General features: G+C 39.0%; 3 protein-coding genes and 3 long non-coding RNA genes across 10 annotated transcripts; 2 read left to right on the top strand and 4 right to left on the bottom strand.

The window, feature by feature from the left end:
* Positions 1-4,563: 4,563 nt before the first annotated feature.
* Positions 4,564-5,326, bottom strand: LOC125313902. 2 transcript variants are annotated; one of them, XR_007197615.1, is made up of 2 exons: positions 5,272-5,326; positions 4,564-4,967 (listed from the first exon to the last, which is right to left on the bottom strand). It is a non-coding gene; the product is annotated as an uncharacterized LOC125313902 (long non-coding RNA). The 2 variants fall into 2 exon arrangements; XR_007197614.1 differs by lacking the exon at positions 5,272-5,326 and adding an exon at positions 5,070-5,212.
* Positions 5,327-15,144: 9,818 nt separating this feature from the next.
* Positions 15,145-19,784, top strand: LOC115728435 (DUF21 domain-containing protein At1g47330-like). 2 transcript variants are annotated; one of them, XM_030658771.2, is made up of 12 exons: positions 15,147-15,461; positions 15,816-15,892; positions 16,017-16,100; positions 16,188-16,301; positions 16,444-16,530; positions 16,779-16,918; positions 16,999-17,086; positions 18,080-18,153; positions 18,329-18,519; positions 18,820-19,085; positions 19,235-19,281; positions 19,450-19,784. In XM_030658771.2, exons 1-12 carry the CDS (start codon positions 15,284-15,286, stop codon positions 19,637-19,639), a joined length of 1,536 nt encoding a protein of 511 aa, XP_030514631.2. In that variant the 5' UTR covers positions 15,147-15,283; the 3' UTR covers positions 19,640-19,784. The 2 variants fall into 2 exon arrangements, with proteins under 2 accessions (XP_048131001.1, XP_030514631.2); XM_048275044.1 differs by lacking the exons at positions 18,329-18,519; positions 19,235-19,281; positions 19,450-19,784 and having other exon boundaries at positions 15,145-15,461; positions 18,820-18,924.
* Positions 15,471-28,472, bottom strand: LOC115728470. Its single transcript, XR_004013845.2, has 3 exons — positions 28,252-28,472; positions 26,915-26,922; positions 15,471-15,491 (listed from the first exon to the last, which is right to left on the bottom strand). It is a non-coding gene; the product is annotated as an uncharacterized LOC115728470 (long non-coding RNA).
* Positions 23,509-28,233, top strand: LOC115728465 (S-adenosyl-L-methionine-dependent tRNA 4-demethylwyosine synthase). Its single transcript, XM_030658794.2, has 9 exons — positions 23,509-24,558; positions 24,865-24,980; positions 26,042-26,217; positions 26,358-26,548; positions 26,656-26,742; positions 27,219-27,376; positions 27,457-27,667; positions 27,753-27,901; positions 27,982-28,233. Exons 1-8 carry the CDS (start codon positions 23,689-23,691, stop codon positions 27,891-27,893), a joined length of 1,950 nt encoding a protein of 649 aa, XP_030514654.2. The 5' UTR covers positions 23,509-23,688; the 3' UTR covers positions 27,894-27,901; positions 27,982-28,233.
* Positions 28,473-34,365: 5,893 nt separating the features above from the next.
* LOC115728467 (protein FAM9A) lies at positions 34,366-35,338 on the bottom strand. The gene has a single exon (XM_030658796.2). The coding sequence runs from the start codon at positions 34,886-34,888 to the stop codon at positions 34,493-34,495; it is 396 nt and encodes a 131-aa protein (XP_030514656.2). The 5' UTR covers positions 34,889-35,338; the 3' UTR covers positions 34,366-34,492.
* Positions 35,339-39,594: 4,256 nt separating this feature from the next.
* On the bottom strand, positions 39,595-44,462 carry LOC115728436. Of its 3 annotated transcripts, XR_007197612.1 has the most exons (6): positions 44,301-44,462; positions 44,081-44,195; positions 42,616-43,979; positions 41,040-42,535; positions 40,816-40,958; positions 39,595-40,734 (listed from the first exon to the last, which is right to left on the bottom strand). It is a non-coding gene; the product is annotated as an uncharacterized LOC115728436 (long non-coding RNA). The 3 variants fall into 3 exon arrangements; XR_007197611.1 differs by having other exon boundaries at positions 42,616-44,195; XR_007197613.1 differs by lacking the exon at positions 40,816-40,958 and having other exon boundaries at positions 42,616-44,195.
* Between the last annotated feature and the right edge of the window lie 27,627 nt (positions 44,463-72,089).

Consider the following 72,089-nt stretch of genomic DNA (forward strand, 5'->3'; position numbering starts at 1 on the left):
CGCAATCTAGATGCGGCAGCCCTTTCTTTCATGTCTCTTTCGATCATCCGCCCTCGCTCATACATCTCATTATAGGTTCTCAAATTCAGAGCTATCATCCGCCCATTAAGTTCCCGATCTCTTCCAAGGCTCTAAGGACTCCATCAACTCTCGGGTCCTCTACGAATGGTGGTCTTGAGCTAGAAGCTCCTCTTGTTCCTCTATTTTGGTTGTTCATCCTCGCTAAGCCTCATAACACCTGAACCACCCTATAATTCCATCCAGGAATTAGATACCTAAGTCATGTACTCAGCCTAATAGGCCTATGCCACGCATCAAAGCTACGATCACAACAAGGTAAACAACTTATCAAGCAAGCAACCAAGCAATCCAGAGTACCACATTCAAAGGTTCATATTCATACCTCAAGTCCAGACGCATCCGCAACTTAGCATCACCACAATCAATCATCCACTAGCCCAATGAATACCATACTAAGCTACAACAATTAGTGCCAAGTACGAAGCTCTATAAGCTTATAATCACCTTAGGTGATGCCAATCAAATGTGTCAAATCACAATCGCCAAATCACATGACATGCATTTCGTGTCTAACTCTAGCAAATTCCTAAGGCCACGTTACCCAATCATCCCAAAGTCATCACTCCTTATTACTCCAAACCTCAATCAACTTGGATCGAGCCGACCTTGCTATAATACCACTTCAACGGGGATGTCACGCCCCGTGTCCATCGGGCACACCAACATCCCTATCTTTACCATTACTTATTAATATTCCCGGGATCAAACGGCACGCATCTTAACACAATATGGTATGCATAGGCGGAAGAATGAACAACTTACGAACAAATTGAAACAAGACGACTTAAGGGAAACTTCATAACATAACACATAGTGTTTTACAACACGAGGGATAAAGTATAAAGGGCCTAGAGGGTTCAACAAAGACGATACGTACTAAAAGGACACCGCTACCTAAACCCAAAGGGATACCAAAAGCTAGGTGTTACAGCTACACCTAGGGGTCGGGCTCACTCTCATCATAGGATTCTTCATCATCGAGGGGCAACCCACCGTGTAAACGTCCTAACTCCGGATCGTCATGCGGTCTCGCCGCTTCTCCCTCCGCATCGGGATCGGATTCGGCGTCTGATAGGATATCCCATTCATCTTCCATCTCGGGTTCCGACTTAGAAGATTCTCCAGATTCCGCCTCAGCATCAACATCAGAGGGTTCTACGATCTCAATTCCTTCCTTGGGGTTAGGTGAATTATGGGGCTGGACTTCGGGCTTGACATCCGGGTTGAGTACTTCACCATCCGGGGGAGTAGTACTAAACCATCCGGGGATGATACTAATGGGTATCTCAAAAGTCATAAGCGGTCCAAACTCTGCATTGTCGTCTTTATAGAACCAGCCTTCATAGGAATGAGGCTTCCAGTAGTTGTCCCCTTCGTCTACCCAAACCGTACTTCCCTTCCTAACATAGGCCTTACCCTCGCCCACCGGGTACTCGGTGACGGACATATCGATGTCCATCAGTACCCCAAAACGCTTTGGCAGCATGGTTAGGATTTAGGGTCCGAAAAGTTGAACCCACGACGGGGTAAGATTTTATCTCAACCAATCGGACCTAAACCTAAGCTAGGCCAATAATACCTCCAAGCAATGTATAACTCATAGAAATCAAAAAAAAGTAATCACCGGATGATCAACACCACAATCGTAACATAAGAATAAATTTGGCACTACACAAGCTTCCGATCAACATTCAATTAATCGGTTAGGATTATGCTTCGCACTTAGGCACTAGATATCACATCGACTACTGAGTAGTAATAGACTTAATATGGCTCAAATTCCCAGCAATCGGGCCCATGTATTAACGCCTCAAGCTTAATAAAATATGGCACCCGCGTTAGTACACCTCGGGTTACCATGCCCTTCTTAGACCCGCGTTAGTACGCATCAGGTCGATCCCGAGTATTAACGCCTCAGGATAAATTCCAAACCCCGCGTTTAACGCATCGGGGTATTACATACATATCAACTTACGACTCATCCATTTGAAAGCCAAAAAGCAGCAAATTGCACATTTCCACAATCGGGGCACACAAATGGGATTTCAAGCCTAAGACTCGATCGTCTCACATTTTAAAACTTCATGATCGAGTATAATGGAATTAAGCCCAACTTTCACTAATGGTTTCGCAAAAGAAAAAATCACCACAAGATCGAATACTCTAGGACACCGTATGGGTTCAATCATCAACTTTCCCAAACACCACATGATAGCCGAATAATCTTAAGGATCAAACCTTTACGCTAGAGCAAAATAGCATCATAACTAACCCAACCGAACATTATGGGTTCAATCAGCCACAATGGTATCTTTACAAGCACTATCATGGTATCAATTTTATTCGTGACTATCATTGCATAATAATAGGCATTAAAACATACTCATATGCCAAAATAATTACTCGACCCTCTATCAAATACACTAAACCAAATATATGATCCCAAATCAATCATGCTTACCCACTTTAGTCTCTAGCACACAAAATTTCCATTCGGTTCCCTCATGGCAGATTTCGGCTCCTCATTACACGCCCAAAAGAACAGCCTCTCAACCTAACAAAATCACCATCTAACATGATCCTTGGTAGCCTATAGTCCTAAGTTAGGTTTAAGAACAACTTACCCTTGATTTGGGTAAGAGAAGTCCGCGGAAATGGCAGCAACTCCCCATGACCAGAAATGAACAAGAGTGAGCCGGTTCGATTTCAAGGTAAAAACACCAAATTTTAGTCAACAAAACTCCTTCAAATCCAACTATGATGTCTACCTTTTTTTCCCTAACAAGCTAAGATGAGTTTAAGGGCAGCACACCTTCCGAAAAGGACTAAGCAAACAGAGCAACGATGGCCTCCAAAGCTAGCGGTTCGGCGGCGGTTCGAGAGGAGGCCGAGGTGGTGGCGCCGGCTTGAAGCTCCCTTGATCAAGCAAGCAAGGATGAGAGGAAGGGAGTGTCGGTTTTCTTGGGCTCAACCAAGAGGGAAAATCGCGGGGGAGATCTAGAGGGAGAGGGCGGAAATGAGGGAGAGAAAGAGTTAAAATGGAGAAGATGAAGAGGAGGGAAAAGATGAGAGGGAGTGGTTTATGAGGTTTCATGACAAGAAGGTAGTGAAGTGACAATAGGAATAGTGATAGTGGTTAAGAGTGGTTGGTGGGATTTGGGCATCAAAAACACATGTTAAAATTGCTTCAATAATGGAAGACCACTCTTGGACCAAATGCCCTTGGATATTTCGACCAAAGAAGGGAAAAGTCAAAAGACTAAAATGCCCCCCACCATTTCTAAAGGATTGAATATTAACTCTGGAGCAAAAAGGTAGATTCCATTACATAGTTCAAGATTTCACTTTCCAAATTCGTGTGGGCATAGTACGATCTTAACCGTGCATGATGAGGCGACATCCAATTTAATACCATTGGGATCCTTAAATATCCAACCTCAAATTCCGAAGTCCAATTCATGCTCAAAATCAATCGATTAAGAATCCAGTGCATCTCAAACCGACAGGCGGCTCTTAGGAGTTACGCATATCGACCCGTGAGTAGCATCACATTCAAGAGTTATTCGAACCATGGCAACCTTGATTGTCATGTAATTGTGAGGGCAAATTGTTAGTTCCAAAGAACGCGATCGTCAGAAATCAGTTTAGGTTAATTCGCAAATTATACTATGGTTAGGCGGAATCACCCGCGAACCAATCGCATAATACTAGCAAATCGTTCTAAACAAATCTTAGATCGGCCGTGATGGCCCAAAATATTCCTTCGACAATCTTTATGGTCAAGGTACTAATCCACGGTCGAGTTCTTTAATCCACGTACTTAGATCCTAGTTAGCCATTCCCTTTTGGTCAGTTGACTCTAGAGAGATCAATTCCAAGCGAAATCACCGAGATACATCGATAAGCATTTTTATTCATTCATAAACTTCGAAATGGGGTCGAAATTCAAAATGTCACAGAAAAAGTTTAGGTTTAGAGAAAGATGAGTATTATTCATTAATAAAGGATTACACTTATATATAAAGGACTCTCAACTCAAATGACAATTTTACCGTTATTCTAACACTCCCCCTCAAGTTGAGATGTAAATATCAAATAATCCCAACTTGTTACATAAAAAACTCACTCTACTCCCTCTAAGAGATTTAGTAAAGACATTTGCAAGCTGATTTTCCGTTCTTATATATTGAAGAATAATCTCCCCTTTCCGAACTTTCTCCCGTATAAAGTGATAGTCAACTTCAATATTTTTAGCTCGCTCATGGAAGACAGGATTATTTGCAATGTGAATAGTTGATTGATTATCCCAATATAATACCAATAGATCCGATGTAGGCAAACCCATTTCTGATAATAACATCCTTAACCGTAACAATTCACACGCCACATGTGCCATAGCTCTATATTCTACTTCAGCACTTGATCGGGAAGCCACATGTTGTTTCTTACTTTTCCAGGAAATTACATTACCTCCAAGGAACACACAATAACCCGATGTAGATCTCCTATCAATAGGACATGCAGCCCAGTGTGCATTAGAGAAACCTATAGTGTCCGGATGTTCGTAATTCTTGAAAAGTAGCCCTTTACCTAGCGCTCCCTTTAAGTACTTGATAATTCTAAGTATAGCATCCTAGTAAGTAATACGGGGAGAACTCACGAACTAACTAACTACACTAACAGCAAATGATATATCGTGCCTTGTGACAGTAAGATAGTTCAACTTTCCCACTAATCTTCTATATTTCCCTGGATCACATAACAATTCTCCATGTTCTGGATCGGTTTCACATTGGGTTCCATAGGAGTATCTACTAGCTTTGCTCCAAGAAATCCAACCTCATCAAGAATGTCAAGTACATATTTTCGTTGTGATAAATTGATACCTGCCCGTGAATATGCAACTTCAATACCAAGAAAATAACGTAGACGTCCCGGATCCTTGGTATTAAATTCTGTATGCGTAAACCGCTTAAGTCATTGGATACCATCTGAATCACTACCAAGAATGATAATATCATCCACATATACCACCGTAAGAATACGACCGGCCGGGGAGATAGAACTAAAAACTGAATGATCTACTTAACAGTGTTTTAATTCGAACCCGACAACAGCATCACTAAATTTGCCAAACCAAGCACGAGGAGATTACTTGAGTCTACACAAAGCTTTACGTAAGCGACATACCAAATTCTCCCCCTAAGCAACAAACCCTCGCGGTTGCTCCATGTACACTTCCTCGGACAAGTTACCATAAAGGAAGGCAATTTTTACATCTAGCCGATGAAGAAGCCAACCAAAACGTGCTGCAAGGGAAATAAAGACACGAATGTATGAAATTTTAGCAACGGGTGAAAAAGTGTCATCATAATCAACACCGTATGTCTAAGTATATCCCTTTGCAACCAATTGAGCCTTCAATCGATCAAGAGTGCCATCGGGATGAACTTTAACGGTGAATACCCAACAACAATCGATAGTTTGTTTCTTCGGAGGTAATGAAGTGAGTTCCCAAGTACGGTTATCAATGAGCGCCTTCATGTCATCTTCCATGGCTTGCCGCCATCCAGGATGAGTAAGAGCTTCGGCAACACTACTAGGCACGTAAACAAAGGATAAGGACGAGACAAATGTGGAGAAACTAGGAGACAAACGGTCATATGACAAGAAATTTGAAATAGGATGACAAGTGCGAAAACAATTAAAAAGACCATAATAAGGAGCATAACGATCCACTGGGCAACCAACACAAGAAAGTGTATCTTTTCGAGCAGCTATGGGTACATTAGGATCAGAGGATGGTGCAACAACCGATGAGGGATAGAGAAATCATGTGTTGGTGAAGTCCGTACTACCGTAGTAGGAGCTATACCACGCCGATGATATGTGTAATCAACAAATTGAAATCCTGTTGATGGTTCTCAAGGAAGTGGGAGTAGAGGAAGTATCCGTAAGGCACATTCACTACTCTCGGGAGTAGCTATAGGTTCCATCCGAGTAATATAATATGGTTTTTTTTTTTTTTTGGTAAAAGTAATATAATATGGTTGATCTTCAAAAAAATGTTACATCCGCCGACACGAGCACACAATGACGTATAGGACTATAACATTTATAGCCTTTCCGAGTTCGAGAGTATCCTACAAAGATACATTTCTCCGCACGAGGATCCAACTTATCAAGACCTGGAGTAAGATTATGCACAAAACAAACACAGCCAAAGACACGTAGAGGTAATGCAAAGGGAGAATGATTTGGATGTAATATAGAAAACACTATCTCCCCCTGAAAGACAGAAGTGGGAAGCCGATTAATCAAAAAGCAGGCCGTAAGAACAGCATGTCCCCAAAAGGTTTTAGGTAGATACATGTGAAACATGAGGCAACGGGCAAAGTCAAAAAGATGGCGATTTTCACGCTCAGCAACACCATTTTGCTGAGGAGTGTATGAACAAGAAGTCCGATGGATAATGCCATGAGAATTAAGAAAAGACTGAAAACCAAAAGTGACAACAAGATACTCTTTAGCATTATCCGAACGTAAAGTTTTAACTGAAGTACTTCAAAATAGAACAAGCAAAAGCAGTAAAAAATCTCAATACGATCTTTTATTAAGAATAACCAAGTCATTCGAGAAAAATCATCCATGAATGTAACAAAATCTAAAACCGTAAATATCAGAAACACGACACGGACCCTAAACATCGGAGTGTACCAACTCAAAAGGACTTGACACTCGACTCTGAATACGAGAAGGAAAAGAAACCCTATAATGTTTATCAAACCGACAAGCCTCACACCGAAAAGAACTCACAGACTCAAAGTTAGAAAACAAATGCCGAAGGGTGTTCGGCGGTGGATGACCACCACGACAATGCATCCTAAATACATCAAAGGATGTGCATTTCACAGCTGTAGCGCCTAGCACCTTCTTGTCAAGGTAATACAAACCATTGGATTCATGTCCCCCATCAATCATCTCTCCATTCCTCAAATCCTAAAAGACACAATGAGAAGAGAAGGATGTTACGAAACAATTAAGTTCTTTAGTCAATGAACTAACAGAAATTAAATTATATGAAGATTTGAGATGAAGGACCGATGACAAAAAAAAGAGATGGACTCGAATAAGCAATTCTAGTACCAAGAACTCGAGATTGTGAGTTATTAGCTAATGTAACAAAGTTTGACAACCCAGGAGATTTAGGACAAAGTGAAGACAGCAACTTAGAATTACCAGTCATATGAAGAGTAGCTCCAGAGTCTATGGCCCAAGAGTCGAACACTACTAAGAGTAAACAGGATGAACTACCTTTTGATGTTTGTGCCAAAGTTGTAGTAGGAGTTGAATGACCTGTCACTTGTTGGGAACGAACCCATGCATCGTACTCAAGACCTGTCAACGTAAGTGAACCACTCATGTTACGCACACTAGTAGATTCTAGTGGAGTCTGGTCCGTCTCTGCATATGCTGTAAAGGTAAGTCGAAGTTCCGGATGTAGTGTCTAACAATAAGCCTCTGTATGTCCAACTCTTTTACAATGACTACAGTAGCGGGTGCCATGACCAACACCAGAAATAGAGGCACTACGAGCACCAATACTACCATCACGACATCTATTCCGAGCAAAACCACGTCCACGACCCCCGTAACCCCAATCACGAGCTCCACATGCATTAGTGCCATGAGCAATCATAGCACTTGTCTTCAAAGATGGACTAGAGATCTTTTCAGCAAGGGTCGACTAAAGAGCTCGAGAGAAAATCTCATCCACAGTAGGAAGGGAACTTTGAGAGGTAATCTACTAGCGAAGTGAGGAATATTCCAGCGCTAATGCCTTGAGATATAGTATAACTCGAAGATCCTCTTGTCGTGTAATGAGGACAACCGAATCATTCGAAGCTGGAAGGTAAGTATCCAATTGCCTACAAAGCGTCGTGAAATGAGCGTAATGCTCGGATAAGGATTGATTCTCATGGTAAAGATCAAATAGAGCCTCACAAGTGCCACACACTCGTGTTATGTCATTCTCTCCAGAGTAAAGTAAGGCAGATTTTTCCCAAACTTCCTTAGCAGATTTGCACTGAATGAAGTAAGGACTAATTTTAGGGTCCATAATAAAGGGTACGGATCATTGCATCTCCAATAACCCAATCGTGTACCTTACCCCGATCTAAAGAGGCCGTAGATTTAAGATAATCACTTTGTTTAGTGGCAGTAAGATAAACTTCAATAGCAGTGGACAAAAATGGATAATTAGTTCCATCCAATTTTACAGAGATTAACCGCAAGTGTGGTAGACTTTTGGAATTCCAAACGCAGCCATCGTTGAATCAAGAATACGATTAAACCCAAGAACAATGTCACAATGTCTCAACAATCAATCACTTAACTCCAGTATTAAAAACATCCACAGAGCATAACAATCATCTGCTTATAACCAACAATTACCACACTAACTGCCTCGCTTTCATTGCGCACAAACTTAAGAATAACAAACCACACATTATATCATAGACAAACCACATATCTCGTCCCTTCCTCATTCCCACAAGTTATATCACAGCTCAAGAACTCACCGCCACAAACAATCAGCAACAAAGAATTCCTCAACTTCAGCCCATGCTTTAGAGTTCATCACCTCCGAATCCAAAATCGAACATCATTAGACATAAAAAAAACAACAAACCTCCGGAGGACAACCTCAAAATCCAAAATTGGACACCATTAGACATTGCGCGAGACAAATGAGGACTAGACGACGTCCATGTTTGGGCTTACTTACATGGACGACGTCGGGCAAGGCATATGAGGGTTGGCTGCGTCGGAAAGGGCTAGAGGGGGTCAGACGACATCAAATCTAGGTGTCCGACGGCCGGACGAGGTCGAGCGACCTCGAATTTGGGCTCACCAGCCTCGGGCGACGTCGGATCCGGGCGTCCGACGGGTAGACAAGGTCGCCCCCCCCTGGATGGGCGCGCCCCCCCCCCCCCCCCCCCGACCCGACCAAACCAAACCGCCCCAACCTCTCCGGGCTGGGGGCGGGGGGGGGAAGGTTAGGGTTGGGGTGGGGGGGGTGGAGATAGGGTGAAAAAAGGGAAAAAGGGGGTGAAAACGTTTAGAAAATTTTAAAAAAATTAAAAATTATTATAAAAAAATAATAATTAAAAATAAAAAAAAAAAAAAAAAAATAAAAAAAAAAAAACTCATTTAACCATATTAAAAAAAAACTAAAACAAAAAAAAAACAAAAAAAATTTAAAAAATAAAAAATATTAACTTCATCAATCATAGCTGACCTTACTGCCCTTCAACTATATGTCAACCTCACTCTGGAAAGATAAGAGGTTGTCAGGGTTGACTTTTACTAAAATTTTTATAATAAAAGCATTTAGCCAAGCTCCCTATCTTTTGAAACTTGTGATTGCTACAAATCATTGACCTCTTATAATCAGCATCATGAATTTCCGACCCTTATAATAGCATGAAGGTTTTTTATGGTCAGCTCTCAATCATGTTTCTATGACGTAAATGATCAACCTCAACCTAATGTATATTTATTTTTAATTTTAATTTTAACTAATGCAAAAAGGACTATCTTGGACCCAGCTTCATTAAGTAGAAGCACTAGAATTCCAGAAGTGTTATACACTGTGATCTTAAGTATATTCAAATATATCGAGCTTGTTTATTTTAAGAAATAATCCAAGGCATCCTATTATCGGAGCTCAGTGGTACTTTAATAGAGGAACATAGTAATTCTGAACTATCACACGGAACAAGGGCCTGGCAATGGTCCCTTTGAAGGGACCAATCCCCTATATAGCAGTCATAATCTGTGTTTATTTTTGTCGTAACTCTTATACAACATGTTATGACACATTAACACTTAATACTGTATAATGACAATTCATATGTGGCTAGTATGATAGGGAATTGGCGTCCCTTGGGGGAACCATAGAAAAGCCCCGCTGAACTAACACAACAGCACAAGTTCCTACGCATTAAGTATATGTCACAATCTCAGCATCTAAGCTATAATGAAAGAAAATCTTGGCAAACTAGCTCTATGTATTGATGATGTCCAAACCATCATTTTCCACCAGAAATGAGGAGGTAAATACAAAACATCCTCGGAAGGCAGAATAACATTTTGGTTGGTAAAGGACACCCGTGAAGTTTGTGAAGCACAAGATGATGACCAAGTAAATTTTTGTGAAGATAGTATACAAGTTGACAGCTGAAGCTTTGGCATAATCTTTAACAAGTATCCCTCATTGTGGTGGATAGGATAGACTAACAAAGAGTTCTACCGACATTCATGCATGTACTACTGCCGATTAGGTAGTCACTGTATAGAGGACAATAATAGACCCAGCAACAATTATTAAATAATGTTACAAAGATGAGGTCGAACGAGGACGGAGTTCTGCATTACTTCTTAAGATTTTCCTTCTTATCTGCATAAATTGTCATTGATCTGGATATTCTATGGAAAGTGGAAATTTAAGTATGTAAATGTAATGCCAGTACATTCGCCAGAAAAAAGAATGTAATGCAAGTTCACCGATGTTTGTAACTCAAGTACACACAATAAAAGAAAAATATTTTTTTATTAATTTTTTTTTTTTTTTTTATAATTTTTTTAATTTTTCTTTTTTTTTTTTCCCCTCCCTCTCCCCTCTTCAATTTTTTTTTTTTTTTACTTTCCTCCCCCTTTTCCCCCTTTTCTTAATTTTTTTTTTTTCCCCCCCCAAAATTAATTTTTTTAAAATTTTTTTATTTTTTTTTTTTTTTTTTAATGCAAATTATATTAGAGGGTCAAAAGTTTATGAAATGCAAACAGACTAGGAGTGTCAGACTCCTCCATCACATTATTAACTTACCATATCCACAAACATAAGTTAAAGACAAAATATATAAGGGCAAAAAGGGAGCTACTCACCTCATCAGGAGAGAGAAATCGGGTGTAAGGATCACCAGAACCCGCCAACAGTCGTCTTATCAATTCTTAAGCCTTTGATCTTGTCGGGATTGAAGTACTCAGTATGTCTTCCTTCTTCCGCTGCAAATAGAGCAAACAGAACGGCTCATTAATCCACTCCACTTAAAGCAAAAATTTCAGAGGGAAAAGGAAAACCAAAATACCAATGAAAAATTAGCACTGAGAGAGAGAGAGAGAGAGAGATTGCCTGCCACGGTTCAGGCGACCAGCGACGGCTACCGGTACCCAGGAAGCTTTCATTGACGATATGCCAAGCTTCCTCCACGATTATCTCTCATTCGCCACTCTCTAGGGCACAGCACCCGCCCCATCCTCTTTCTCCTCTCCGCGACACTACTCCACCGGCGGTTCGGACTTCGTCGCCCATGCCAGAGAAGACTCTGTTAGGATCGACGGAGGCGAGAACAGAAGGCTGAACGAGAGAGCTCCGGACAGCGCAGCAGACCTGAGCTTCCTCCGATCGGGACGAGGTGCAGAGGACGGGAGCCGCCGCGGCGGCGCGAGGGGAGAGAGGCTGAGCCAGAGGAGGCGGTGGCGGGAGAGCAACGGAGGGGTTGCGGAGGAGCGATAATATTACCGTTGTGGTTGTGACATGTAATTTGAATTTCAATCGCCGAAGGAAGAAGAGAAAAATAGTTTGATTATGAGAAATTCTTTTATTATCTTAGCAAAATCAAAAAGAAATTATTTTATTTTTATTTTTTTTCGGGGAGCGGGTTTGGAAGAGCTCGGATCGGGCCTGCTTGGGCGGAACCTTTGGTCATCCTTTCCAGACTGGCCCACGCCCAGACTTGCGGATAGCGGCAACTGGCAATGGCAAGTGCCCAAACCTGACTAGTGGGCCCCTTTTTTTTTTTTTTTTTACGATATATTCTTTGGAATTTCAGCTAAACAATCAAATAAGTATGTAATGCTGCTTTAGAAATTTAGGCTTATTCTATACTATTAGTATTTTATGAATTTCTAAATGCCAAAGCAAAATCATTAATGAAATGTGATTCATTGATTATTCGGATAAATTTGTGGGCGTGATGGACCTCAAAGCCCTTGCTTAGGCTCGGCACATCGGTTAATCCAGCTTAGAAGTTTTTCTAATCAAGTCTAGTTGTGATACCCTTTTCCAGCTTTTTTGTTAAATAGGGATAAGTGTATCGGAAGTCTTGAAACTTGTTATAAAAGCGCAGCCGTGTTTTATTATCGAAAATTTAAAGTATCATTCAATGATCAAAACATTGTAAAAAAAAAAAAAAAGTACGTGGAAATCTCCTTGTCAACATTTGTTTTCTATGAAAGTTTCAAATATTTTGAGTTGAAAAAGAGTAAAATTGGGAGCACTAAAAAATCTAGATTAAGCAAAAAAAAACTATTAGAAATAAAATTCAGTCAATACACGCCTCCTCTTGTAAATTTTGCAACTCGCACATTTCAGCTTTCTTATTATTTTACCTAGTTTCATAATATATGGGGCTTAATATTTGTCTTTTTTTTCCGATTTTTAAGGGAAAGACCCGGTAGTTTCTTTATTTTTTATTTTTTGCAACTTCTGAAATCTTCTTGTTTAAAAAAAAAAGTACAATGTAAATATTTTTTAGTTTTCGTGTTACAACGCCATCTATCCCCCTTTATCTATGTAAACACATGATAACAAACTGTTTTTTAAGTGTTACTTCAAATATGCCACTTAGAATGCAGACGGGTGGAATTAGACTCTTCTCTTTGCAAGATAAGATGTGCTTTGCAAGATAAGATGTGCATGGCAACACTTTTGCTCTAAAAATTAATTTTTTACAAAAAATTAACTTTTTTTATTTTTGAAAAGAAGTAAAAGAATTTTAGAGCAAAAGAACGTTTCATAAATAAAAAAATAAAGTTACGTAATTAAGTAAATTTCCGTTTCACAGGAACTTTTGGTGTGAAAATTTTACTTTAGAAATGTCATCAAGCGTATCCTATGATTTTCACACTCCCCAAAAGCAACAAAATCATATTTATCCAAGATATGCACGTGCAGGTTTTTGCTTTTTTTTTTTTAATTTTTTTTTACATGATAGCAAAGGTTTGTTTCTCGGAGATAATATCCAAGATTTCTTATCGCAGACAAAAGAATTCATTTTATTGTGGACCCGTGCAGTCGACGTCTCTGCTTTGTTTGTGATCGGTCGGTCAACAAACGATAAACTCCTTTGACTTCTAGTAGTAGTAGCTGCTGCAAAAAGGAGATAATAAGTTTTCGTGTCGGAGATGACAAGCCGCACAAGTTAAAAAGAGCTGCCGCCCGGTGGAGAAGTCCTTAAAACTTAAAAGCTGTCCGAAGAAATTTGTGCAAACGGGCGGACCGCGGTTAGTGCAAAGTGAATTTTTGAGTTGTTTCGATATCAACATCACTTTCATTTCAAATTAATTAAGATGGACGGCCTATAAACTTAAAAATAAATAAAATAAAAGTAAAATCGATTGAAAAAAAAATTATATAAAAAATAGATATAAATATATAAAAAGGGCCGCCCCCTTGGAGAACCAAAAAAAAAAAAAAAAAAAAAAAAATTTTGGAGGGAAAAAGAGATTAGTCACCGCTTTCTTTCTAAGATGGAGGAAGTACCTTAAAACTAATAAAAGCTAAATCCGATGAAAAATATATAAATAAGATATAAAAAAAATTTGTGCGGGCGGGCGGACCGCGATTAGTGCAAAGTGAATTTTTGAGTTGTTTCGAAATCAACATCACTTTCATTTCAAATTAATTAAGATGTGTAGCCAATAAACTTAAAAATAAATAAAATAAAAGTAAAATCGATTGAAAAATAATAATTGTATAAAAATAGATATAAATATATAAAAAGGGCCGCCGCCTGGTGGAGAAGTCCTTAAAACTTAAAAGATGTCCGAAGAAATTTGTGCAGATGGGCGGACCGTAGTTAGTGCAAATTGAATTTTTGAGTTGTTTCGATATCAACATCACTTTCATTTCAAATTAATTAAGATGGACGGCCAACAAACTTAAAAATAAATAAAATAAAAGTAAAATCGATTGATAAAAAAATAACTGTATAAAAATAGATATAAATATATAAAAAGGGCCGCTGCCCGGTGGAGAAGTCCTTAAAACTTAAATGCTATCCAAAGGAATTTGTGCGAGCGGGCGGACCACGGTTAGTGCAAAGTGAATTTTTGAGTTGTTTCGATATCAACATCACTTTCATTTCAAATTAATTAAGATGGACGGCCAATAAACTTAAAAATAAATAAAATAAAAATAAAATCGATTGAAAAAAAAATTATATAAAAATAGATATAAATATATAAAAAAGGGTCGTCGCCCGGTGGAGAAGTCCTTAAAACTTAAAAGTTGTCCAAAGAAATTTGTGCAGACGGGTGGACCGCGGTTAGTGCAAAGTGAATTTATTTCGATATCAACATCACTTTCATTTCAAATTAATCAAGATGGACGGCCAATAAACTTAAAAATAAATAAAATAAAAATAAAATCGATTGAAAAAAATAAATATATAAAAATAGATATAAATATATAAAAAGAACCGTCACCTGGTGGAGAAGTCCTTAAAACTTAAAAGCTGTCCGAAGAAATTTATGCAAACGGGCGAACTGCGGTTAGTGTAAAGTGAATTTTTGAGTTGTTTCGATATCAACACCACTTTTATTTCAAATTAATTAAGATGAACGGCCAATAAAATTAAAAATAAATAAAATAAAAGTAAAATCGATTGAAAAAAATAATTATACAAAAATAAATATAAATATATAAAAATAAAAATATATAAATAGCAACTTTGGATTTTCTGATTATTAATGAATTATTTATTATTGGCTGCATATAGGTATGGACACTGAAACAGAATTGCATAAAATTTTTTGTATATTTTATTATTTTTAATTTATTTTTATGTATTTTTGCATTGATTTATTTATAAGATGCGTTAAGTATTTTCACGTTAATATTGCAACTCTATCAAAACCGGAGGAAGAACACTAAAAAAATGAAATGGAACGCGATGGGAACCATGTGCTCGGAATAATATGCCAGGATATATTCTCACAACTACATTGGAAAAAATGCAAAGACGTGGACGCACCTAAAAACAGAGAGCCTCCATCGGTGCGATTGCAAATTCCGACTCTCCTCCTCCTTCGTCTTCCTCTTCTTCTGCACAGGGCTCGCAGAGAGAGAGAGAGAGAGATGGAGCCGGGCATGTCGCCCTCTTCTTCTCGGTTCTGGCTGTACGTGATGGTGATAATAGGGCTGGTGAGCTTCGCGGGGCTCATGGCGGGTCTCACCCTTGGCCTAATGTCCCTCGGCCTCGTCGACCTCGAAGTCCTCATGAAGTCCGGTCGCCCTCAGGACCGTGTCCACGCCTGTAACTCTCTCTCTCTCTCTCTCTCTCTCTCTGTGGATCGGGTCGTCGTCTTTGTTGCTTAAATTAGATTTGGCTTGAGAATTAGCGATGCATATGCTTAGAATTTTTGCCGTTCGCAGTGTCTAATTCGTGTTCGTTTTGATGTAATAAGTCGGCTCGGGAGTTTATTTCGCGAGCTGATTAGATGATACGGCGGATTGCTGGCAAGTGATTCGACGCGATTGCCCTTTTATATATCTACATAGTTAGCGCGATGTATCGGTTTAACTTGCTGAATTTCAATTTTTGAGCTTAACTCCTTGTTTTATCTAGTAGTCATATTATCGAATTTTTCTTGCTTTTTTCTGTCATCAGCTAAGATTTTCCCGGTGGTGAAGAATCAACATCTTCTACTGTGTACTCTTCTGGTTGGCAATTCTTTGGCTATGGAGGTACTGGCCGTGGTTCTTCTTCTTCTTGCCGGAAGTGGCAAAAAAAGAGATATTAAAGTTTGAGGGCTGTTTCTGTCGGGTGATTGCTTGCTGGGATAATAAACACTTTCTCTTTGTGATGTAGACTCTTCCTATATTCTTGGATAAACTGTTGCCTCCTTGGGCAGCTGTTCTGATATCCGTGACTCTGATCCTCATGTTTGGAGAGGTATGCAACTATGAGATCTTTGATTTGACTTAAAAGAGTCTTGAGGCCTCTTTAGTATATGAGTTAATATCATTTTCTCAACTGCAGATATTGCCACAAGCGGTCTGTACTCGCTATGGATTGAAAGTTGGTGCGATTATGGCACCGTTTGTCCGTGTTCTTGTTATGCTGTTCTTCCCCATAACTTATCCAATTAGTAAGGTATGATTGAGAAAGGGCAAGGACTGAATGCAGGCATCGTAAATATGCACTTTAGGGTTTGGTTGTCAAATTAGGCAACTGAGACTGAATAATTTAATGTAATATGCTTCTGAGTTGTTTCTTTATCATACATGGGTTACAGGTTTTAGATTGGATGTTGGGCAAGGGCCACGCTGTCCTTTTAAGGAGAGCAGAGCTGAAGACCTTTGTTGATTTCCATGGCAATGAGGTACTAAATGCTAGCATTTTCTAAATGACTTGACTTATCTTTATCTAGAGCTATTCATCTACTCATTCAGTTTGAAAAATGTAGTGTGCATACTTTTGCTAGTTAATCTTTTTGTGATAAGACATGATTGTTTGACTTGTGAATTGTCTCTTTTTTTTTTTTTTTTTTTTTGGGTCGAAGACTTTTGACTTGTTCAGTTTCATGTTTTTCCGATTACATGAGTCATGTATCTTCTTGTCCATGCTCAGGCTGGAAAGGGTGGGGACTTAACCCACGATGAGACTACAATCATTGCCGGAGCACTACAATTGACAGAAAAGACAGCAAAAAATGCAATGACTCCTATTTCGAAGGCATTTTCTCTTGATCTGGATTCAACTCTTAATTTGTGGGTTTCTTGTTTATTCTTTTTATCTTGTTCAATAAGCATTAGTTATATGCTAACTACCCTTTGTTCATTCAATACAGGGACGTGTTGAATGCAATCATAACCATGGGGCACAGTAGAGTGCCAGTTTATTCAGGTGTTCCAGCAAATATAATTGGCCTTATTTTGGTAAAATTTCTTCACAGGAAGTATGTTCTGGTTGTTTTTTTCCCCTGCCATTGAGTACAGTTACATTTTGTTTGTGTTGTATTGATGTGGGAAGTTGAAAACATATTGAGGGCATGAAGAGCAAGGAACTATATTTGGATGTTTGTATCTTGTTGTGTTTAACATAAAATTCTCTGTAATCAAGAAGAGTGATATGCAGTTTTGATTCTTTTCAAGGTAACATCTTGGTATTCATGTTATTTAGAGCTTGAGAATGCTTTGTCAGTATTTTATAAGATTCTCACATAACACTGTCAGAAGAGCTAGATGGGTTCCTAGCTTGCAAGCATGTGGTTTTTCTGTTCTGTCAGTGTTATGGACACTGCTGGAGGTGCATCATTTTATAGTTTTGCTTGTACATTGCAGTTATGTATTGTCTTCTGAAAGTGATGTGAGCCTTCTGCAAATGTAAGATCACTTTACACTGACATAGGAGTCCTGGGTTCAATTTACTGGAATGTCTCTTGTCGATGTATTTGTCTTGTGTTTATGCCCTTAGTTTATATTTATGAAGGTGTTGCATCCTTGTGTGTTCGTAGATGATATGATAATGATACTCTGGCTGTGTTATTCAACCAGAACATTATGGCATTTCTTCGTCATTCTAATTGTTAGTCGGAGTTTGGAAAGAAACTCAGGTTATTAAATCGAGCATGAATTTGGTCAAATCTTGCTGCTGCACTATAAGAAATGACATCCTGACCATTGTGGACAAAGTATATTGTGTTCACAATTACTTGACATGTTTTCGAACTTCATCCTTCATATCTGAGTTGCTCTTTACTTCTGTGAAATAGCTTTTCATACATCAAAGCTGTGTGTACTGCTTTTATCATTCTGATTTTCGTCGTTACGGGATGTTTTTCACGTGGAAGAACTATGGCATACCTGTCCTCCTTTCCATGTTGACTTTGATCCTTTTCCCCACGGAATTGTAACACAGAAACTTTGCAGGTTAAAAATCTCTTAGCTGTGGATCCTGATGACTCAGTTCCTCTGAGGAAAATGATGATCAGGAAAATTCCTCGGTACAAAAATGCATTTCCTTTGTTTATGGGTTTGTGATAAGGAGTAAGACATATTAATATTTGAAAAAATGCTGATCATGGCTTTAAAAATATGGGTTTGCGAGAACCATGCTTGTTTTAGAATTGACGTGGACATCATCGTTTTTTTTTTTTTTTCCCTCTGTCATGCATACAGGGTTTCAGAAGACATGCCGCTATATGATATTTTGAATAAATTTCAGAAGGGTCATAGCCACATTGCTGTTGTGTACAAGGATATAACCAGGAAAAAGGAGTTGGCAAAGGAAAGTAAGGAGGGTGAAAATCTTGAGTTCAGGGATAGGTTTAAGAAGAAAAATAAAAAACCTGAGGCACCATCAAGAAAAGGTGAGGATGTACAAAGATTCTGGAAGTTTCATCATGCAAATGTTTCGGTTCTCTTTTCTGGAGCTCAACCTTGATTTTTGCATACTTTGTGGCTGTGTTATAACATAGAGGCCTTTTTCATGAAGCTTACACTGGATTGTTAATTTCTCACAATCATCTATATTCGTACATTGAAGTTTCTATGTCCTAAATTTTGTTGATGGGATAGACTGCTGCTTGTCTAGTTTGACATCCTGTGAGGAATATATTCTATGGGATTTCACGAACATAGCATAATTGCTCTGCTTGGGTGATAATTAGATGAGAATGACGTCACCCCTACTGGCACTGCAAATAATCCACGGGTTAAACTTGGGTTTGATGATACTGGAAGGGCAGCTACAAAGACCGAGGAAAGTCGGGCAACTAAACAGAGTCCACCTGCCACTCCTGCTTTTAAGAAAAGGCATAGAGGTTGCTCTTTCTGTATTATGGATATTGAGAATTCCCCTATCCCGGAGTTCCCCCCAAATGAAGAGGTTGTTGGCATTATTTCTATGGAAGATGTCATCGAAGAGCTTCTTCAGGTACGGTCTAATTCGCTAGAAAGCTATATCGTGAAGTATAGTGAAACAGCAGGGTTTATAATATGCAGCTTCAGTTGTATCAGATTTTTTCTTTTGTTTCTTGAGTTTTAATGCCATTGATGACCATTCGGGTCTTCTATTTATTTCAGGAGGAGATACTGGATGAGACTGATGAGTATGTCAATATCCACAACAAGTAAGTTTAATCTCTTACATTTCACGGAGATTTCTCTTTATCTTTATCAAGCAGGGCAAACAGCAGTTGTTTGCTACAAAATGCGACAAATTATCAATATCTTGGGCTTAATTATTTTATCTATCTCCAATGGTCTGTCAAGGAACTAATATATGGTGGGTGTTGCAGGATTAAAGTAAATATGCATGCTATTCCAGAAAAGGCTCCGAATTCAAGTTCAGTGAATGCTTCTCCTTTGGAGTCTTCTACGACGAGCACGCCTTCTGCAGTCTCTCCTCGCTTAGCAGTTGCAGGATCTACGCCAACGTTCTCAGTATCAACCAGTAATTCCTTAACCGGTTCACCAACTACGAGCTAGTATTAGCAAGTCTCATTAAACTGTATTTAAACGTAGATGAGAAGTAAGAAGTTGGAAAAGTGCTAATAATGTATCTAAATTAGTAAATGTCGGTGACAGCATGAGAATGGTCACTAGTGTGGTGGCATTGCAGTATTAGTACAAAGGCAACATGAGCATACTTGCTTTTCTTAAAGGGTGGGGAGGCAGTCTAGGTGTTGCCATCTCGTACGGAAGGTTTGATTTGATTATAGCTATCGGGGTGCTAAAAGTTGGGAAACTTCTTTGTATGGGGTGCCATATATTCAATGCTCATGACATGACTCGAACTTGTGATCTCATGAAAGATGGTACGACATTTTCATAGCCGGACTAGGTTAAGTGGAGACATGACATACTTGTTAAATGTATGGGTGGATGCCTTTTATTTGCTATTTTCTCCTCTTTTATTCACTGCAACGTCCCAATTCCAAATATGTAAAGAAAAACTAGCATGGAGTCAATAGCATAATTCTAATATGTGATGCAATATGTAGAAGATGACCTCATGGATGCATATGCAATTGTTAGCAACAACATAATGGAGGCGGTCATTCAATAGAGCACCTATGGGTATATAAGAAATATATAGAATTGATTTTTTTTTTAATGAATAGATCCAATCGCAAAAAGGGATCAAATAGGAAATGATTCTTTAAATTATAAAATTATAATGAAATATCCGATCAATCATTATTTATCGAATTTGAAAAAGAGTTGGAAGGTGCTTGTACAAATTGGATTAAAAAATAATCAATTAAACATGAAGTCGTAAGCTTCCAAGCAATGGGAGGAGATTATTAAGACTCTTATCGCGTGCCTGTTGAAAAATGAGTCACCGATCGGTGACTCATAGGCTCTTTGATCGGTGGGAAGCGTGGAGAGCAATCCGATAGTGTTAAGGTAAGGCGTAAATTGGGAAGGTAACGGTAGGAAACAGAAGTTTTCCCTGATGTAGCTTTTAGGGAAAGAGAATACTCCAGGGAAAGAGAGAGCCCCATAGAGGCAGGCAGGCAGAGAGGGCTTCAAGAAACCTAGGGCCGAGTCCCGATTTTGTAATTAGCTCGAAATTCCTGCCCTCTGCAAATTCCTTTAGGAAATCATGATCACAACAATTTTAAATACAATCACTAATTTATAATCTTTTCAAGTATAAACTCAATTAAATATGAAGTTTTGATACACTTCCTCTCTCTTTATCCATTTTCTCACATTAAAACTCAATGTCAATAAATTATAGAAATTGGGAGATGTAGAATATAATTGGTAATGTATTCTCTAACTTTTCTCAAGTTTAAACTCAATTTGAGATAAAACCATAATATAATTTTGGTTTGTCGATTTTCTTGAATTAAATTCCAATAAGAGACAAAAACTAACATTTGACAAATCAATAAGCTAAAAGCTTAGGACATGCATGGCAACATTTCTGCTCTAGAAATCAATTTCTCGTCAAAAGTTAATTTTTACTTAATTTTTTACTTCTTCAACTGGCTCTAAAACTACTTTTGAAGCAAAAAAATGCGCTAAAAGTAGAAAATGAAATTGCTTAACCAAGCGAATTTCTTCTTCGGAAGTTGTATTACTAAATGATTTATGTTCTTAAAAGCGCTAGAGCAGAAATTCTACTCTAGATCTAGAAGTGTTATCATGCGCTCCCTAAGGTTACATTTGGTAGTCCGGATTTTTAGTCAAGAAAAAACTAGATAAAGATAGAATAAGAAATTCAGGGATTTGATCATATTCTACCTTTTATTTGGTATCTTTATATCATATCATGTCCATTATTTGATAGAAACTAGATATTAATATAATAATTATTGACTTGTACCATCCGAAAGCTCTTTTCCGGAGTCGACATGATGAATCTTTGGCTGCTCGTTAGGTCGAAGCTCAAAGGGACGGTTGTTGGGAGTTGTTGCAATTCTAAGACATAGTAGAATAAGTAGCATAAAAACAATATTAATGTATGCGTCTATTGGCTTGTTGAGATTTCACATGACCAAAATTGGAGACGTTGCCAAAGATGAGCAACTGATATCGGAGCATTTATGTGTGTCTATCGAAAATCCTTATTATTTTTTTGACCTTTTGTCCAAGATTACAAAAAGACAAAAAAAAAAAAAAAAAAGCACAAGACAAAAGCAGAAACCAACAGCATCAGAGAGACGACAAAATCTTTGATGAAAACCAGTGCTGGAAAAAGAAAAGATGAACTAGCAAGTAAGTGACAGAGAAGGAAGACAGAACAATGAAAAAGGACAGCTCCCAACAAAGGATGGTAGCAACAGAACTTGCTAATAGAGAGTCATCCCCCTGATGATCAATAGAGACCTACGAGATCTGGGCTAGAGGGATGAGAAACTCAACGGACAAGAGAGGGGCAAAGCAGACGACTTAGGTCGAGCAACTGGATATGGCAAGCCAAAGGTTGCTCGAGACAGAGGAAGAGACTGTCAAGATGAGAACAACAAAGGCTGCGAGGGGGTCATACTAGAGAACCACTAGAGATCACAAACGATAACTCTACAGAGTTTGAATGGACCCAACACAAGACCACCATCGGCAGCCTCGCCTCCACCGAAGAAGCTGCTCGCCGTTGCCGGAGAGGCAAATGGGGCATGGTGGAGAGGGGTGGCTTGAGCAATGGATAAGACAAATTCTATCCGACTATATCCCACGGCAAGAGGTTATCATAATTTATTAATTTTATTTTCCTTTTTGCAAATTCAAGCCCAATTGGTATTTTTTAAGGGAAAATTCAAATTAAGATTCGAAGTGCTCTTATTTTCTCAAATAATGGTTAAAAGTGGATTTTATTTCAAATAAGTGTATGAAGTTGATATTATTTTAAATAAAGGCATGCAATGGCCATATCAATCTTAAAAAAGGGCCTCTCACCAATTAATTAGGGGTATTTTCATCATTTACTCTCTTTTTTTGAATTTTTTTCTTTATTTATTCCTCTTATCTTTTTCTAAAAATAAAAAAAAACCAAAAAAAGCACACAAGCATGAGCCCCTCCCACCTATGGACACTGCCCCACCACCGATGGGGTAGCGAAGGTACTCGTCGAGGTTGCCAGCACCTTGGTGGTGGTCCGCGACCCCCGCCCCCCCTAAAATGTGCCGAGGTGTTGGAGACCCCCCCCCCTATTTTTTTTTTTGTATTTGAACTTTTTTTTTATTTTTTAATTTAATTTAGGTAAAAAAATTATATTAAAATTATATTTTGATCAATATGCCTTTGATCGGTTGGAATATTTAGCCCCACCGATTGGTGGGGAGCCTTTAAAATATGCATAATCACTTTAGACTTTGTTTGAAATAAAAAAGACACTCCAAATCTTTATTTAAAATAAAGATTCCTTTTTTTTTTAAAAGTTGTGTTTTTAATTGAAATTTTTTTATTTTTTAATTTAATTTAGTTAAAAAATTAAATTAAAATTAAATTTTGATCAATATGCATTTGATTTTGTGGTTGAAATCATTTTTTTCTATTTGCCTTTTTCTTCTTCTTCATTGGCGAGGAGAGGCCCTTATTTAAAATATACATAATCACTTTAGACATTTGTTTGAAATAAAGAGGTATTTTAAATTTTTATTTAAAATAAAAATTATTTTAGACTCTTATTTAAAAGAATTAAGGGATTTTGAGCCCTTAATTGAAATTTTTTCACTTTATTTTTTTTAGCAGCTTGGCGAGGGGAGAAAAAAGCAAACAAGAAAGAAAAAAAAAACAATCCAAATGTAAAGACAAAAGTGCCCCGTTCCTTGTTTAATAAAAAACCTTTGGAAAAAAAAAATTAAATAATAAAAAAAAAGAGTGAAAACACAAAAAGAAGCCCACAACGACCAATGCTACTTCTAAACCCGCGGCCACTTCCTTCTCCTCTCTTCTTCTTCTTCTTTCTCCACCGCTGCGAGAAGTACCCAAGAATGCTCTGATTCATTTCTTGGATTCACGCAGTCGCTCTAGATTCTCGCTGAAACCCTGGATGCTCGCTCAGTCGCTCTGCCATAGCCATCGTCATGTACCCTTCTTCGCTCTCCGCTCGCATAACTCTCCTTGCTCTTTTCTCCGCCTCCACCTTCTACTTCATCTACAAATCTCGCCGCCGCAAGGACCTCCCTCTCGTCTCCTTCAACCCCAACGGCGATAGCGGCAGCGACGATCTCTCTCGGCGCAGGGGCAAGCTCTTCTTCGTCTCCCAGACCGGCAGTTCCAGAGCCCTAGCTCGTCGCCTCTTCTCTCTCCTCGCCTCCAGCGGCCTCCCGTTCGACCTCGTCGACCCGCAGAGCTATGAGCCTGAGGATCTCTCGAAGGAGTCCCTCGTGTTGATAGTCGCCTCCACTTGGGAGGACGGGAAGCCCCCCGAGAACGGCCGTTTCCTCGCCAACTGGCTCGCCGAGAGCGCCGCCGACTTCAGGGTGGGCTCCCTGCTTCTCTCGCGGTGTAGGTTCGCGGTGTTTGGCGTTGGGAGCGGTGCGTACGGAGCCCATTTCAATGCCGTGGCAAAGGACTTGTCGGTTAAGATGAGGGCCTTGGGTGCGGGAGAAATTTTGCCTTTGTCTCTGGGGGATGTCGATAAGGGTGATGTCGATGGCCTTTTCGATATCTGGAGTGAGAAGTTGATTGCGGTATTGAAGGGTGGTGAGGACAGTGGCGTGGTATTGGAGAGTGGCGTTGGCACTGGGGGAGAGAGTGAGAATGAGAGTGATGGTGGTTTTGAGAGCGATGAAGATGGAGAGAGTAGTGGCGAGTCCGTGGTGGTTGATCTTGAAGATATTGCAGGTAAGGGGCCGTCGAGGAAGTCAGGGGCAGCTGCCCAAATCAATGGGAAAGCTAATGGAACGAGAGAGATGGTGACTCCTGTTATAAGAACTAGCTTGGAGAAGCAGGTGCGTAATTGGCAATTGAGGCTATTTGAACTGTTCTTGAACTGGACAATTGAATGCATGAGATAACACTCGCTTGGCTGTCTAAAATTTCAGCAAGTGCATTTCTGCATTATTTGTATATGGATATAGGTGCTTCATCACAACCTCTATGATTTCACTTTGATGCGTCTTTTATTGGTAAACTCATTGTAGAACTCTGTGGTAGGACGTCTTTATTATTTGCCGTTCATCTGTGTCTTTTTTGCTACTTATTGAACAAACAATAGGGTTCGTTTCTTTTGCTAACTTGATGCCATCAATCTGCAGGGCTACAAGATTATTGGTTCACACAGCGGGGTGAAAATTTGTAGATGGACCAAATCACAACTCAGAGGTCGAGGAGGTTGCTACAAGCATTCTTTTTATGGCATTGAGAGTCATAGGTGATTATTGCTTATTATGTTTTCTAATCTTATAGAATTAAATTGATGTTTTTACTAGTGATGCAATTTTTATGAAGAGAAAAGGTTGGAGCAAAGTTTATGCTGCTGCTAGTAGTATGTTTTTAAGTTCGGGGGCGTGTAAACTTTTACATTAAGAACTCAGAAGGCTATGAAACCTGGACTAGAACCAAGGCTCCGTTTATTTCGCAGAATTGAATCATTTAGAAAAATGATAACTTGTATCACTTGAAATAATTAATCAATGGAAAATGTTTTCATTATCGACAACAATTTATGTCTAAACCTTTTTGTGAATAATAAAAATATTTTTGTCCATTCATTTTTGCAAGCGATATAAACGATTGTTTTTAGGAAAATGTTTTTCAAATCATTCATTTTCTGCGAGACAAACAGAACCTAAGTAATTATTGGGTCTGCTCAGTGAGAAAGTAGTTCTGGTTGCTGCTTTGCTTGAGGAGATGGTGATGTCACTTTTGGTAGCCATGCTTCCCTGTACTTCATTGAAGGCAAACTACAGTGAGCTAGACTGTTAGAGGGCTCTCTGGAATTCCAAACCAAATTCCTTTGCAGAAGGAATGGGATGACGATGAGAGAATTATGGCAACTAAGACTTGGACGACATTAAACCCAGAAAACCTTATGACATACTTTGCCGGGAAGATTTGAGGAGATCAATTCACACAAGGAAAAGAGACGTATTCACGTAATCCAGTCTTGAATCTCGTCCTTTGTATCTTCAGAGTTACCCATGTCATCGCTCACAATTAGATAGGCGAGAGCACTTGGGACTAAGCCTTTTGGGAGTAGATGGAAAATCGTCATTTTTTATGTTGTCGCTAGCAACATAATGGCCACTTTCTTATCATTTTATACTTCATATTATTGGCCATCCTAATTGTGTTGATAGTGAGAAGATGGGTTGATAGGTTGACCTTGCAGTGCTACTCATGCATCTGTTCTCATAATTCATAATCTTTTGTGTCTTTGATTTCTTTTATTCAGAATTTGCTGTTTATGTTTCTAAAGTGGAAGTGAAACAGGTGCATGGAGGCAACCCCTTCTTTGGCATGTGCAAACAAATGTGTCTTCTGCTGGAGGCATCATACAAACCCTGTGGGAAAGAGCTGGCAATGGAAGATGGATGATCCTTTAGAGATTGTTGTTACCGCCATAGAGCTTCACACAAAAATGATCAAGCAAATGAAAGGGGTTCCTGGTGAGGTTTATATGTTGAAATTTTTTAATTACCGGTGTGATTTCTTTTATTGGAAAGTTGGTCTTTTGCTGGTAAAGCATATGTTGCCTACGTAGACGTACATATGAAGAGCCTCTTTATTTGTCGTGACATTGTTACAGGCGTGACGCAGGAACGCTTATCTGAAGGTCTCTCCCCTAGGCATTGTGCTTTATCTCTTGTTGGTGAACCTATCATGTATCCAGAGATAAATGCTCTGGTGGATGAGCTACACAGGAGGCATATTTCTACTTTTCTAGTAACAAATGCACAGTTCCCTGAGAAGATTAAAATGTTGAAGCCTGTCACGCAGGTATTCCCCTCTTCTTTCTTATTTGTGGGGTTTAAAATATTTCTTTCGTTAAAGGACTTGACCTTAGTTTGAAGGTGACACAAGTCATATTTCTTGGACATATGCAGTTATATGTGAGTGTCGATGCGGCAACAAAGGAAAGCTTGAAGGCAATTGACAGACCATTATTCGGGAACTTCTGGGAAAGGTTCATAGTATGTGCTTTTATTTTCATCTTAAGTAATTGAGTATATGAGTGATTGGTGGATGAGACTTGAGCGCATTTCTTAACGAAGTCACGTGGACATAAAAAGAGAAAGTGAATATTATTTTGAATAATCGATTTACATGTATTAAGTTTTGGCAAAATCTCCAATGTAAAAGCACCATCTTGCCTGATACTCTACCCTTCTTTGGTTTACTGTGCTGTTCCCGGAAGCATCTCTCTATGAGGCAGCTCAATTGTGAATTGCACTTCCTGTTGCTTTCCATAAGTATTTTCTTTGTACCATGTATCTTGGGAAATTTAAGCATGTTTTCATCCCCACCTCCTCTCTCTCTCTCTCTCTTGAAATTCTGATTTAGCGATTTTTGTAATGATATGCCAAACTTGCTTGTGCAGTGGTGCTGATAAATCAAAGTTGTTCTCATTTTGGAATCAGTCTTCACTAACTTTTGAGTTATTTGCCAGGACTCCTTGCGAGAACTCAAGGACAAGCAGCAGCGAACTGTTTACAGATTGACACTTGTGAAAGGGTGGAATACCGAGGACATTGATGCTTATTCTAATCTCTTTAGCATTGGAAAGCCCGATTTTGTTGAAATCAAAGGCGTCACTTATTGTGGATCGTATGTTTTCAACCTCTCATAAGTTGTTGCAATTAATAACTTCTGCGTTTGGAGTTGTTGACCATTCTGACATGTTGTAGGTCCGCTACATCAAAGTTAACTATGGAGAATGTGCCTTGGCATTCTGATGTGAAAGCTTTCTCTGAGGCCTTAGCTTCGAGGAGCAAGGGCGCGTATGAAGTTGCTTGCGAGCATGTACACTCGTGCTGCGTCCTTCTGGCGAAGACGGACAAATTCAAAGTTGATGGCCAATGGTTCACATGGATAGACTATGAAAAGTTTCAAGTACTGGTGGGTGAAATGGATATACTTGTGCATCTCTTGATTTGTTTGAGTGGGACACGGTGTGCAGTATTATCAACCTCTCGAATTGCAGGTAGCTTCTGGTAAACCTTTTGACAGCAGGGATTACATGGCGGCCACACCGTCATGGGCTGTGTATGGAGCTGATGAAGGAGGATTTGATCCGGATCAGTTGCGGTATAGAAAAGAAAGGCATCACAAATCGAACCGGTGATCATGCAGGTGTGCGCATGCATATGTTCCTTTTGCGGGTTTAGTACCTTGGCTTTTAACTTCAGGTGCTTCTGTGTTTTCACTTTCAGCGAAATGGTTTCTAAAACTTCAGCAAGCTCGGCAGGGAACTTTCCGAGAGCAGGGCTTTCAAAGTAACTTCACCTATTGATCTTGACCAGCCTTATAGGTGATAATTCTTTGTACAACTCTTTGCGAGAAGGATATAAGAGCAAAGTTTTTATACCATTTTATCCATTAGGGTTGTAGATCTCCCAGTCTCTTTAGGGCAAAATTTTGTACCAGTAAAGCTGAATTTACTAATGGATAGCTCTTTTCATCTCTCTCTCTCTCACCTTAACACGAACTCGTATGTGCGGTTCACATTGGCCTCTCATATGATCAATGGATGTGATACACACACTTCATGTAAATTCAGTTCTGGACAAATGTTTTCCTTGGAACACCGGCTGACCGCTGTGTATAATTTGATGATTGGCGTCACGTACGAGTATAGCCCTGTATGGACAATTTCATCCTTACTCGTTTTGGGACGATCCTTTTGTTTCCCGTGGATTAAACTGTGTTTGTACCATCTTACATTCCATCTTGCATTCCTAAGCATCGAACTATTTCATCCATTTGGTGAAATCTCTCTTGGCTACTTCTTTTATATATGCATATCTGACGACTCTTCTCTCTCTTTGGAGTGTGAAACTGGAATTTCACACTTAATGGTATTAGCGATCTCATTTCAAAGTTCTTTTGGTCCTGCCTATTTGGCTTTAGACGGGTATTGGATTTTTTTGAGATAGAAATCGTCGAAGAGATTTATTTTTTGATGGAAAAAATTGCGTCCTGATGGAAAAGAAAAAGAAATAGGTGAAACACTCCCTTTATTTTTCACTTAGAGCTTGGGAATTTCTTGAGTCTAAATAGTAGGGGTGAGCATGGATCTAGAGTAGAATCGGGAATTGGAGAACCGAACTTGTGGTTCCCGATCCGATTCCCGGTTCTGGTAAACAAGGATCCGGTTCTCGATTTTGCATTTATAGGAATCGCTGGTTCCGATTCCGGTTTTCGGTTTTCTATGGAACCGAACCGGAACCGAAATATATAAACCCTAGTTTAGGCTTTCCAACTTTCTACTCCTCTTTCTTCATCTCAAGTCTCTCTACACAAACGCAGCACACCCGATCGCAGCCAAAAAAAAGGTGATTTCTGCAGTTCAAAAAAGCGATTTCTGCAGTTTGACAAAATCGCAGCTCGACGCATCTTTCTGGCCCAACCAAGTAGCTTCACCTCGCCTAACACTGTCATATTGCTCTTTGTTTCTGGGATCAAGCAATTCGTTTCGTTCTTGGAGAAGACGTGAGGTAAGAAGTACTGCAAAACATCTTCTGGGTTTTGTTCTTGGTGATCATGAAACGCGATCTTGTGAGCTGTTAGATGCTTACAGAGGAAATTTTCTTGCTCTTCATATTGCCTGTTTCGTGTTTGTCGAAATTTAGGCGTTCCGCTGTCTTTCAATCAGTAATTTCGGGTAGGAGTTGGTTTATGGCGCGAGAGTATGGACTTGGGGATGAACAATCATGTGGAAATTGTGGGTCTTGGTGATGGCCGCTCTGTTCTAGCCGAGCGATCGATTGCAATCTGTAGATGTGCCAAGACGCCTACCAGAACCGATTCCCTTTGTTGCAATCTGTATAGCACCTTCTCGTTCATATTGGGCTGCTTTTGTTCTGAAGTTTTCATCTATATGAAGTATTTTCTTTTAGCTTTTCTCAGGCTGTCGTTCTCAGTCGTGAATGCATTATTAGGTCATCGTGAATACGGAGCATTTTCTTTTAGCTTTTTCTCAGCCGTTTGCCCGGGAAATTGAATTCAGAGAAACTTCTATCATTGGGATATAGGGCTTTGTGTCTCTGTTTCATGAGCTGCTTGAAGATGCAAAACCTTAGCGGAATGCAGGAGATGCAAAGAGATGGCGAGCCACCAGGAAACGTTGCTTGACAGTGTAGTCTTTCAGCTGCTTCTTGACTTCGGCAATCTGACTTGGAACGTAAATAGAGCGAAGCTGGTCCCGAAATTAGAATTACAAATTCTGGACCTCAAAGTCGCGGAAAGCAAAAGGGCGGACGCGAAGGGGAAACCTATCACGGAGAGTTAGAGTGGGCCCCACCATTCACGGCCCTCTTTGTCCCACGACGTCAACCTCCGAGTCAGATTCAGAGTCAGCCCAGCCCACGATAAGTCTTTTTTTTTTTTTTTTTTTTTTGGTGTTATTGACATTTTTCTCCGTTATTTTGGTTTTTCATTGTTTTTCACTTGACCACTAGTAATTTTTTTTTTTTTGGGTGTGGACGCGCCCCAGCGTGAGCAGTGGGGTCCATCCGCTGGATTCTCCCCAGTCCGCACCCGGGTGGGTCCCGTCTCACGCGCTCGTCGCCCCGCGTGTACTGCCCCCCACTTTGCCTAACTTATCGACTCCTACCCATGTCCAAGCCCTTTTAACTAGTTTTGGACAAGCACGTTCAATGAGAGAAGCTGGTACGATCCGGTTGTAATCGAGTCGCCTCCTACCCGGCTTGAATATTTGTAAATAGAAGGAGAAAAGTCATCACAAATCCTAAACTACATATATTTGCCCCAAACCATTTTTTGCGATACAAAAATCTTTAAATTTGTACAGATATGACATATTTATCCTAAATTTTTTCTTGTGACGCCAAAAATCCTAAATAATGACACATTTATCTCAAAATTTAGGATATGTATCACATGCCTGCAAATTTTAAGGTTTTTAATGTCACAAAAAAAATAATAATAATTTGAGATAAGTGTGTCGCACGGTTATAAATTTTGGGGTTTTAGATGTCACAAGAAAAAGTGTGTGGTACACGGGTACAAATTTGAGATTTTTGATGTCTCAAAAAATGTGGGCATAGTTAGAATTTTTTGTTGTTTTTTCCTTAAATAAGAAGACTTTACTATGGGCTCGTTTGGACAATGATTCAAACCCCCACCTTCTGGCCGGGTCTCGGGGCCGATGATCATCTTTGCTAGTTAAGCCTAGACTAGTATTTTAGGCGGATGATGATCTGAGAAAAAGTTTGATAATCGAATATTCAGATTTTAGAACTTTGGGTAGATTTGGATTATGGAATTTAACTCACAATCAATCTCTTAAATGACTCCATAATGGTGGGCTGAAGCAACATATTTTGGCCCTCGTATATATCAAGTTTATGAGATCTTCAAGTTTGGAGAAGGCAACCGTCAATATAGAGGCTTACTCCCAAATGATATGGGGCATCGCCATTACATGTTCGAATCCTTCGGTCGGTCTTTGGTCTCGGAAAGCCAAAGACCAAAGACCAATGATATGGGGCATCGCCATTTCATCTACGGTGTTGGTTTGATTGTACCATAGCATAGGATAAGTAAATTATAGTTCAAACCGAACATCTCGTCCCGGTTGTAGAATTCTTATGATAAAATCGAGAAATCGCTGACACCGATTGCCCCTCTCCACACTTTTGCTTTTCCAAAGAAAAAGTCGATCAGCCCTTCGGTTTGAATACGACTAGTGTTTGCTAGCCTTTTGACCTTCTTTGCGCCGCTAACTCTATTGAGTTACCGTTATGGACAGATTGCAAGAGAACTTAACTTACAAACTATTTTGTTTTGACAAATCTATTTGACTAAGAATATTCTTTAGATGATTAAATCAAAGCACGAGTAATACAATTATTGTGGAAGATAGAGCACGTAGCTATCACGCATGTAATGCGGTAACTAATTATCACAAATCGGGGTCGATTCACGGAAAATTTCATCTCGATTGTAGTCTTGTTTGAGATGCTTGCCAAATATAATCTACCAAACTATAATTACCACATATAATCTTGTTTGATATGCTTTAAGTTTTTATCTCCTGTTGCGAACAAGAAATTGTCATCAAATCAATTGAATTAGGATGCGTCGGATCGATATGTTTTCTAAAAGATGTAACACGAAGTTCAGAATGATGGCGTGAATATAATGATAAGTTAAGTATTCCTGATAACAAAGGTGTATATCGTGACTTCTCCGTTAGGAACCTGCTCCCCATACTAATGCTGCCGTTTGACTTGCTATGACAGGAAATAGAAATGGGAGTAATGTCTCTCGTTGAAAAGATTGAAGAAGAGCTACCGGGGGAAGAGTTGTCCAAAAAGTCCTAAATTTATTGCACTTTTGCCAATTCAATTCTAAATTTTTCAATTTTGTCAATTATGTCCTAAATCTTTTCACACTTGATCAATTGAGTTAATCCGATCAATTTTGATGGAAATTTGTCGGCATCAATGTTGGTCGTCCAACATGGCAAGGCCAGCATTGACTTGAATAATTTTAATAATACTTTAATATTTTTTCTCCTATTCTACGATTGAAAATGTGATGATTTTTTTATTCTTTTCTTTTATTTTGATTTTTTCCTTTCTTTTCCCTTTTGCCGATGACCGGCCACTAGCCACAAGCGATGGCGAAGGGAGCCCTCACCTGGCTAAGCCTTGCCTATGCTGGTGAGGGCGACCATCGCCTAGGCAAGGTCAGCCCACCTAGCCCTAGCTGATGGCCCACCATCAGCAAAAGGAAGAAGAAAGGGAAAAAAGTTAGAAAGATTTAAAAAAATCAAAAAATTATTAAAATATTATTAAAAATTTTAGTTAGCGTCGGTGGTGCCACGTAAAACAGCCGCCATCCACGTTAGCATTTTTCTGTCAAAATTGGTTGGATATTAAAATTAAAATGTTTAGGATCTAACTTTTTGGACAATTTTTCCACTGCACAACATAATAGTTTTCTCTACTAAGAAAGATGATCAATGATATTGAGGTCAATCAGATGAATCATAACTTCTCTTATCAAGAAAGACGTGAATTTTCTCAATAAGATGAATTCTTTTGATTACACAAACAACGCACATGTGAACGAGGTGCTCTACTTGAAGAGCTATGGCCCTTGTGTTTGTGACGCGCGTCTTATCGTTTTGTGTATACAATTCCTTGTTGAGATGAGTATTGTTTTACTCAACACAAGGAATCTCTTTCTTCCTCGTTAAATTGGATTCATGATGACAATCCTAGTTAAAATGGTAAGCAACTTGAGAGGGAGAGAGAGAGATGCTTGTTAAAGACATGTGTGGTGAGTCAATAAGGATGACATATTATTACTGTATCAGATTTTTGCAATCACATTGGTAAATCCATCCAACATACAATTTGAAAGGAATGAGTACCACATGGGCACTTATTTTTAGTGACTATCTCCATATACATTACATTTTCTCAATGCTTTTAACTTCCTAGCTGCTTGCTACATCGTTAGGGCAAGTCGTTAACTTTCTATCTCGACAGACATTACATACTATGTCATTAGGGCAAGCCGTGATCACAATGCGATTTGAAACCTAGCAACTCGATCAGTCACAAAACAGATAGATGGGTACATGATTCTACATAGCATGAGGTTAACCGTAGTTGCCGCTGAAACTATAATGCTGGACAGCTAAATAATGCTCGTGAACACAGCCTTTGGACTCGATCCAAATTCAAAATCCAATTTTTACCAAATGGTCCACCACCACTATACCACTGCCACTGCCCCTACGACCAGGTCTTTCTACTTAGTACGGCCTCAAGGGGAAGTACGCGTCACGCGCCGCAGACAGCGATTCGTCCTCTCCCTTCCCTTTTTTTGTCTGGTCGTTTATTTGGAGTCGCGCAGTGGAGGACAGACACAGAGATCTGCAACTTGCGAATTCCTGCCTCATTATTTTTCCAGCTTTCCCCCATCTTCCCCCCACAGATTGCAATCTCTCCTCCTCATCCTCATCTCCTCATTTTTCTTCCCAAATTTTTTTTGATGAATTACCCTTGAAATGTTTTTATCATTTAATGGGGGGTTTCTTTCTTTTTTTTTTCTTTTGATCGAACATCATTTAATGGGGTTGAGCAGATAAGTTTTGTCCAATCCGATTGGGACTTCAAAGGCAGGATTCAATCGCGATTGGATGTGTGGGAGTGTGAAGTGGGCCTTACCCCAACATATTTCAGTCTCAGTCGTTCGTGGTACTAACAAAAACAAAGCAAAACAAAAGCACCCACAACCAGAAACAGCGAGAAACTTGAAAAGAAAAAAAACAAAAAAACAAAAAGGAATGGGAAAAAAAGTGAGAAAGAAATACCGCGTTCATCTGTGATTTCATAGGTTGGTTTTTTGATCAAACAGAGAGAAGGACAAGCTAAAAGACAACAAAAGAAGAGGCCGATGACTTCAATCAGTGGGCAACTTCAATGAAGCATATAGAAAGTGGAACACAAAACCCACACACCAGAAAAACCTAATTTGCAGCAATATGTCGACACAGAGATAGGTACGAAGAATATGGTGTGTGTGTGTGTGTGTGAGCCATGTGGAAGTGTCAAAAGGCAGGAGCGATGGATGATCTTCGATCATCCTAATTTGCCTGATCAAGACCAAAGCTACAAAAACCAAAAGGCAGAATCGAGTTGCAGAGAGAAAAGAGTGAAAGTAGTAATGGGTCGTCTTCTTTTGTCAGCTGCTCTTACGAGGCTTGCTCTTCCTTCTCGCTCTGCTTGTGCTGCTAGCCTTTCTTGTTGACGGCTCCTGCAACGTCTCTTCCTTCTTCTGCTCTTGCACTTCGCCGGTTCTAGCTTTCTTCGTTTGCTCTACTACTTTAGCTGCTTCTTCTTCTCCTTCCTCTTCCGCTCCCGCTTCAGCTTGTTGTATTGGATTCTGCTCCTGTTCTTGTTGCTGCTCCTCTTCTTGCTTTGGTTCAGCTTTTGCTTCGACGATCTTGCGAGGTCGGCCTCTTTTTCTTGGGGTTACCACTGGAGACTTGGTTTCGTCTCCTGCTTCTGCTGCTGATGACGATGCTTCGGCTATCGCCACCGATAGTTCCTTCGTCTTCTGCGCCTTCCTCTTTCCCATCTCCTCCCCCAAAATCAAGAAAACCAATAACAGAACAAGAATCCCAGCTTCAACCTAAATATTGGGTCGACCCGATAATACCCCAAAAACCTTCGATGAAGCTCGTAGAACCAACCAAACCCGAAGCCCTGCCAGATGCTTCCTCGTTCGCCAAATCAAAATTGGTTTCGATGATCTTACTTTTCTCAATATAAAGTGTCTCTCTCTCTCTCTGTCATCCAGAAGAAGCTAATAACTTCACAGCAACCACTTCTTTTGCTCGCTGAATGGACAGAATAAATGAAAAGATCACCAACTCATCTTTTTTTTGGCCTTTTCTTGGTCAAAGGAGAGGGAGGGAGACCCGACCACCCATCAGCTTCTCTCCTGCGCTTTCTCTCTACCCCTCTCTCTCTCTCTCTCTCTCTCTCTCTCCCCCAAGCAGACGAAAAGAGGCATGGAAGCGGAGACAAAAGGAGGAAGAAATGAGGTCGAAGAGGGGTCAGCAGAGAAACCAGAGCCTAAAGATAAAACGGCGAAGGGGAAGGCAAGGTGGCTCAAAAGCCAATGCTGACTGACTGACTGACTAGGGTTATTAACGTAGCCCCACCAAAGGTCCCGTGAGATATATATATATATATATACAGAAAAAAACATCTAGCGCGACACCTTATTAATCACATCTGTTAAAGAAATATTTTCATATTTAGTACATTAATTACAGGTAACATGGAAAAAAAAAATAATACATTGAAAATAACAAACCTTCTTAGGTGTTTAATAATTGCTTTGGAGACATTTGTTAACAAAGTCCTTGTTTCAATTCAAGATTTATAACACAGGCACGTGATATTCAACTTTCTCGAATTAAGTAAATGTATTTAGTTCTTTTCTCAATAAGCAGAAAAACATGAACAAATTTTTAACTTTCCCATCAGAATAAACAATATTATCTTACTTTGCAAGAAGAACTTGAAGTGATGGAACATTAATGGAAATTTAAAAGCGTGAACGGGAAACTAGAACTAAAAATGAGATGACAATTAAGTTATGTTTGGCGGTTCGGATTTGAGTCGAGATAGGACAATTTATTACTATGTCCGATGTTTGGCAATGCCCTCCAAATCTGATAAATCGGGATACGTCCGGAAAAAATGACGGCTAAGAAATCCGGGATAAAGAGTGGGATAGACCTATATTGGATAAAAAAATAAAAGATATTTAAGAACGACAATGACTTGCTTTTTTCCTGTGATCGGCCCCGGCATTGCAACGTGATTGCTCCGCTGAGTGAGTTACGCCGATGGAAGAGGTCATCCGAACAGCAGGATCCTTTATAGTTCACTAATTCCTTAGGGGATCCACACTTTCACTAGAGATTGAGGACAAAAATAGAAGACAAAAAAAAAGTTCTCTCTTTTCCTCAATCGCTTCTCACAGCACCACTATTCATCATTCCCTGCGGCGACTCCGTCTTGCTTGTTATTGCTGGTTAGTTCGTCGCTATCCCATCGACGCAAGCCCGTGTTGAAACTTCTTATTGCGGACACTCCCGCCGATGCGGAGCATTCAACTATGTCACCAAGGATCCCCATGTTGTAATGAAGGTTCTCAACTAGGATTGTCGATTATAAAATTTCGATTATTTCCCTTAGAGATAAGATTGCTTAGTAGATTGATTGCGGATTTCATAACGATTCATCGGATTGATTGATTAGCAAATTGTTGTGGATTCCATGACAATTCACCAAATTACTTGCTAACCAAATTGATTGAAGATTCAAAGGCATATTCAAGATATGATTGATTACTTATTTTATGGCATATTCAAGATGTGATTGATTGCTGATTTCAAGCCATATCTTGCTTGCTTACATGTTGATTTGATGGCAAATCAAAGGCATATTAATAGGAGGTTGATTGGACTTACTTCCTTTGATATTAGTAGATCTTTTAAGATTGTTATTAGCATAATAAGGTTGGTGAATGAAATTTGTGTTTTATTTCCTTTTTTCTATTTCCTTTAGCTTGCTCTCCATTGTAATGCAGATTAGACTATTGTTAATAAATGAAAATTACTCTTTGTGAGTTGAATGTTAAACACTTCAACATCTTTATCCTTGAAGAGTGGATACTCCTTGGTGATGAGTCAAAAGCCCTTTATTCTCGATTGGTGGTGCAACCTTTATACCGTGTTTGTGAGCTTTTGTCCAATCCCAATCTTCATCCTCGACTGGAGTTATCTTTAAGCCTCGATGGTGATCATATCTATCCCGCATTAGCATTCATCCTTTGACTTTTGTCCCCCGTTCACTTTGATCTATATAAACTTCCCTTCATAATCACTCAAAACGCATTTGCCCGCCTCATTCACGCATCAAATTGGTATCGAGCTCTAAGTTGAACTCGTTTTGAGTGATGCATTTTGCATTAAAAAAAAAAAAAAAAGATGGTTTACAACTTTGGAGCAATCACACGGTGAAAGGCAGGAACATGCTTCGGAGAAACTCCAACAACAAATGGACCGAGTCCTTACTCTCTTGGAGAAATGATATAAGGTGGCGGGAGATATTCGCCTAGGCTTTCAACAAAAGATATCTCCTTCTTTGAGGATACTTATTCTAACATTAGATTAAATATCAAAGTACTTCAAAAATGAATTGAGACGAGTCTAAGTATCGATCGCAAAATTTTGTCACATTTGAATAGGTAAAAACAGATTAAATGAGTCGATCAAGATCAATCCATTTTCAACCCAACTAAAATCCAACCCGACCACTTATTTGATGGCCCTACGTTTGACAATCTCAGCCAGCAGCTCTCTATGTATGTACCGGCAAGAATGATCACCAGATAAAGGAGAAGAGTAATGCCTTACAGTGGAAGAACAGATGCGGGCTCGTTTCTACGTCAGCTTTGGGATGTTGACGAAGATCAAGTTGGACCCAATCAGTGCCGAACAACCATACCACAAAGCAAGCCCACCAAATACAATCTCCGAACTTCTTCTTTGGTGCAGTCCCACCAAAGAAGGCTTACGTATGCAGTCGTGGAGCGTGCAGCACCCGAACAGATGAAGATTAAAAAGCAATCACTCCTAGAATGGAAAGAGAATATCTCCCCATAAATTGAAGTGACAACCGGGTCTCTACTCGAGCAGTGAATATGATGAGAAAAATGAATATCCGTCAATTTTAAAAAGTTGGAGAAAGCTCGGTTCGGAACTCTTTATGAAGCTGGCTATGTACAGACGGACTGACGTTAAGGGATCCAAGTGGACTTGAACCACCATCCTCTCAAGCCCAGTGGGCTTGAGCGCTCTTACCATATTTGAGCTTATGGACCCACAACAATGTGAGCTTAAACCAAAATGTCAGATCAGAATTTAATCAAAACACCATAGAAAGGGAAAAGGCAAAAGAACAAATGAGCGAACAGGAGAAACGTTTTGTCCAAACAAAAAAAAAAAAAGCTAAAAAATACGATGACTTCCACCTCCGACTCGTCCCGGTAAAAAGAAATTCTCATAACCTACTTCGTTTCCTACGCACTTTTCCTCTTTTTTAACGTCAGAGAGAGAATTAAGACCAGGAATTGTGGACACCTCCGTGCCAAACACCATGCAGACGGGGCATGGACAAACGAAAAAAATTCATAGAAACATGAGAAAGGTTCTCAAAATTGTATTCGCTTCATTTTCATCTCGAGTTAGCATATTTATCATTCTTGATTTCTTTCCTGACGTAAATAAAGAGATCAAAGGACAATTTTCTAGAAAAAAGAAAATTATAATTTCATACAGAAACGCTTGAAACAGTAACCCCAGTAAATTCCCAATTTCCAAGGTCCTTCGAATAGGAAAAAATGAAATATCTAATGATTCTTAAAGTAACGTTTTAGATCATATAAAGTTGGTATACTAGAAATTTTTGCATTACCAATTAAAGCACAAAATTTGCAATTACTGCCCATAATAATGTTAAATTCCACAATTTTTCAAAGACATGAGATTTCACTAAAAATCCATATTTCTATGAAAAAGAAAGAGCAAAATTATACGCAACTGTTCTAAGTCCCCAAAGTTCAACAAAAATTTGACCCAAAAAATAGTTGATCAAAATGAAAATGGAAAATATCTGTCCTGCATCCCATTAACCTATACGTCAAGCGCAATTCAACTTGATAGTCAGGTTTGCCGGATAGCAAACAACACAATATAACCTGAGGCAGTGAAAAAAACAAAAACCCTTTTTCAAGGGCACGCTCTAGGTTTTAAGCTCACCGATCAATGACCGGATTCCATGCACCGGCAACCGATACCAGGTGAGCCTAACTCCATCTTTAGCTGCCGGGATGGAGTGGGCTCTGGTTCACCTTGTTAATACAAGAATTTTTTGAATAATTGACAAGCCACAAGAGGATGAGAAACCTATTCAGACACATCTCTTAGATAAACTCAGAAATTTCCAACAATTATGTTGGAAGACAACAAACTTGCGTCTCAAGCTCTCTCCAGAAATCACGGGACTCGCTTAGCTTACCCCTTTAAAGAAATTCAGAGCATTGAGATTGTGCAACGATCAACCAGAATCTGACAAATCGATATCTACTACATCCATGCATCACTCGTTGAAAAGCACAAATGTACCACACGGGGTATTAAGGAGGACTATAACCAAGAAAGAATAATGATTTGACAGGCAGTGAAATAGCAAAAAGAGAGAAAATTTCAGCTAACTAGTGCCGTGCTCTAAATCCTTAAACAGCATATATGCCTTACCAAGAATTCGACGATGATGAAGGTAGGTACAGCAACTCAGTTCCATGAAAAACTCACCATCTGCATTTAAAAGCAAGTACTTCCATCTGTTTATGGATAGGAACAGAACTCATTCATCTGTTTTCTCCCAATGAGTCGGAATGTGTAAATTTGACTTGTCTTTGATATTGGTAGATTCCATTGGGAGTTCCCCAATAAAAGCCAAACGAGGTCTTGGAGTAAATTAAGACAAACCAGCAGCAGGGATCCACAGCTACACAAGACAACACTTGCATTGGCGCCAAGCTTAGTTGGCTCTCTACCTAGTCACACAACTTTATTAGACACAATCAATCAAAATATAGGATACCAGCTATTTGTGAACATTTGATTAAATGAACCATATGAACCAGAAACACCTAGGCTGAACAAGGTTATATACCACTCAAAACACTTAACAGACCAAGCTTAGTTGGCTCTCTACCTTGTCACACAAATTTATTACACAATCAATCAATCAAAAGATAGGATCCCAGCTATTTGTGGACATTCAATTAAATGAACCATATGAATCAGAAAAACCCAGGATGAACGAGGTTCACATACCACTCAAAACATTTAACAGTCATGTTGAACTTGAAAGCACTGGATGCAACTGAAGACTGATTTTCCACCCGAGTGACTCGTTACTAAAAGCACAAGAAGGGAAACCAACAGAAAGAAAACCGACATGCCAGACCAAATTACCAATTGATTCTTAATTCACGTTGGCACAAGCTTCCACAAAGCTGCTTGGGCTCTTCTAGAATCCATTCATCCATGAGCAACACATACATTGGGTTCAACCGAAGAAGCACAGAAGTCGGGTGAGAAGACCACATTGATATACTGAGTTGCTATCTTCATCTAAACCTGGTGCTGCTACCCGTTGGAAGGACAAGCCCAGGCCATTCGCTAGCTGAATCTTTTGAAATCCTAAATCCGGTCCAGTCTGACTCTTAGTAGTTCATTTCAAAAGGCTTCACAGTTCAGGCTTGCCATGGTCTCGTAAATTTGGTATCATATGGCTGTAACAACTTGAAGAGAGAAGTGCTCCTCCATCCAGACGCTAGAACAGCCAAAAACTTGCATGTTAAGACATGTACAACATAAACAGGAAAGCAAAAGCAGGCTCAGTCGATTATCTCACCTGCATGAGTCTTTTGAGTCCTAAATAAGGTGCAGTCTGACTCTTAGGACTTCATTTCAAACACCTAGACAGTACAGGCTTGCCATGGAATCACAATCATACGGCTAACAACTTCAAGAGAGAAGTGATCCTCCATCCAGATGCTAGAACAGCCAAAAACTTGCAGGTTAAGACATGTATAACATAAACAGGAAAGCAGAAGCTTGCTTACTCAATTATCTTACCTGCATGCAAAAAAGGATGATCAGATCTTCTCACAAGGTCGATGACTCCAGTGTGGTAGCTCCATTTCTATTTGAGAACAGACTTGACACACGCCACACTTAGTACATAGAGTACAAGGAATGGTCATTACACCAGTAGAACACCCGCACATTCTAACTGCTCCAAAAGCACATCAACTTTGGGCTACATGTAATTTGACTACTATATACATAGCAAAAACAAGTAGATGCACATCTTACTTCAGTCAACTATCTTGCCAGAATTTTCATTGCCATTGCTTCATATATTTTATGAATACAGCAAAATGAAAAGGAGCAAAACAGAGAAAGTTTTCATGTATCATGGATCATTTCCCTCACAGATTTCTAACAAAGTTCTCATGCATTGGTTCAACTTCAGAATTCTAACAATCCCTCAGCTTCACAATAAGAATCTTGCAATTGAATGCCCTAGAAAATAAACTTACCAACCCCATATTTACACGAGTGTTTATCTGGCCAATTTTACTTGCATTACTAACGTCACTTGGAAAATATTAATTAACAGCCATTGAATAAATGTATTCTAAAAAAATTGCACGAGTTCGGTTCATGAAATATGAATTAACATTATTCTCTCCACAGAGATAAAAAGGATAGGAAACTTCTCTAACTCACAATACCAAATCCATTAGTATGTAGCATGTTAATCTTGGCAATGATTCCTTTCCATGTGCCCATTTTTAAACATAAATTAGTCGTTCGCCATGAGTAATAAAAAGTTGCAAAGGGAAACGTAAATCTTGTGATGATATCAAATGCAGCTATGGCATGCTGATGATTGATTCGGTAAATCCACAGAATTCAAAATTGGCAGCGATAGATACCTACAATGTCATTGAGTACCTCCAAAATGTATTATAGCACTGTTTCCACGGCATAAGAGGATTACTTTCTTCTTTTTTGGTGATTTGCCATGCATATGTTCGTTGACAGAAACCAGCCATGTCAAACCTCTCTTAGAGAGGAAGGGAGGGAGGGAGGGAGGGAGAGAGAAAGAGAGAGAGAGGAGGGAGAGCCGAGCCAAAAAATAAAGCCCGTGCGATCTCCCCCCAAAACAACAAAAGAGAACATCTTATTAGGGTTCTTTGACCTGCCATGCAAGCGCACCTGTCATGGCAAAGGTCGTCAACAGTGACTTTTTTTTGGGACATCCCACGATTACTTCCTCTCACATCCTTCTTTGACAGCCATACAAATTTCTTCTCCCACATGCTTACCTTGCTTACCTCTTTTACAGATAATGCAGAATATGTGAAACTACCCAGCATACCCCCAGCTACTGATTAAATTTTAGAAGAACCTGTACAGCTGCATCTACATGTTCCTTTTCCCTCTGAAGAGACACACTTAAGCAACAACCATCCACGTTTCTTCAATCCAAACTGAACAAAGGGGACCCTGCTGACAAACCAGAATTCTAATGAGGCAAGGTCCTTCAAGGGACCAGCACTCAACTGTCGAAACAAGAAAAGAGCAATGGCAAAGCTCAATATGTACATTCACAAAAAAGATTAAGAGGAACAAAAAAGAATACCTGTTATTCCAAGTTCTCTTCTTGCAGGTCCCGTACGAACACAAACTTGGCCGCAACAGAAGGTCAAGTAGATCTCTCAAAGACGTTCCAGATTACTCTCGCAAGTCTGATGAAGAAAATGAAAGCGAAGTGCTATCTACACGGTCCAACTTTACTGGTATTATATGAAGGATCCCATCATCATAGTCCCTTGAGAGCATGCCCATTTATGCAACCCTCGGGACTAGGATACAAAAATATTGCGTGATAGATCTAAGTATGATGGCGGACAGCGATCATTGGCTGTGGGAAGCATTAGCCATTAATTACGATGAAATTGCTTGAAAACAATAATGAACAGGTGAATTCCAAGACTCGCAATTGCAAATATCAGTGAATGGCGTCAAACCTTCCACTGTTATCCACGTTGATGAATTAACGAATATACTGATAAGAGTACCAGTTTGCAAGCAATCCACTGAAATTGAATGGCCGGAATTGACCACATCTATCAATAGCGTGAGACCTGCTGCTGTTATTCATGTTGATGAACTAAAATATATACGGATAGTAACAGTTTGGTCCAATGAAATTGACTGGCGGCACTCGACACCACTCGACACCGATGAATTGAAAGGAAAAATTATATAAGCTCACAAGGCGAAGTTATGGTAGAATGGCTAAAGCAGTGTAGTTGTACCTTTGACTTGAATATCATCGAGGACTTCCTCCAGTATAAGCCGTGTGTGATATTTCGAGGTCATCCTGTCGGAACCTGTTTGGCGTTCCGATTAATGAAACAATTGGTTTCTTGCGAGACATCAGCGACAAGCCACGTGCAGCTGCTCTGAGAGAGAGAGAGAACAAGGAGAGAGGGAGAGAGACGACACCACGCCAAGGGGGGAGAGCCGGGCAAAAGAAAACCCCGTACCATCTCCCCCCAACACACAAAAAAAGCAAATTTTATTGGGGTTTTTGACCCGCCATGCAAGCGCACCTGTCATGGCAAAGGTCGACGACAGTCGCACATTCTTATTCCAACATCTCATCATCTTTTTTCTCTCAATGACCTTTTTCGAAATCTCACCACTCGTATCCCCCAAACACACAACCAACAATACCTCTTCCAATCAGACAAAAAAAAAATTAGTGAAAACCAAAACCTGACCAGCAGAGAATCATCTATCAAACGGTCAAGGCCATCTTCCCATCATCTCGCGAGTCCCCTCTGTATGGGAATACAAACACCCTCGCCTCTAACGAACGCCATCCGCACAGGAAATATCAAAAGACCGCCTCGATCCGTCTAGCGAAACCACCCGCTAAGATCGAACTGATAGTCCGCTACAACACGATCTCAGCGAGGAACACGCGATCCGCCGCATCTGAACAGTATGATTGCACCAAAAGTCCTTACATAAGCTTAGAACCAAGCAAAATCAACATGAACAATCAGGAAAACTAACAGCTTCTTCGCTATATATACCCTTGCAGCCGTGAGCTCTCGGCTTCATGCGCGGTGATGAATCTGCGGCAGAAGAACACCAGAGGCAGATATCTCGAAATACGCCCGAATCACAAAACCCCGATGCTTGACCGATCTGCTCCGAAAATCCAAAGATTGATGATGCAAGAAGAACAGATCTGACGCAGAGAAAGAGAGATTCTTCATCAATCATACAGGAGAAGCGAAAAAGGATCTGCACCGAATCTATACTCGATCGACAGATCGCGGACGGATCTACGAGGATCCACGGCTCAATCGATCGGACATGCTGAACAAAAGAACGGATCGAAGGAGACATCCGATGAGAGGGAGCGAAACCCTAACAATCGACCCCTAAATGGGATCAGAGGACAAGAATGTGATAGAAAGAAGAGGCGTTTTATAGCTCCGCTCCATCTTGTGATCCAAGGGCGGTGGGAGGTTTCCCCGGGCGCCAAGACAAGATCTGCGGCTCAGATTACGAGACTTGGGAACGCATCGACGGTCGTCGTCGCACAGAAGGTTCTAGGGATTCGCGCCGCCTGGCGGACTTATCCACCCCCGTTTGCGTGAGTTGGCGTCAGTGGCAGGCGTGGAATCAATGTCAAGGATTATGCCCTGTTTGGAAACGCGAACACACGTGCCCTTAAGACGGACGAGGTTTTCGAAGTACCGCGCGTGGAATCAATGTCAAGGATTATACCCCCGTTTACATTTTAAATTTGCCCGCTGATCTGCCGACACGTCAGCGCAATTCAATTTGGACGGCCACGATCGAACGTCTCTTCTTTATTTGAAGCGACATTCGGCTTCCCTGGGCATCAATCAAACGGGGGCAGGTGGGGACAAGTTCGACTTCCCACCCTCTTCTTGAGCAAGGAAACGGGGAAATTTCTGCTCAACCAAGGATCCCTGCCCATTGGTTTGAGGCTTCGGGTATACCCAGCTCCCCACTTCAAAGACTCCTTCCAGTTTTGTGTCTGTACATGTAAAATTTAACCTGCCTTGGCCCTTTCCGTTTGCTCCTTTACAGCTTCTAAGACAGCTAATTTCAACCATCCCTCTTGGATTGTTAAATTGCAATAGATGAGCTTTGTTGAGTACCCAACTACTTCAAAATCTCTCAACTAATTGGCGAAGATTTTAATCCGGTCACTAACTATGCGATCAAACACCCCATATCTGACATTTAGATCGGGAAAAAGATTTTACTAGTGTAATAACTTTCCTACAACATTCGTTTTGGTGCAAACTCTTATGTCAATCATTAAAAGTGTCCTAGCTTTGAAAAGAAAAAAAACCACTTTGAATGCAACGACGATTTCCATTGTTGAAAGTCCGACGTGATACTAATTTAACAAAAAAAAAATTCCGTTTTGATTTGCCAGGGAAATTATCTCAGTAAAAGCTATGGAAATGACGTGTTTAACCCTTTTCTTGCACAATTGATAAATTGGGGCTAAATCAGGTCAGGAAAAAAAAAAGCCAACTCTAAATTAGGTCTACTAGGAGCGAGTCTTTATCTTGTTGCTGTTGCTGCCAAAGGACTCCCCTGGAATGAAGTCGTTGGAGGCAAAACTGTTGTTGTCCTCGTGGCCTGCCACTTCGTCGCAAGAGGCTATGATTCGGTGGTGGTCAAGCAGATTGATGGCCGAGATCGAATAGAGTGATTTCGCGCTAATTTCCCTCCAAGGCATGACATCCATTAACATTGGGAATGGTAATGTTTCTGTTGCTTGGATCGCATGGTAGCTTTCCTATATAAGATTAAAGATATGTTTTTCCCCCTTTTTGGGTAGAAATTTCCGTTGTTTATTTCATCTCTTCTTGTTCTTCAATGGAGGAGTTGCAAGGGTAGAGAGAGTTGTTCTTCCACTTTGAACTCGTACCACTTAAAAAAATCATATTAGATAAGTGATTATTAAGGTAAATCAACGTAGGATTTATCGCTAGAGATACTATCGGAATCACTCAAGTGATATATAATATATTTAATTGATTAATGCAAAAGTTATGACATTTCTGATATATTTTTCTTCGTCTTAATCACATTCAACTCGTCCAGCATATCATCAATGATAGAAATAGAGAACTTATCCTTGAAAGTCGGTGCATTTAGGTGCTTATATCCACACAAAACTTTCACGTACCATCCAGTGAATTATACTTCTTCGTATTATCGAAGTGGAAAGCATACCGATCGACTCTGCTTTTAAAGATCCATTGAAAAAGAAAAATTGTACCTTTAGGCTACGTTTAGTCGCTTGGATTTCTAGTCAAAATATCATTGGCAAAGATTTTACCATACCCCATATATTGTTTGGTGAACTACGAGTATAATGCCGAATAAGTATAGGTAAGACGCGGTTGAAATTGACTCTATTTTGGTGAAACATCATAGTGCTTTAGAAATTATTTGAGGATGAGTTCTAATGAGTGAGTTTTGTTTAGTAGAGGTTTGCACCATCTAAATTCGGGGACGACATCGATCGAGCATGCCTAGTAGAACCAGGGGTCTTAACTTGAAGTCAAATCCTTTGAAAATGATCTACTTAGGGGTGAGCATGGTTCTAGGGTAGAACCGAGAACCTGGAACCCGAACCCGTAGGATCCGCTCTAGTTCCGAGTTCCAAGGTATGCAGGGTAGGTTCCAGGTTCCAAAAATTGAGGAACCTGTTTTAACGGGTAGGTTCCAGGTTCATCTACCTAGAACCTGGAACCCGGAACCTGGACCCTGGATTCTCAAATAAATTTTTATATTTTTCTTGATATATATTTTTGCACAATTATACAACGTTATATGGCATCCGATGATGAGTATATAATTTCGAGTCAAACAATTTTTTATGTTTCGGGTTCCAAAAAATGATAAATGTATTCCAATAGATTGGTTTGAGTTCTAAATGTAATCCGTATAGAGCCTAAAATCACTCACATCTACTTTTTCTTAGATGTTATAGTGTTCACTCTCATTTTGCTTAACTAAAAATGAAAAAAATAAAAGAAAATAAAAGAAATTGATAGGTTCTCGGGTACCTTGGAACCGACCGTAGAACCTGTGGCGGGGTAGGTTCCAAGTTCCAATGTGTGACGGGTAGGTTCCAAGTTCCAAAAAATGAGGAACCTGTTTGACCGGTAAGGTTACGTGTTCCAAGTGGAACCTGTAAGGAACCTGGAACCGCTCACCCCTAGATCTACCGGCCTTACTCATTGTCTTGTTGAGTGAGTAAACAAGCATTGAACAATGAAATTATTCAACATCTTTTCATAAGTTGAAGATGCACTCATGCGGGTTGTCCAAGAGAGCTACCTTGAAAATAAATTATCAACCTCGAGTTCTTTATAACATATCGAGACTCCTATCGAATGTTGAAAAGGGTCAAGTGATTAAAAAACAAGGAACGTGATCTCATATCACGCCAAACTATCGATTAAAAAACGAAGTCGTGAAGATTCATCACTTTGGTATTAGAAATCCCAATGTGGCATCGCCGGAGAGACAACCATAATTGATAGTCAACACTGCCAGAGAAGCGGCCTCCCTCTAGAGAGGCAACCCGGCCTTGTGGAGAGTGTTGGAAAATATTGTGCACACGTTAACGTATTAGGAGAAATACGTAACACTATTTGTTGTAATCGAAAAAAAATAATAGCATAGAGAAGGCAATAACAAAATTTAATACCGATCAAGCCAATGTATAATCTTTACAAATAATAATTACAGAGCAAATAAACTTGTTGAATACCGTAAACTCAAAAAGAATCGGCTAACCAACTCTCTTTAAGGCGATTAGTTCCTACCAATGGTGCTAAGCAACTTCACGAACTATGCCTCTCAAGATATAATACCTCGAACCTATTTGTATCATCACTACAAGAATATGACTTCGTCGAATGCTTCTCGAAATTGGCACACTTGGAGGATGACTAAGAGAGAACTAAAGGATTATGGCTCGAGTTGTGACCTTTTTATTCTGAACTACGGAAGCACGTCTATTTATAGACCAGGAAAATGTCAATTATGCTAACATTAAGCCACGTCAGATGCGCCAACATTATTAATCCACGTCGATTACGCGATATTAATTAACATCAGTTACGCCGACATAAGTGCACGTTGGTTACGTGGATATAAATGCATGTCGATTACACCGATATAAGAGCACATTAGTTACGCCGATATCAATTGAGCCATTAAACCACATAATAACAGCAACCCCCCACATAATGGCTCAACAAAACTAAGACTCGAGGAATTCCAAGTGTGCCTGTGGAAATACACCGCATCAAGATAGATAGTTTTCGCTTTGAACCTTTTTTAGTGAAAGCCTATTGGATATACTTAACCCAGCACTATGGAGAGTATTGGAAAATATTATGCACACATTAATGTATCAAGAGAAATACGTAACACTATTTGTTGTAATCAGAAAAAAAAAATAATAGCACGTAGAAGGCGATAACAAAATTTAATACCGATCAAGCCAATGTACAATCTTTATAAATAATAATTACAAAGCAAATAAACTTGCTGAATATTGTAAAGTAAAAAAGAATCGGCTAATCGACTCTCTTTAAAGCGATTAGCTCCTACCAACGGTGCTAAGCAACTTCACGAACTATGCCTATCAAGATATAACACCTCAAACTTATTTGTATCAGCATTACATGAATATGACTTTGTCGAATACTTCTCGAAATCGGCACACTTGGAGGATGACTAAGAGAGAATTAGAGGATTATAGCTCGAGTTGTGACCTTTTTATTCTAAACTACGGAAGTACGTCTATTTATAGACCTGGAAAATGTCGGTTATGGTAACATTAAGCCATGTCGGATGTGCCAACATTAATCCACGTCGGTTACGTGATATTAATCAACATCGATTACGCCGACATAAGTGCACGTTGGTTACGCGGATATAAATGCACGTACGTTACACCGATATAAGAGCACATCGGTTATGCTGATATCAATTGAGCCATTAAACCACATAATCACAGCAAGCCCCCACATAATGGCTCAATAGAACTAAGACTCGAGGAATTCCAAGTGTGCCTATGGAAATACACCGCATCAAGATAGATAGCTTTCGCTTTGAACATTTTTTAGTGAAAGCCTATCGGACGTAGTTAACCAATCGGTGAACTTAGTCTTGAATCACCAGTTGTTGGTGTAAGCCTAGACAATGGACCTTCCATAGAGTATCTTAGAATCAAGATTGGTTCTCGATTGCGTTCATTCTTTAGTCCCCGAACCTCTCGGGATTCATACATGCTTTAGAAAATTCAGCCTTTAAAGATTTTTATAGAGTTGGCTAGCTCTACGCATATAGATACATTCCTATTAAAGGTATCCTACCTACCTTATTACGATATTAAAATCCAACCTATAGGAATCATTAAAAGCATAACGTACCATTAAAACACTGTAGTAAGCATCTTTGCATCATAGGAGAGGGAGATAATGCTCACTCTGGAGTTTCCGAAATTTGTGTTGTCCTGTTGGACCTAGTCCATGGGATTTCTAATCGCATAGATTAGGTTTTCACCTCGAAAACTCTTTATTGGGTTAAGATTTTTAACTCCATTCCCCTCAATGCATAGTTTATTTGCTCTCTTGACAAACTTTTTGTCAGCGGATCCATAATGCTTTCCTTTGACTTCACAAAGTCCAAAAAAATTATTCCATGTGAGAGCAAATGCCTCACGGTATTATGTCTACGACAAACGTGTCTAGATTTATAGTTGTATATCACATTATGTGCCCTTACAATAACTACTTGATTATCACAGTGAATGCATATTGCAAGCATAGGTTTTGGCCACAATGGTACATCTTCTAAAAACTATCGAAGCCACTCCGCTTATTCAGTAGCTTTATCTAAAGCAATAAACTATGATTCCATCGTGGAAAGCGCTATTAGAATTTGCATTGAGTATTTCCGTGATACCGCGGCACCTCCTAGCGTGAACACATACCAGCTAGTCGATTTCGATTCATCAGAATCAGAAATCCAGTTGGCATCACTATAACCTTCCAACACACCTGGATATTGACCGTATTGTGAAATATTGTTTTTGGTATTTTTTAGATACTCTAATATTATCAACTAAGCATTTCAATGCTCATGACCTGGATTACTCGTATATTTGCTCATTTTTCCTACCGAGTATGTAATATCCGGTCTAGTGCAGTTCATGATGTACATGAGATTGCCGATCACTTAAGAGTATTCTAATTGTCTGATATTGTTTCCAATATTCTTTCTTAAAGTTAGGTGTGGTAGAAAAGGATTATTCGAATCTTTAATTCCGAATCGTTTAAATCTTTCAATTACCTTTTTAATGTAAAGATATTGTGCTAAACCTAGGCCATTGGAATTTCGTAGAATTTGGTGCCGAGTATAACATATGCACCACCTAAGTCTTTCATTTCAAAGCTCTTCTTGAGAACATTCTTGGTAATTTTGATAACTTTAGCGTTATCACTAAGAATAAGTAAGTTATCAACATATAAACAAATAAGTACACATCCAATGGACGAAGATTTGGTGTACACATATTTGTCACATTCATTGATCTATACTCATTTTGGATCATCACATGGTCAAACTTCTCATGCCATTGTTTAGGAGCTTGTTAAGTCCATACAATGATTTGACAAGTCTACACACTTTGTGTTCTTGTTCTTTGACCATAAATCCTTCAGGTTATTCCATATAAATCTCCTCATTGAGATCACCATTCAAGAATGCGGTTTTCACATCCATATGATGTACTTGCAAATTGTATAGCGAAGCTATACAACATCCTAACCGATATTATTCTTGTTATTGACAAATAAGTATCAAAGTAGTCCGGACCCTCTTTTTGTCTAAACCATTTGGCAACAAGCGTTGCTTTATACTTATCAATGAAACCATCAACTTTATGCTTATTCTTGAATATCCATCTCCATCCAATTGATTTATTTCCAAATGGAAGATCAACCAATTCCCAAGTATGATTACTTAAGATAGAATCAATTTCATTGTTAACGACTTCTTTCCGTAAATGAGTATCCGGAGATGACATCGCCTCTTTGAAGATTTGAGGTTCACCTTCTAACATATATGTCGGAAAATCAGGTTTGAATCCTTCGAAGTTCGGCGTCCTCGGCCTCAACTTCATCATTCTCATATTTTGAATTTTTAAATCTCTTATGAGAAGGTTTACCCTAATTTCTTTTCGCAGGATATATATCTTCAAAGAATTCAGCATCCCTTGATTCTAGGATAGTATCGACATGGATTTTCACATTTTCGGATTTGTGAATCAAAAATCTGTATGCACTGCTATTTTGAGCATAATCGATGAATATGTACTCCATTGTTTTAGATCCCAATTGAGTTTGTTTAGGAGGAGGAATCGCCACCTTGGCTAGGCACCCCTACACTTTCAAAAAATTGTATGATGGTAGCCTTCCATTCCATAACTCATATGGAGTCTTACCCGTTTTCTTGTGAGGTATCTTGTTAAGAATATGGTTCGGAGTTAATATCGCCTCCTCCCACAAGTTCTAAGGTAAACCAGAACGTAAGAGCATGACGTTAGCCATTTCTTTTAGAGTTCTATTCTTCCGTTCAGCAATTTCATTTTGCTGTGGAGTATAAGGTGCGCTTGTTTGGAGAATTATTCCCAAACTAACATACACCTCCTTTAAATTGGAAGAACTATATTCTCCTCCTCCGTCAAATGTAAGCACTTTGATTCGTCTATCAAGTTGGTTCTCAACCTCATTTTTATACTTGACAAACATGCTCATATCCTCATCTTTGCTAGTTAATAGATAAACATAGCAAAATCAAATACAATCATCCACAAAAGTGATAAAGTTGTTCTTTCCACCTCTACTTTCTACAAACTTTAAATCACATAGATCACTATGGATTAGTTGTAGAGGTTCACTCGTTCTTTCAATGGATTTAAAAGATTTCTTAGTAAACTTAGCCTTAGCACAAGTCTCACACTTGTAATTGACATCCAACTCAAACTTTGGAATCAGCCCCAAGTTTGTTTTCTTCCTTATTGTACCATAGTTTACATGTCCTAATCTACCATGCAATAGATAATGATACACAATAAGGTAAACTGAAGACTTCTCTTTATTAATAGTCTTTGGATACAAGAATTTCGAGTTTACATCAATGATGACTATATTGGCTTTGAACAAGTCATTGCTCAAGTACCCTTTCCCCACATTCATTCCCCTTATAGAAAGTACAAACTTATCAAATTCAAATACAATTTTGAAGTCCTTCTTGACAAGTATGAATCTAGAAATGAGATTCTTCCGGATCTATGGACAAGCGCATTTGGCAGAGCAATCTCCTTACCGGAGGTGAACTTTAGGATCACCTTTCCTCTTCCGGCAATATTCGCCGATGTAGAGTTAGCCATATAAAGCATCTTATCTTCCTCAGCCTTCTCATATGATGAGAACATGTGTTTGTCCACATAAAAGTGATTTATGGCACAAATATCCAACCACCAATCGGTCTTATTTGACACCGGGGATACCTCGAACACCACAGCAGTCAATTTTTTTATTACTTGCCTACTTTGTCAAATTCAGCTACTCATTGCACTACCGCCCTTGCCTTTGCTCAGGCACTTCTTGCAATCCTTAGCCTAATGGCTAGACCGATTGCAAACAAAACATGTCTTATGGAATTTTATGGGATCGTTTCTTCCGTTTAAAGCCTACACCGGTGACTTTATCCGGTTTCTCATTCCGTATAACCGAAAATGGCACCATCAAGAAAGGCACAACCTGTTGATGTATACACGGACCACCAAAGATGGTTTCAGCCTGAAGGTTAACAACATTTACTACTACCGAACCACCCCTTGGTGGGTGAACCACTCCATCGGCTATGGTTGTATTGACCAAATGAACGTCTCCAGAGACGTTCTAGACATTATCGGGTACTTGATTGTTATTAGCCATCACGATTTTTCCGATAAACCCAAACAAACGGTGAATATAAGCACTAATCACCTTAAGATCATTGGAAAATATTGTGCACACATTAGCATATCGGGGGAAATATGTAACACTATTTGTTATAATCGGGAAAAAATAATAGCACAGAAAAAGTGATAACAAAATTTAATGTCGATCAAGCCAATGTACAATCTTTATAAATAAAGATTACAATGCAAATAAACTTGCCGAATACCGCAAACTCAAAAAGAATTGGACAAGAGGTGAGGTACGGCTGACAGAATCTCCTCTCAAGATACCACACCTCGAACTTGTTTGTATTAGCACTATATGAATAGGACTATATGAATAGGACTTTGTCGAATATTTCTCAAAATCGACATACTTGGAGGACTACTAAGAGAGAACTAGAGGATTATAGCTTGAGTTGCAACTTTTTTATTCTGAACTATGGAAGCACGTCTATTTATAGTCTAGGAAAACGTCGATTACACCAGCATTAAGCCACGTTGGTTACGCCGACATAAGTGCACGTCGGTTATGCAGATATAAGTGCACATCTGTTACACCGATATAAGAGCACGTTGATTACGTTGACATCAATTGAGCCATTGAACCACATAATTACAACAAAGAGGCAACCCATGGCAAAGGAGAGGGGGTGGTTGTGGAAAAACTTGATTCTTTTCATGTATGCTCTCTTGAAAAATCCTATCCATGTCTATCCGAACTCCTCCCTTAGAATATTTTTATCCGGGTTGTCTCCCTTCTATATCACCCCTTATTCTATCCCGAACATCTACCAAACACAAAACTTGATAAAACATATCCTATTCTTATTTTTATCTTGATGACCAAATGCAACCTTAAGATTTTAAATATACAAGTTGAGATCCCTCCTTTAAGAGGAGCTGCATGATCATGGTTCCTAGAAGAAGAAGAACTCTTGGCTCTTGAAAAACATCTGCAACTCATGAATTAAAGGCCTTGGTTTCGCCTTCGAATTCCCATTAGTTATTATACATAGCTTAGTCTTTTCTTCTTCTTGGCTCACCATGAGCTTAATGAGTTTTTTTATTGGAGAGGGGCTTCCACTTGGAATCTTCTTTAGCTCCTTGTAGTTCAATTATTTCCCTATCTTTTCACACTCAGTCTCTCATAGTTAAATGTCATAATGCTATAATAGGTCATCAAATCTTGCTCCAAGCACCATGTTACGAACCCACGACTCTAGTTGTTTCACCTCTATTGGGAAGCATTTTGTTCTTCGTCTCCCACTCCAAGGTAGGGCTCCTAACTTTAACTTAAAGCATACTGCCCATTTGCAACTACCAGCTTGAGGGACGGGGAAGACATAATCGCATAGCCTAAACTCAAACTTGTTTGGGCATCCATAAAGCTATGAGTGCTTCCCTTTAGCCGAACCCTTGATTTTGATTGTGTTGCTCTCGTAGTTTCCTTCAAGTGCCCGTTGGGATATCTCCATGCTCTCTCCCCACTTTCTTCCTCTTCTCAAGCTCTTGCGCTTTAATTACCATATCATCTTCCTCCCCACTAGAGGTGATTACATTAAGGCTCCGTTTATTTCACATAAAATATTTTTCCCAATTTCTAGCATTTGGGGTGCAAAAATATGTGGTCAAAGAAAATATTTTCCGATCAATGGAAAATTTTCTTCTAAAACTAAGGAAAATGACTTCCTTTTTTGAGAAAGGGAAATTATTTTCCCCTCTATCCCACGCTTCTCTCGTGTGCAACTTGAAATGGAGAAAATCTTTCTTTTTCTCTTCTCTTCCTCCATCCGCGTTCTCTCTCCTCCATCCTTCTGAACTCACCATATCTCTCTCCTCCATCCCATTCTCCCTCCTCCATCTATGTGATCCTCACAGTCTCTCTTTTCCATGCTTGTCATTCTGATTCCAAAGACGGTGCTTCAATGTGGAAGATCTTCACATCGATAGTGAGCTCGAGATGAGGAGGTGAGCCCCGATTTCAGCCATGGCCGACGAGCTTCGAGCTCGAATGTGGCCGGCTAGTTCTCGCCTCGCCACAGGTGATGACTTTGTCTAGACACCTACGGCCCCATCATTGTAGTCGTCCGTTGCCACCTCCGCGCAACCGTGCTCCTTTATCGGGTTGTAGGTGCACGCGCAGAGCACCATGGCCGAGCTCGAGCTCTCCTAGATTTGGCAAGCTCATGGTTTGCCGGCCTTAGGCAAGCCCGAGATCACTGGGACCGGCCACCTCGAGCTCGTCGGGCTGAGTCATGGTCAATCGTAAGGTGGCAAAAGGAAGGAGGAAGGAGCGAAAGTAGGAGGAAGAAGGAAAAAGGAGAAAATAAAAAGGAAAAAAAAAGAAGAAAAGAAAAAATTTAAAAAGAAAAGAGAAAAATCAAAAACAAATATAATTAAAAAATTTGATTTTTTAAAATAAAAAATGAAAAGAAAAAATAGAAAAATAAAAAATTATTAAAAGGAGTTTATGGAGAAAAATCAAAGATTTTTCATGCTAATCGACCGAAAATATTTTCTAGTGCATTTTCAGATTTTAGTCAAATGCTAGAAAATATCATCATTTTCCTAGAAAATGATTTGTTGGAAAACATTTTCCGGAAACCTCACATTTTTCACGAAACAAACGAAGTCCGAGTCATTTTAGCTTGCATCTGTTGTCAGATTACCACTTCTTTTTGCTTTGAAAACACTATTTAGAGTCCCTTTAAATTTAATGGAAGAACCTTTAGTATTATTAAAGGGCGTAGTCTTTTTAGAAGTTCCACCAAAGGTAGGCTTCTGGTTAGAGCCGAGTATGATGGACTAACCGAATTTGGAACTACTTGGACCGGACCGAACCGATTAGCGGGGTCCGGTTCCCGTAAGCTCTAGTCCGGTTCCTTGTTCCATAAAATTGGAATCGGTTAAGGTCGGTCCGGTTCCAAGAGACCGACTAGACCGCTAAGATCAAATAGAATAATGTGTTTTTATTTATTTATTTTTAAGTGTAAGTCTAAGCATGAACATAAACTTAAAATGCTTAGAATGCTTTGTATGACTTCTAGGTTTAACGACAATGCGATGATTAACGAGAGCTGGTCCGGTGAATATGTCATTAATGAGAAAAAATTAATGATAAATCACAAAAAAAATGTGACCGATTCGGTGATTGGACCGCCAAAGAATCCGGCTAAGAACCGATCACCCCTATTTCTGATTGGGACTAGTGATAAATTATCCTAAACACAAGCACCTCTAACTCCACTCCTTTTTTTTCTTTCAAACGATTTCTATGTGAAGATGCACAATTCACGTAACATATCTCACATATGAGAATACATATATAAAAGATCTAATTTAGTCAAGAATATATATATATATATATGTAGGATTCAGGAATATATATGTAGGATACATTGATGATGAATGTTCAATGATTTAATTTTCCTCTTTGACAAGTGGTTTGTCCTCCATAAGTTCAATTTATTGCAGCACAAATGAGAATATCCCAAAATAACGTTTTATGAAAAATCCAAAAAATAGAAGAATATTGCATCATATGCATATAAATTGTTGGATAAAAGCTTCCACCCATAGTAAATTGTTTTTGCACCTGCTTATTTACAAGTATTCGTAGAAAGTTTTTCAAATTCGTTTAAGACAACATATTTACCCTCCTCTAGATTGTTATGTTAGCCTCAACGGATTTTCTCATGCCTAACTAAATCAATCTCCCGGATTAGGTTAAAGGTAAACTACCCACATCTAGACTAAGGATCCATAAGAAGTTATTACCTTATAATAAGCAATTTGTAAGTATGAAAATGGAACTTCATGATTAAATTAGCAAAAGGACAAGCAACATCATAAGTTCTTTGAATGTAAAGTATAACTTGAGAAAGTTTGTGATCCAACCTTATTATTGTCGTATAATAAGATAAAAAAAAATGGATTGATGATTTGATAAGATGAACCTATTAATACTCTCCTTCTTTGTTAATAATAGGCAAGACAGAAATTATACGATGTAGGATATGGATGGGCATATATAATCATTTTTCTTAAGAATACTTGATAAAAATTCAAAGTGATTTTGATCATAGGTTAAGTATGTATAGAGATATGTGACATGTTTCCAAAAATTTGATGATTATTTAATTGAGTGGATGGAATGATAGTATTGAAGAAAAGTGTACATTGAGTGGTTACTTGACAAAGATTGAGTAGTGGGTAGTTCATCTTTGTGTTGTTTGGTGCAAGGATAGTGGTGGAACATGAGACAATTGGGGTTGGCTTATAGAAGATATAATCTAAAAAGGATGGTGCAATAAGTGTACTCCAATTCTACTATAAATAAGAAACTATAAAAAATTTTACAAATGAATATAAAACCATTTAAATTACAAGGTTCATCAAAATTAAATATGTAATAAAATAATTTTGCTACTACTTCATACATATAAGAAGAATATCATATTCAAATATATAAGTATGTGATGATACGGTGATAGCTTTGGTACATAAATCATAATTAGTGAATAGCTCAATTTGTATAGTCCAATGCAAGGATAATAGTTGAACGTTATAAAGGGGTAGTTTTGGCTTAATATGCAGGAGATATAATCTAAAAATGATGTTGTCTTGAGTTCACATCAATTGTATTATAAATAAGAAAATCTTACAAATAAAGATAAGTTCGTTGAATGACAAATTTTATGAAGTTACATATCTAATAGGAATTTGTTTGTGACATCCGAAATTTTCTACGTTCGATAATAGTATTTAAGATATTTACTATGACCATAGTTGCTCGAAAATGCAATGTTTTGAGAAAATATTAATAGATGTCGACATGTAGGTTGGTGGTGTAGAGTGACGATAGTTGATTTACTACCATATTAGTTGAAGAAGGTGAGCGATACGCTTCGAATACATATTGAATGGTTTTCAAGTTTTAAATCTATTGAATTGATATTTTGATAAACTTTAAAATTGTTGAGAAATGATTTAGCGGGTTCAACATATTTTGTGAACTTATCAAAGTCTAGAACGAATACTGGTTTCCTTGTTTACATATTGATTTGCTAAATATTTAAATAACTTAACAAAATATCTACCTTTTTTTTTTTGGTCAAACAAAATAGCTGCCTTGAAAATCACATAGTTAAGCCATTTGTCTTTCTTTAATTTGTACCGCCTTTTTTCACTTTCCACCAATTGTTTTAACCCACATGCTCTTAGTGACATTGAACTTAGATTAGTGATGATATTATGCATTACATGTGACATCCGAAAATTTCATATCCGTAAAAAATATATATATTATTTGAGACAATTGCTTGTGATGGAATTGCCTAGCACTTGGAACATTAGAATTAAAGCGATAAGTTATCCACGTTTGTAGTAGCGATGTCGGACGATGGTATTTAAATTTTGGGTTAATATCGCGAAAAACCCTAAATTAGTACACCAGTGAACAAATTTATCCCAAACTATTTTTTTTACCACGAAAAACCCCAAACTAGTACACTTGTGACAAATTTACCCTAAACCGGTACACTAGTGATAAACTTACCATCCGTTAGTTTTCGTTAAATTTAACCATCAAATTACAAAGTTAAATGGCACATGGCAGTTCATGAGTGTACCACTTTAGGGTTTTCACCCTCTTTCGTCACAAATATATCAATTTGAGATTTTTCGTGATATTAACCTAATTTAATGAAGGGTAAATTTGTCACAAATATTCAGTTTTGGATTTTTTGTGGCCAAAAAATTAGTTTGGGCTAAATTTATCACTAGTGTACCAGTTTGAGGTTTTTGATTGTCAAAAAAGTAGTTTGGGATAAATTTGTCACAAATGTACAAGTTTGGGGTTTTTTGGGAAAAGTAAATAGTAGTTTGAGCCCATAACTTTGTTCACTTAAGTGCCATAACTTTTAAAAAATCGTTATTTGGGGTTTTTTGTGGTAAAAAAAATAGTTTGGGATAAATTTGTCAAAGTTGTACGATTTTTGAGGGTTTTTAGTGAATGTTTTGGTAAAAAATAGTTTCATTTGTGGTAAAAAAAAGTTGGGAAATTTGTCAATTGTATATCAATTTGGGATTTTTCGTGGTATTAACCCTTAAATTTTTCAGCTCATTAATTTAATAATGCATCGATACGTTCTACCATTATATTTGGCGGTAATCAAGCTTTTAGGTCCGAATTGAGTTGTCATGACCCGAACCCTATGAGCTCTCCGACATCCCACCTGACCACGCTTAAGTACAATTCTCCAAAATCCAAAGGCCAACGAAATTCGAACTCAGCATGAATGATAAGTACATGCGGAAGCGTAAAACCAAACCCCGTACGAAACAAAGAGCAATACGATAACTTGGGATGGTAAAAGAAAAACTTATATACATATCTACACATCCTTTACAAACGTCAAACGTAAGGCTTGAGAGGCCACTATACAAGCCTATGACCACCTATAACAAAAAGATCTAGTGGTCGAAGCCTAACTTATATCTTAAAAAAAGTACTCATAAAAAGGTCAAGAGGCCAACTATCCTAGGCCCCATCCTTAGTATCCTCCGATGAGGTCTCCAGCTCCTCCTCTACATCTGTCTCGGATGGCAGCTCCACATCCGATGGCTTTTCCGATCTCTACGTCTTCTTCTGGCTCTACATCCTCCGGGTCGGACTTCGAATCTTTAGAACCAGCCTCGGAATTCATCACCACGCCGTCGGGAGGGGCAACTTGAGTGGAGTCCCATTCCGCAACTCCGTCATAGGGGATATCAAAACCTTTTAGCGGTCCTACTAATATGTCCCCATGTCTATAAATCCATGCCAAGTATGTATGGGGTTTTCAAAAATTCTCTCATACGTCTACCCGGATGGTAGTAGTATGTCGGTAGTAAAACTTAGCATCCCCTACTAGATATGGTTCAATATGGCATACCCGAGCCTCCTCAAATTTCAATTACATCACCCCGTGTTCCGGATGAACAACTCCCTCCACCACCACCACCAAAGAAACCAATCACCTCTCCTTTTTATAAACCAATTCAGAAATGGGTCAAGAAAAATCCATCCTGTTCAATTGAACTCCCAAAGCCTTATACATGTACTCCTAAAACATATTTACCCCATGTTTTGCCAAGCATTTGTATGTTCCGGCCTGAAGATTTTCCCCCACTCCAGCCAGTAAGAAATGAATCCAGCTCTTCAAACCTTCATTTTCCTCCATTGGAAAAATTCTCAAACCCTTAGCAAAAATATTACTATGCTCCTAAAAAACCAGCCCCTCATGATGTTGATGCACACGGTAGAAGAAGAGGCCCGACTCCAGTAGTAACTGTCTTGAACTAGCGGACTAAAAATGCTTTAGCTCAAAATGTAGTATTCGACACGGTCTCCGCCCGAGTTGAACGGGTAGACTAGTGTACCACAGTGATCAAAAAGATGCTTGAAGATTTTCAAAAGAGGCTTTTTATGCTTGAGACTCATCAAGTTCCTCACCATTATCTCGAAGATCGGACCCTAGGATTGAGAAGCTTAGAAGACAAATTAAGTTTCTTGAGGAACAGAAGATACAACTTGAAAAGAGTCCATACCAGCTTGGTTTTCCTCCACACCATCCCCTTTTCCCTGAATTTTTTTCCTTCCCAAACCACCTCAGAATCTTCTCCAACCATTTCAATCTTTTCAGGATTTTCCTCTTTTGTAGCTACCCTTGCAATTGCACCATCCTTTCCTAAAACAAATGTCCTAGCCCTTCGAGCAAAGTTGCAAGAAATTGAAAAGGAAAAACAAAAAAGAAAATCCCCTATATCTACTCCTTCTACACCTCCAAAACTTGAAGAATCACTTCATGATTCCCGCAAACCTCCGACCCATTCTACATGGTGTCTAATCCTTTAGAAAGCTTTTTGAGACAGCAAATTCCTTCTATTTCTGCTATCAATACATCTGACCCCCAAGAGTCAATCGACTACGATTCGGTTCCAGAATCCTTGCATACCGACCTTGTCTCATCAGCCTCATCTGAAACTTCCCTTGACAAGAATCATCCAGTTGCTGAAATTATGATGGCCGATCCCACGTAACCTAAGGAAGAAGAAGTAGAAACCCAAGTAACCATGCCCTCAGAAAACCAACCATCGGGTTCCGTAACCTTCTTCACTTTTGATGATCTCCCATTCCATAAATGGCCCGACGGACTCCGGGAGTTTCATACATGGATGATTGCCAGAAACTTAAGAGAACACAATACTTATGAGGTACTTCTTGAGTTTATCGGCGGACTTACAAGAATAATGAAAGATTGGTAGAATCTTGGTTTTGAGCAAGACCAAATATCGTTCCTCATGATGAATTTTAACCAAGCCATTCATGTCATTTATACCTACTTCATTGGCTTGCCTAGCAATACCAAAGAGCTCAAAAAGAAAGAATTTTTTGAGCGAAAATGTTGTTCCACTTTCATAAAAGACCTTGATCGTTACTTTCATGAGATGATCAAACTTTTTTATCATCTTGGTGCCGATGCGAACCGTAAACCTGTATTCATGGCTTCAATTCCCGGAGAAATTGTAGATGAAGCAGAAAAGGTTGTGCAAACCCACAATAAGATCGTTGTGAAGTCACCATGGGAGAAATATAGCAAGCGATCCATCTTGCCATTGAAGAAAATTGCCATAAAAGAAAGCTTTTCCAACAGTTCCTTCGTGAAAATCGCCATATGAATAAGAATTGTGACAAGTCATATCTCAAGATAAAATGCCCAAAGGATTGCGATGATCCATCTTGCTATAACAAGAAGAAGTCCCACTTCAAGAAGGTTTCCTTTGGAAAAAGAAGAAGAAACAAAGGGAAATGGAAAGGGGAAATTTCTACATAAGAAGTTTTGCTCCTCCGTAACAAGGGGAAAGTACAAGTCGGATTGGTGCTACATTTGCAACAAAAAAGGACACTTTGTGAAGAAATGCCCTCGGGCCAAGCACTAGGGAAGCTACATGATTCATAAGATTTCAAAGACTATTGGAATCTCCCTTAGTGATGATGATGTTGAATTAGTCTTCTCGGTTGAAGATGAACCTTCATCTAAGACTCTTTGTGCTATAAAAGCATATTTCTCTGATTCTGAATCTGATGATACCCCAAGAGACATTTTTGCTATTTTCCCTAATTTCATTTCAGAATTTTTCCATATTAAACCCTCTGTTTTCCACTCACCCTATATTCCAGTCCAAATCTTTCTTCCAAATCAAGAAAAACCCATCCAATTGATTGTTCTTATAGACATCGGAGCTGCTGCATCTCTCATGGACATCAAAGTCCTCCCGGAAGAATATTGGATACCATACACCGGGTATTTCGGTTCCGCTTTTGGTGACACTTTCACCTCCAAAGTCCACAACAAACCAATTACACTCCAACTTTTTCCCCAGTGTTCAATCACCACAAAAATTCTTGGTTGTCCTTCTCATGATAAGGATCTCATGATCGGTCGGGACATTCTAGCCCAACTTTCACAACTCAAAATTCGGTCCGATGGAATCAAATTTAAAGATCATTTTAAAGAGTTCGTAAACATCCAACGACTCTTTATCATTCAACCTAAAATTCTTGATCCCATCACCCATACACTCTTATCCTGTTGTGTAGACTCCCACTCCCAATTTGTCTAGAATTGCTCTCACCCCCTTTGGACAAATTTAGACTTTTTCATTCGTCTTCCCTTTAAGAAGAATGGAAATGTGAATCCCACAAAATCGTGGCAAACTCAAAAAGCATATCACCTTGCTCTAGCTCAAAAAGCATGCTCTAAGTTACTCTCTCAAGGACTCATTGAGTCATTAGGCTCACGATGGGCATGCGAAGCTTTCTATGTCAACAAAGAGAGTTGAACAAAATCGTGGCAAACTTAGACTAGTCATAAATTATCAGCCTTTGAATCAATTCTTTCGGGATGATAAATTCCCTTTGCCACACAAAAATTCTTTGTTCTCCAGCCTAGCCCAAGCCAAGATTTATTCTAAATTCAACATCAAAGCAGGATTTTGGCAATTGGGTATTAACCCGTAAGATAGGCCAAAAAGTGGATTTGCTTTCCAAACCAACATTACCAGTGGAAAGTCCTCCCTTTTGGACTAAAAACAGCCCCCTCGCTTTTTCAAAAGGCCATGTGCAAAATCTTTCAGCTCATATTACCAAATGCCCAGATCTACATCGATGATATCCTCCTCTATTCGGTTCATGAAGAAGCCCATTGCAAACTACTTACTCATTTCACCGAGATTATCAAGAAATACGGCATCATGCTTTCCCGGAAGAAAATGATCATAGCCTAGAAGGAAATAGAATTTCTTGGCATGCACCTCAAAGAAGGAACTTATCACCGGGACTCCATGTTGGAGAAGACTTGCAGAAATTCCCAAATAGTGATCTCACAGTTAATCAAGTGCAAGCCTTCTTGGGAATTGTCAATTATCTAAGAGACTTTGTGCCAAAAGTTTCAAAGGTATTGCATCATCTCCAAAAAAATGTTGAAGAAGAAGGCACCACCGTGGGGACCAAAACAAACGAAGGCGGTTCGATATCTCAAAAACATCCTTCAGAATCTACCCCCTTTACAAATTCCGTCCACAGGCAAAAGAATTTTGTAGATCGATGCTAGTGATAAATCTTGGGCAGCAATCCTTCTGGAAGAACTTGTGGGTAAGCGAAAAATTTGTGCTTACAAGAGTGGTCGATTCAAGCAATGGAGAAATGCATTATCATTCCACTTTCAAAGAAATCTTATCAGTAAAAAATGGAGTCAAAAAATTTGAATTCCATCTCATCGGTCACCATTTTCTTGTGGAAATGGATATGTCTTCCTTCCCTCAAATGTTGAAGTTCAAACAAAAGCAAATTCCACACCCTCGGCTTTTGAGATGGTCCGAATGGTTTTCAAAATACTCCTTCGATGCCAAACACATTTCAGGAAAGAAAAATGTCCTTGCAAACTTTTTCTCTAGGCCTAAAGAACCCACCTCCTCTATTAACATGTACATTCGAAAACAGGTCTCAGATAGTACTTTTCGTACAGTTAATATGAGAGAACAGAAGTGGCCGTTACACCAATACCCTCCCGATGTCCCCGGTTTGATCCAACATAATTATTTCTCTGCAAACCTTCATGATCAGCTTTGGCATTATCATTACCACATTTTTCTAGATTATGGTGGTTTGATGTTGAAACCCGGATTGAATTATGAATATCCCTTCATTCGACCTCTCCGATGGTCTCCGGATGAAGCATTTTGAGAAGAACTCAAGTTGATGTTTTGGTATATGTTTAATCTGTATCATGTTGCTATCGAATTTCCAATAGATAAAATCATCAAGGTTTTATCTCAATCCCTTTTTGGAGATTAGAGAACTCATGATCGGAGATACTTGATGGACATCCCCACATGGTTCTAACCACTTCAAGCATGGAACAATCTGTTCAAAATGCAACACAGAGTTGGAAGACCGTAACCGGAAAAACACACAATGGTAATTTTCCACAGCCCTTGGTCTTTTACAGGACCCATAGGAGATAGACGAACAGATGCAGCTTAAGTTGGCACTACAACTTTCAAACCGGATCTCCCCGAGCCGAAAGCCCAAATTCACCGGACTTTTCCAAGAACAATCATAAAGCTTCCTTATGAATATAAGGAACTTCAAAAGATTTTGTGCTAATCAAACAAAGTTATTCCCCCGGAAGTTTGGCTATACTCAACCAGTTGTTCATGGGATAGACCCAGACATACCCCGGTACCTTTCAAGCCCTTGAAGAATTCCAGAGGAACCAACCGGATTCCTCTATGAATGTGGATTTGCAAGATTCACATTATCCATGGGGTGGACCATTGTCACAAGACCCATATGACCCGCCACAGCCAATCATACCCGGTCGAGATATCCCATCCAACTTAAGAGATATCCCATATAGCTCAAGAGATGTCCCATCTAGCACTAGCGGCATTCCCCATGACCTAGAAGTCGACAAACTAATATATGAATACGAAGAAGCTCAATTATTGAGAGTATTCAAGCGACGTAAAGATGGCCCAAACAACTCGGACGACGATGATGCGAATTATTGCCCTCGTGATAATAAGCCATGTCGCCTTCCTCACCCCGTTGAAAGTGTGTGTTGAAATAATTGACCATATGTGGTCAAAGTGGTTGAAATAGTTGTTAATTATTGTCATAGTTGACAATAATCGTCAGTAGTTGTTAAAATATTTGTCAGAATTGTTGTTTGTCATTATCGTGGTTACAACCACTCGTTTATGTCGATGGATCTCAATTATTGAGAATCCAAAGTGTTTGTCCTATTGTCAAGTAAAAATGCCTATAAAAGGCCCCATTATGTAATATGTTGGACAGAGCTTGCTTGTTCAAAGCTTGCCTACGTAAATATTAGAGTGATTTCAAAAACCCATGAAACACTAAATCTCCTCCTCCTTCTCTTCAAGCAGTATTTCAAGAGTCAGATTCTTTTTGTTAATTTAGCAAGACGATTTGGTTTAGTATGCTCTCCACTTGCCACTTTGATGCATTCTTCCCACACTTGCATGATTACACCGACCAACCAGAGGTTGTAAAATTCACCTGGAATCCTTCCCCCAAGAATGCATTTGTGGAACCCGTGAATCAGAAATATTCGATGCATTAAGGGTTGAGCTTCAAGAATGAATTTAGAAGCTAAAAGGCGGATCCCTCAAAGTCGCTTGCAGATAGGCCATATGGGATTAACATACTTGCTTCTAGATTTAGGCTTAACTACTGTCTACATATCTCGAGGAATTCCAAACCTCTGGGGCGGATCGTTCATGGTCGAGGTGGAAGGTTTGAAAAAGAGCAGCCCACGACGGGGTGAGAATAAATCTAAATAAGAAAGTCCCTAATCCTAGATTAGGGAGTTAGTGCCTCCGGACACGTCCTAGGTGAGCAGTTCTCAACAATTCATCACTCAGCCAATGGAACTCACAAAATAAATTCCATAAATAAACGTCGATCTTTCTCCCAACTTTGTACGCCTTTAAAAAAAAAAAAACCACGTTACTCAGAAGCCTGCGTTTAATGCATCGGTGTTGACACCTAAATTTTGACTATTTTTTTAAGATTCTAATTTTGCATATAAAATTAGAGAATGACATTTATTTTATTTGCATAAATTTCATATTTAGATCAATCTAATTTCTGCATGCATCACATTTGTATTTGATCGGTGGCGGTGGATATAGTTCTCGTGAATTTAATTGACAAGGTGGACTAAGCCCCAAGCGAGACAAAATTTGATCATGCCCATGCACGTTGCGAGTGCCGAAATTCATATGGGAAATTGGTCCAATGATGAACTTTGGTCGAAATTCATTGAACGTGTTCACTGCAAGGGGAAGATTTCGGATGGAAAGTGTATAGTTGAAAAAAAATGATTAGTCGGCATGAGGCTATAAGTTGATTATTCTTTGAGCAATCGAGGTTCATGCTCATTGTTGGTGGGAATCATGAACAAAACAAGGAAGAAATCATAGCATGTACTTTCGAGGCTCAAAAGAAGCAGGTAGAGATCAGAGGAGTCATTGTGGGAAAGAAAAAGGAAGGATATCACCGTATTTCGCTTCAGCAGATGGGCGCAATATATTTTGGGAAGGACAGCAGTGAAAAGATATCTATACGTGTCCATGGGCGTGGATCAAGAAAAGAATAAGGGGAAAGATCAATCAAGATTTCTCTCGAGGGAAGAACTGGCGCGTGAATAAGCAAGAAATGGTCCGATGTGGATGGGTTCAGTCGGTCAAGAAAGGATATTTCCTTGAAGCAAAGGAAAGTCTGATATCAATAAAGAGAGATCCAATCAGTGAGCAAGAAAAGGGGAAATCAGTTCTTTCCATGAGTGAGCCCCATCTCTACGCACAAAAGGAAGTCTTGTTCTGCACAAGGGGATTTTTGGACCGGAAAAAGCTAAAAAAAAGATCACGTGAAGTCTAAACAAAGGGGGCTTTCACCAAAAACTCCGTATCATCGAGAACCTGCTGCGACCTCCTTTGGTGAAGTTCACGTTGCTAATCTCTTGTGGAATTTTTCAGCCTTTCCACAACTTGGAGAATTCTTTATTTTGCAGGTTTCCTGGAATATCACATTAAAAAAAGCAGCTGGGCATTCCCCCCATTGTCCTCCATAGTGACTTGCGAGAATCATTAGTCACAGTCCGAGTCATCTACGTTGGAAATTAAATTGTTCAACTAGGTGGTTACTTGATCTGATTTTAAATTCCATTTTTTTGCACTGATCTGGTTTTTACGTGATTTTAGGCATCATACCATCAAGGGTTACCGCACAATAATCAAATTTGATTATTAATTTGAGCCGCAAGACATGGATCATTTCTCTAAGCAAGCTTGAATTTACCGCGGTCAATACTTTGTCAAGATTATGATATCCATTAATTTATGACGCGAGGCACGGATTATTTTTTTGGATATCGTATTCTTTTGCCTAAAATTCCGAAATGTCATGCAATGGATTGAGTTACATTCTTATCCTATACTGAGCATTTTTTTTTAAAGGCATAAAAGAGAAGGTTGCATTACAAATCTGATAAGGTGCATGTCAAATTAGGTTGATTGTAGTTGGATTAATTTTTTTTTTTTAACCACGTGACATATTAGAATAGCTGCATTTAATTTTAATCGTGCATCTCATGCATTGCATCTTAGCATAGTCATCACTTAAAAAAAAGTAATTAAGATTGCATTCTTGCATTAACAGTTTAGTATGCATGTTAAGACCGAACAAAACAAAACAAAAAAGAAACTTGTTTTGCTTGACTTTTTTTTTTTCTCTCTTGCAATTTATCTATCATTTATTTTTATTGGTTGTATTGCATACCTGCATGGACATTTTCACATGTTAGGAAATAGGTTCTAAAATGAATCCAAACTGCTAGCCAAACATTTTTTTAAAAAAAAAGGGTACCGAAAGGGTGTTAGGATAATCTAGCGTAACCGAGTCCCCGAACTTGTAATCTCTGGTTTGTAGGAATAAAGTAGTTCTCCCGATACTTTATTTAAATGTCTAATCAGCCTATCATAAATGATTAGTGGCGACTCCAATTTGAAATTCTTTTTGCTTAATTATTTGAACCATAAGTTGCGAGTTGGTAGAGTTCGGGAGGGCTCGAGCTAGGTTAGTTAATTTAATTAACCTAGTAATCCATTAACCTAGGAAAATTTCGATTGTTTTAGGGTCGCAACAATCAAGCTACAATACATAGGGGCAGACCCGCGTAATAACGCCTCAAGCCATTATATAGTCCGGACCCGCGTAATAACGCCTTAGGTTAAAATAATAGACAGAACCCCGCGTAATAACGCCTCCGGGTAAAATAATAAACAGAACCCCGCGTAATAACGCCTTAGGGTAAAATATGGTATTATAAATACAAACCCCGCGTAATAACGCTTCAGGGTAAAATTCCGCACTCACGCTCGATTATTCATTATAAATACCATATAATAATAATAATCCCTCGATCGCTCAACTAATACCACACAATCACATAAAAACCTCTCGATTGATCAATCTTAACCACACGATCTTGCTAAACTTCCCAATTAGCAGATCGAGACCACATGATCTCACTAATTTTCTCAAATAAAAGATCAAGACCACACGATCTTTCTAATTTTTCCCATCCACTCAATCGAAACCACTCGATCTAATTATATTGAAGAAATATTCAATCGGTACCACGTGATTCACTCATGTTAAATAATTAATAAATCGGGACCGCCCGATTAAATCACACTAAGGCTATCGGCCAATCGGAACCACACGATTAATTTATGCTAATGCAATAATTAATCTACACCACATGATCAATTTATGCAATCGTAGCAATTAATATATACCATACAATTAAAATTATACTAACGTGCAATTAATACGTACCAACGATTAAATTATGCTAACGTAGCAATTTATCGGGACTGTACGATTAAAATATCTTAATGTGCATTTAATCTCCACCACATGATTAAAGCATAATAAAGCCACAATTAATCCTAGCCATACGATCAATCTTCATAAAGCAAGATTTAATCTAGGCCATCCAATTAAAGCATCATAAGGCAAGATTCCATCCTAGCCATCCAATTCCAATCATGGGAAAATTAATCACATCAAGACCACAAAATTCTCCCTCTCTCCTCTCCCAATTTTCGGCTAAGGCAACCTCATAGAGCAAACCAACAATTTTTCACAAAAACTACTCAAATCTATACTCCATTAGCATCCTAAACCAAGGATTAGAAACTTGCTCACCTTAAAAATGGAGCAAATTCTTCGGTGAAAAGTTGAGAAAATTCTTGATCCAAGTGGCGGCTCCGGCGGCCCTCTCTCGGCCGGCTTTAACCCACGAGAATCCGGCGGCTTTGGGTGGCTCACGATGGTGGCTTGGCTTTGGTAGTTCAAGGGGTGGCCGGTGATGGCTTGGTGAAATTTTGGCGGTGGTGGTGGTGGTGATGAGAGAATTCGGCCAAGTAGAGAGAGAAAGTGAGGTGAGAGAGAATTGAGGGATAATTATGAGGGAGAAGATGAAAATATTCAAGATAATAGGTTATGATATTTTTTGAGGTAGATATTTGGTCTTGAGTTATTGGTCTTGCAAATGAAGAGAGAGAAATTTGTGGGGTCCACCAATAATTCACTCAATTTGGCTCTTGAAATGCAAGAAGGGCAATTTGGTAATTTCCTTCACCCTTGACTAGTCAAATTCGGCCATGAGGGAAAAAATGACCAAAGTGGAGAAATGGGTATTTTCCAAGGGCAATTGGGATTTTTCCCATTTCCAGTCCTAATTTCATTTTTTCCGAACACTTTGGGGCGAACCGCGAAGTAATCGTACTCCGGGTGAGGCGACGTCCAAAATATAATTATTGGAACCCCTAAAGGTCCGACGTCTAATTTCGAAGTCCGATTCGCGATCAATCTCGATTAATTGAAATTTCAGGGTATCTCAAACTAACGGGCTGCTTTTAGGAGTTGCGCGTATCTACCCGTGATTAATATCACGTTTAAGAATTACTCGAGTCCTGGCGACTTTGGTTGTTACGTAATCGCGAGGGTCAATCACTAGTCTCGATGGACACGATCGTTAGAAAATAATTTAGGGACGTTCGGAACTCACACGAGGTCAAACGGAATCACCCATGATCCAAGCATAGGGTATCACTCGAATTGTTCCTTAACCGTTCAAGGATCGGCCTATAATGGTCCAAAATATTCCCTCGACAATTTTCATGGCTAAAGAGTCAGTCCAGGATCAAGTTCTTAGGTCCACGTACTTGATTTTCCTAACTAGCCATTCCCATTTGGTTAGTCTTTTCAAGAGGGATCAATTACGAACGAGATTTAGCTGAAATACATCATTGAGACATTTCATTCATTCGTAACTTCAAAAGTGAGTCGAAATATAGGATGTCACATGAGCTTTTCCGAGGATTTCAGATAATTTTCCAGATTTCGTAATGCTCAAAACAAAAATTTATGTCCTTATTGATGTACTAAAAATTTTAGTAACCTAACAACATGTCTATTTTGCCATTGAGTATATGAAATTTTGCCTTTAATTGACTTGCTCACTCCTCTTTCTCTCTTCAACATCTAAAACCAAGTTTTATTTGAGATTTTTGAATTGAATGCTTATGACATCATACACCATGACATCATGAATTTTGGCTTAAGTCAATTAAGGCTAATGATGAATCATCAACTCACTTGGTTGTAGAAGAGAAGGCCATCTTCCCTTGCATCAAAATATCTCTATGAGGCAAAATTTTATTGGACCATTTGCCCTATAGTTATTTTATAGGAGCCATGTGGAGCTCAAAGATTGGGAAATTTAGCATTTTAACCCAAGATAATAATTACCTTTAACCTTAGTTGAAGCTTTCCCCTCTCTTTCTTGGAGAAACTCTTGAAATTTCAAATCCAATATTTGCATTGGTTGCACATTCAATCTTCAGAGGGCTTCTATAAGTAGATGTCCCACACCAATTCTTACCATTCAAAAACTTCCTTTTCTACTCAAATTTTCAAGTCTTGCGAGTCAAGACAAGGCCCCACTATCGTGATTTTAAAGTTTCAGCCTTAATCTTTAGAATCCTAACAAGGTAAACTATTGAATCCCACTATTTTTCATAAATAGGTTTTGTCGTTTTAATGACAATGATTGTCAATTCTCGATTCTTGCTCATTTTGTTTGAAGGTGACCCAAAACTTTAAGTTGTCAAGTCCTTACTCTAGGTAAGCGAAATCTCTGGATACTAAGCTAGGTTGTTCTACTAAGTACCTTTTGATTTGGTTGTGTAAATTGTATCGATCTTACTTGAAATTTTTTTGAATAAATGTGAAGAGTTCTTAATTTGATGCATTGAAGGTCATTTGATTCATATTGTAAGCTTTATATGTTTTCATGGAAGTGCATTTCTGGAAGCGTTTAAATGAGCGTTCAATGATTTGGTAGTGTTCGATGGATAAAACGTGAAAGAGAAAAGGAAAATAAAATAAAATAATGCTATTGCTTTTAGATCCATTAGTTTTAAATATATATGTATATATGTTTTCTAAATCCATTGGTTTTAAATGGTTGTTGTAGAATTTTTTTTAAAAGCATTATCATTGCATCGTAAGGCATTTTACTTACTAAACATAGTTAATTTCTTCTCAAGCAAGCATGTAAAAATGAGACTTTTGCAATTTAGTGATTAAAAGTGAATTAATAATGTAACGCGTTGAAAGATTGATAATATGATGTTGTGCATCTCATGTTAAATTATGTTCTTGTGCCTTATTGCTACGTGATAACTTGAATAACGAAAAGAAAAGAAAAAGAAAAAGAAAAAGATAATTAAGAAGAGTTGTTGTCCACATGTTAGTGGCGACGTTGCCCCAGGTGTTCGTATGCCCTTTATATCGGGATGCCCCA

This window comes from Rhodamnia argentea, chromosome 2 (genome assembly GCF_020921035.1).
Source record: "Rhodamnia argentea isolate NSW1041297 chromosome 2, ASM2092103v1, whole genome shotgun sequence".
Classification (NCBI taxonomy): domain Eukaryota; kingdom Viridiplantae; phylum Streptophyta; class Magnoliopsida; order Myrtales; family Myrtaceae; genus Rhodamnia; species Rhodamnia argentea.

Excerpts from the sequence above, each read along its gene's own strand:
- LOC115728465 (XM_030658794.2), top strand. The coding sequence starts at position 23,689 with ATGTACCCTTCTTCGCTCTCCGCTCGCATAACTCTCCTTGCTCTTTTC. Across the intron at positions 26,218-26,357 it reads GCAAATGAAAGGGGTTCCTG|GCGTGACGCAGGAACGCTTA; the intron begins GTGAGGTTTATA and ends ACATTGTTACAG. Across the intron at positions 26,549-26,655 it reads TGTTGAAGCCTGTCACGCAG|TTATATGTGAGTGTCGATGC; the intron begins GTATTCCCCTCT and ends GGACATATGCAG.
- LOC115728435 (XM_030658771.2), top strand. The coding sequence starts at position 15,284 with ATGGAGCCGGGCATGTCGCCCTCTTCTTCTCGGTTCTGGCTGTACGTG. Across the intron at positions 18,154-18,328 it reads ATGATCAGGAAAATTCCTCG|GGTTTCAGAAGACATGCCGC; the intron begins GTACAAAAATGC and ends TCATGCATACAG. Across the intron at positions 18,520-18,819 it reads TGAGGCACCATCAAGAAAAG|ATGAGAATGACGTCACCCCT; the intron begins GTGAGGATGTAC and ends GGTGATAATTAG.
- LOC115728467 (XM_030658796.2), bottom strand. The coding sequence starts at position 34,888 with ATGGGAAAGAGGAAGGCGCAGAAGACGAAGGAACTATCGGTGGCGATA.